The 72,089-nt window shown below is 40.5% G+C and overlaps 1 protein-coding gene across 1 annotated transcript; it reads right to left on the bottom strand.

Annotated features, from left to right (window-relative positions):
- Nucleotides 1-39,751: 39,751 nt before the first annotated feature.
- LOC138869357 (uncharacterized) lies at nt 39,752-42,107 on the bottom strand. Its single transcript, XM_070146970.1, has 4 exons — nt 41,689-42,107; nt 41,245-41,589; nt 40,949-41,044; nt 39,752-40,148 (listed from the first exon to the last, which is right to left on the bottom strand). Exons 1-4 carry the CDS (start codon nt 42,105-42,107, stop codon nt 39,752-39,754), a joined length of 1,257 nt encoding a protein of 418 aa, XP_070003071.1.
- Between the last annotated feature and the right edge of the window lie 29,982 nt (nt 42,108-72,089).

The following is a 72,089-nucleotide window of genomic DNA, read 5'->3' as shown; positions in this document are numbered from 1 at the left end:
TATTCTTAGCAGTTAAGGATGTTTATATTATTCATTCACGTAAGTTGATATTCAAGCATGTATAAGGATGTATCTAGTTCCCTCGTAGTAGATGAGGTTAGCATTCAACGAAGGATCCATAAGACTCCACCTCATTTGGAGTTCAGCTGAGTCTATAAGTCATTATGTAAGAGTTTTGCTACAGACTTATGGGTAGGCCGTTACTCTATCCCATTTGATGTCAAATAATCTTAGAGGCTTTGTAGATAGAGGTTTAATTGTATAGTATGGCAGAGGCCTTGACGGCCCATATGTATTCATGTTTTAAGAACGATGGTTCATTGATACAATACTTTCCCGCTTATAGTTATACATTACAAGTTGTGGTTATGTTGGCCCATGATAGTTACAGAAGAGAAACAAACGAGTTATAGAAAGGTTCGCTCAGGCTAGTACGGCACCAGTGCCAGCCACACCTCCCCAGGTTGGGGCGTGACAAAATACCTCATTCTAGCCCTCCTCAATATGCGAAAAGCTTTTATGTTAAAACTGAGAAAGTGTGAAAGTTTTGCCTTAATCCATTTGAGTTTATTTCGGTCAATGTTTTGAGAAAACAAACCCGAATTTGTATTTGTGTGATCCTAGTGGGTCCGTATCATTATTTGGGACTTGTGTGTATGCACGAAATTGAATTCAAAAGTCCGTAGCCCGAGTTATCAGACTTTGTTGAAATTTGAAAGTTAAAGGTCTAATGAATTTGAAATGTTTGACCAATGGTTGACTTTTTGGATATCGGGTCCGTATTTTGGTTCCAGAATCTAGTATAGGTCCAATACCATATTTATGACCTACCTGTCAAATTTGGTGAGAAATAGAGTTGGTTTGACGTTATTCGGACGTTTGGTTGTGAAAATCGAAGTTTCAAAGTTTTCTTAAAAATTTCATTTGATTTGGTGCTCAATTCGTAGTTCTATGTGTTATTTTGGCTATTTGATCGTACGAGAAAGTTTGTATAATTTTTTTAGACTTGTGTGCATGTTTTTTTTGGAGCCCCAAGGGCTTGGGTGAGTTTTGGATAGGCTATTGAGTTAAACTTGGACTTCGAACTCAGCTAGTGTTCAGTTTCTATTGCAGGTCTCAAACTTCGCATTTGCGAGGTCTGGCCTTGCCTTTGCGATATGGAAGCAAACCTGTCAGTTTTTTCACTACCCAAGTTCTCTCTCCATGAAATGTCGTGACGGCACCCAGTCTCCATGACTAGGTAAGCCTAACATTTGCGGAAAATGAAACGAAAACAGAACAACTAACAACTAACAGGTAAATTTTAACAAGAAATTTACATGTCGCTCGACATATCCAATAACTACTCTCGAAGTGTACATAAATTCTCCCAAAACCCGAAATATCGCTAGTCACAAACTATAAAAAGAAAATAGAATCCCTATACTCCAGAGTCTAACAAAAGGAAATGCAAGAAATGTTTGGCATGGGGAAGATTTGATAGGGACTCTGAGGTCTGCGGACACGTCAGATATACCTTGAAGTCTCTACAGCTGCCTCGCCTAATTTATACTATGACTAATAAGTGGTACCTGGATCTGCACATGAAAGACATGTGCAGGGAAGGGCATGAGTACACCACAACGGTGCCTAGTAAGTGCCAAGCCTAATCTCGATCGAGTAGTGACGAGATTAGGTTAGGGCCCTGCTGGAGTATATATAATAAAATAAGACAGAATGAGATGTCGCAGTAAAAACAAATACTGTAAATTAATAAGAATATAATCATAGAAAGGCAACAACTTAGAACACAAAAATAAAAACAGAGGGTCTCCCAGGATACCATCCCATAGTCCCAAACGTAAATGTGCAGGGGGATCACCCAGAATACCGTTTCATAGTTCCAAACTAAATATGCAGTGTAGGGGGATCTCCCAAAATACCATTCCATACTCCCAAAGTAAATATGTAGTACAGGGGGATCTCCTAGAATACCGTTCCATATTACTAAAGTAAATATGCAGCTCAACCAACAGAAATAACAGTTATAGCAAGAAAACCTACGTTTAGACTAAGTTCAAGTCAAGGGAAATAGGTAATTTCACTAAACATGTAGCATAGAGTTCAGATAGGCGGTTAAAATACGTAGGCATGCAATTCTAAACAAAACAGGATAGTTACATATGCTACTGTAGTTCAAATAAGGAAAAATAGGTTATGACTTAGTGAAAAAATGGAGTTTTACAACAAGTAGCCCGTGTATGTACTCGTCACCTCACGTACACGACGCTCACATATCAAAACAGTACCAAATCCTAAGGGGATATTTTTCACACAAGGTTAGGCAAACCACTTACCTCGAAACAAACTCAATTAATCAGTCACAATGCCTTTCCCATGAATATCTGGCTGTGAGTGGCCCAAATCTAGCCAAAATCAATTACACAACATAAATGTAACTACAAGAAACTAATTTAGCTAATAAATCAAAGCTAACGCATGAAATTGGAAAATCGCTAAAAAAGTCTCCCCAAGCCCACGTATCAGAGTCTGGTAAAAGTCAACAATATGGACATCCATTCACTCATGACATTATTCGTTCCAAAATTACTCAAATCCGATACCAAAATCTCGATCAAAATCCCAAATTTTTCTTAAGAACTATTCTCAAATGTTTTTTCAATTTTTCACCCCAAGTCCGAATTTAAATGAGTAAATCAAACATAGATTAGTGGGATATAACCTTAAAAGAATTAGGAATCATTACCAATAACTTCCTCTAAAAATCCCTCGAAATTTCTCCTTCTACCGAGCTCCCATTTTAATTTTGTCATATGAACTCAAAACACTCATTTTGAGCATTAAATTCTGCCCAGGTGTTCCCTTTTTCGGGAACCCAGAATAACCCTCGCGTTCGCGAAGAGCAATTTACTCTTGCCCAGAATTTCTTCATCGTGAACGTGAATGCCTATCAACTCAACCCTACACGAACACGGTACCAACATCACGAACATGTAGGCATAAGGCATGGGGACCCAGCTGGCCATTCCATCTACACGAACGCGAGACCTACATCACGAACAGGTAAGCCAACTTCCCAATGCTTCACGAACGCGGGACCTCCTACGAGAACGCGAAGCACAAAATCTCATCTGCCACAAATTCCTCTTCGCGAACGCGTTTTTCCTTTCGCAAACATGATGAAGGAATTGTCAGCAATAAAATACCAGAAAATCTGCCAACTCCAAAGTTCAAAAATGATTTGTTAAGCACCTGACGCCCCCGATACCTAAACCAAACATAACAACCAATCCTAAAACACTATACGAACTTAGTCGAGCCCTCAAATCACATCAAACTATGCTAAAATCACGAATCACCTTGCAATTAAAACTTAAAGAACTTGAAACTTAAAATTTCCACAACCGATGTTGAAACCTATAAAACCACGTCCAATTAACACCAAATATTTTACAGAAGTCTTAATCAACATTATGGAGCTACTCCATTTTTTGGAATCAAATTCCGGTCCCGATATCAAAAATTCCACAACCGGTCATGAACTCCAAAAATTCGACTTTCGCCATTTCAAGACTAAATAAGTTACGGACCTCCAAAACACAATCCGGACGCGCCCCTAATCCCAATATCACCCAACAGATCTAACGAAATTGATAGAATACCATTTCGGAGTTATCTTCACTAAGTTCTAACTACGGTCCATGTTCTCAAACTTAAGCGTCCGGTTAGGGACTAAGTGTCCCAAAACTCTCCAATACCAAAACAAAGACTCTCGGCATGTCACAATAGCGGAAATAGATACGGGGAAAGCATTTTAAAGGGGATCGGGGCTATAACTATCAAAATGACCGGCTGGGTCAGTACATCCACCCTCTCTTAAAAATAATCGTTCATTCTTGAACGAACATAGAGACATAGCTGAAGTGGTGAAAAGATAAGGATAACGGCTGCAGATATCCTGCTCGGTCTCCCAAGTTGCCTCCTCGACCCGCTGACCCTGCCACTGAACCTTTACTGATCCAATGTTTTTTGACCTCAAGTTTCGAACCTGCTTGTCCAAAATAGCCACTAGCTCCTCAATGTAAGATAGATACTTGTCCAATTGGACTGAGCTTAAATCCAACACATGAGACGGATCGTCGTGGTACCTCATGAGCATCAAAATATGAAACATCGGATGAACTCCTGCTAGGCTGGGAGGTAAGGCAAGCTCATAAGCAATCTCTCAAACTCGCCGCAACACCTCAAAGGGACCAATAAACATTAGGCTCAGCTTGTCTCTTTCTGATCCTCATAACGACTTTCATAGGCAAAACATGGTCCCCAAACATGAATGCAACATCGCGAACCTTCCAGTCCACTTAAATCTTCTGTCTGGACTGGGCTGTGAGAAGTCTATCCTGAATCACATTAACCTTCTCCAAGGCAACCTAAATCAAGTCCGTACCCAATAATCTGGCCTTGCCCGGCTCGAACCAACCCACTAGGGACCGACACCGTCTACCATACAAAACCTCATACAGTGCCATTTGAATGCTGGACTGATAACTGTTATTGTAGGCAAACTCTGCAAGTGGTAAGAACTGATCCCACGAACCAAAAAACTCCATCACACACGCACGAAGCATATCCTCAAGAATCTGAATAGTGCACTTGAATTGTCCATCCGTTTGAGGGTGAAATGTTGTGATCTACTCCATCGGAGTACCCAACTCATACTATACGGCTCTACAGAACTGTGATGTAAACTGTGTACCCCTATCAGAGATGATAATACCGGCATGCCATGAAGTTTGACAATATCGCGGATATACACTCGAGACAAATATCAAGTGACGCTCGGCCAAATCTATCCCGCTATTTGGAGGATAGTATTGATGCTCCGTCATTTCACTGAAGGGGTTGCGGGTGAAGTTTTCACCCTCAACCATTTGATTAGGTTGTACAACCCTCGATTTTATCGAGGTTTGATCAGGTTCCACAATCGATCCAATAAAATCATTTTTCTCGAGCACCGACAAGGAGAAGGACCGAGGATGGATGAGCAGATTCGTTCGGGTAAGGACCTTGGACATCACTCCGGCCTGGAGGATTCCTTTCCCGGAGAGATGGAACACACAGTGTAATCGACTCTTCCTTAACCATGTTTTGTAATTTTCTTCCCTTTCCTCCCGGAATGATGACCTCTTTGTCGTTTCACGTAGCTGCTGCTTGCTACCATGAGGCAGTTTCGGACCTGCTGGGTGGATAACATTGCATTCCCATATCATGTCCGGTCTTGGACCGACTTGGCCAAGGAGCGATGGAAGGCCAAGAATAATAGTAGAGCTTCTTTGTTGTCTATTTCTTAGATTTGTGTTTCTGCATTTCTCCCTGCGCCCCTTGCGCTGAAAATTATGGTTATCGTGCTCTTGTGCAGGCCTTGGCAAAAATATGGAGATGAGGCCACCCTTAGTGGTGGGACGTAGGTTTCAAAGATCGGCAAGGGCAAGAAGAGAGAGGGCAAGGCGGCTGTTGACTTTCCTACGATAAAGAAACCTAGGTCACTCGAGCATCAAGCCGCTGCTAGGACCTTCGCTTCAACTTCAGGGGCAAATCCTGGCACCGAGGATTAGGATGATGATGAGTGCCAATTAGCACGGAGGATGGGGTCACGCGCGGGAACCTCGCATGCGCCTCGATCAGAGGCTACTGAGTTTGGAACGGCCGACTCGGATCGGTCCCACAAATTGGGGACCCTTGAGGAGGGTCTTATTGTGGCCTTAGATCACATGACCAGGTTTGGCATAGTTTTCGTTAGGGGGACTACAGCCATCGATCCTGAAGGGTCGGGCCCTAGAGCTTTTCAGGAGCAGGGTTGCCTTTTGGGGAAATCAACGACATGAATGATGTCATCTCGTGCTTTCAGGTCTCGTCGGGGGAACTGAGGGACACTCAAGAAGTGAACACCGTCAAAGCAGGGATTCCTCTCAAAAGGGGAGGCACCCTTGCCAACATCTTTGACAGTGCTAGCGATAACATCGGTCTTGATGTTCCTGGGGTCATCAAGGCAGTGGAGGCACTCATGCAGTAGGTGATTGCTATCTTTCATATATTTCTTTTAATCTTGGGTGTCATTCATGTTTTTATAACTCTTCCGCTATGTCACAATGCAAGGATATGTATGATCATGCACTCCTTAGGCTCCGTGAGGAGCTTTCTTACCGTGAAAAAGAGTGCAAGAAGCTTACCTCGATGTTGCTGGATTCAGACGCTCACTCTGCCCGAGGAGAGAAAGATTTAGGAGAGGTCCGAGCTGCTTTGGAGAGAGCGCTATGAGAAAAAGTTGACCTCGCTGCACTGCTATGTCGCCCTGCATGTATCTGACCTTTGCTCCCATATTCCAGCACAAATTGGCTTACCTTTCTTTTGTAGGTCGAGCAAAATGGTTCGTAGATTAGCCGACTGAACACGGAGATCCTCTGGCCGAGGAAGCAAAGTGAGTTAGCGACTGAGGAGTTAGCACCATCCCATGATCTTCTCAAGAATGCACTCAAGGAGATTGCTGCCTTGGCCGCGGCTAAGTCCGAGGTTGAAAGAAATGTTGCCACTTATCAGGATGACGCGGCTATAGCACATAAAATAGCTCGCGACATATCGATAGCAGGTGAGCAGAAGCTAGATCGAGCTATTAATCATGCTAAGGCGGAGGCGAGGAGAGAGACCATGGAGGAGATCGGAGCCAGAGGCATCGATTTGTCAGTTGATATCGAGGAATCCCATGAATTGGAGAGGGAATTGGCGTTTTTAATTTTCCCAGACGAGGGCGAAGATAGTGGTGATGAAGAGTAGTCCCCACGTTTTTTTGCATCCTCTCTTTTTCCTTTTGTATGCAGCCCCCCCCCCCCCAAGAGATGGATATTGTAAAGATGTCTCTTGTGGATTCATTTTTGGCGATGTAAAAAGAGAGACCTTTTCTTCTTTCAGTTTTTTTTTTGTTTTTCATTTTTTTCCTCTGTTTTCGCGGATTAAGACTTTAGACTTTTGACGTTAGCCTTTCGAAATCCATTTTTTGAGTGACTGGGACCCTCAAATTGGGCCATGCCCCGGGTTTAAATCGACAGATTCTCACGGGTCGGTGCCGGTGATACTGAGGAGCCCTTGAGGCCCTGCAGTTTCTCGAATTTTGCTGGGTTACAACATTTTCTCGACCTGGTAAAAAGGCCCCCGGGCTGATTCTATCAGTGCCTTTCCTGAGGAGAGGGTGATGTTAACACGACCAGATTTAATTGGCCTTTTGGGTAGGTGGGCAGTTATTGCTATGCCCTAATATATCAATTCACTTGTCTTTCCACTAGTGATTTTTCTGCTTTGAGAGACTACCTCTTCCGCAAAGCCTAGCGCTTTGTGTTAGTCTTTCCATTGCTTCAACTAAAAACTTTTGCTCAGATACACATCTTTTTCCCCATATTCTATCGTAGTCATGACTGCTACGCTGACATCGAACCGCTAGGGAGAGGGGAGTTCTTCCTATGCTCCGCATTCGGTTGGTGATAGTGATGCACCGCTGGTGCTCGGTGAGCGAGTCTCAGGGCGCCTTGCCTTGAGGAGAGCTACACGCCGGGGAGGCCTCCCAATGTTCTGGGTCATCGGGAGCATGTGTCGATGATCATATCATTAGTGGGAGAGGAAAGCGACGAAATGATCAGAAAAGATTGCGGATGGGGAGAAGGCGCGGTATTACAAGTACCTTCTTCCGAGGAGAACGTAACGACATATGTCAAGGGGTTTTTGAGCATATACAAACATATTTTTGCGTCGGGTCTCCCCGACCGGGTCGTGCTTGATTTCTATCGGAGATATAGAGTTACATTGGTGCAGGCTCACCCCTTCCTTTGGAAAATAGTACAGATGATGAGATATTTTGCTATTAAGGCTGAGATAGAATTTACACTCATCCATCTCGTGAGGTTATATCGGCCACTTGGTTATTAGGGTTTGATTGCTCTCCAGTGTCGATCCACCTGAGCTCCTGTCATCGGTATCGAAGACGACGAGGATCGCGAATGGATGAATCAATTCGTTTGGATTCGAACGACCGATGTCATCCTTAGAGAACTTTTACCATTTCCTAAGAAATGTAACTTCACATGTAAGTGTCTCATTTGAACTATCATCGTTTTGACCAGAGGCAGGCTTCAAAATAATATATTTCCGTTCCATATTTGTAGCAACTCATTGGTCGCCAAATGAGGTCCCCGATTTAGCTGATTGGTCTCGTAAGCTGGTAGCTTGCTCGATTGATGATAGGCGCTGGTTGCGAGATTTGTTTAAAGGGAGATGGGAGGCAAAGCATCATGGTAGGTGTCTAGTGTTTTGTTTCCTAAATATGACACTTTTCTTTTCGGCTTATTATCTCAACTACCGCAAGTACTGAAGATTTTTCCGAAATGAGGTTGTGTCCTCTGGGGGAGAAGGAGAGAATGCTAGCCTCGGGATCGGGGATTGATGACAAACGAAAAGATGCTCCGGGGTGCGAAGGCGCTTGAAGTAGAGCGACTCCTTATCAATGGTTAAGAAGAAATGATTCGGTCGATCGGCTACCTTCTGAAGGTAGTAAGCCCTTAGCTATTGGCTCGGCCTTTGGCGAGGATCAGCGGCTCGGACTTATGGTGAGTTTTGATCTCTGTAAGATTATTCCGGTCCCGTGCTTTTCTGTTTTCATTTAGTTTTCTTTCACAGACGTTCGACAGGTTGAAATATGAGATGCTTCACTGTGAGGCCCCGTTGCGGGAGGCTTTGGGTAAGGAAAGATCCCTTAAGCTTTTTTGTGCGGAAAAGGATAGCTAGTTGGTTTCCCTGTCGGAGATATCGAGTTACATTAGTGCAGGCTCACCCCTTCCTTTGGAAAATAGTACAAACGAAGAGATAGTTTGCTAATAAGGCCGGTATAGAATTTACCCTCAGCCATCTCGTGAGGTTATATCAGCCACTTCGTTATTAGGGTTTGATTGCTCTCCAGTGTCGATCCACCTGAGCTCCTATCATTGGTAGCGAAGAGGACGAGGATCGCGAATGGATGAATCGGTTTGTTTGGATTCGAATGACTGATGTCATCCTTAGAGAATTTTTGCCATTTCCTAAGAAATGGAACTTCACATGTTTGTGTCTCACATGTACTATCATCTTTTTGACCGGAGGCAGGCTTTCAAATGATATCTTTCCATTCCATATTTGTAGCAACTCATTGGTCGCCGAACGAGGTCCACAATTTAGCCAATTGGTCTCATAAGTTGGCAACTTGCTCGATTTAAGATAGGCGCCGGTTGTGAGATTTGTCCAAATGGAGATGGGAGGCGAAGCATCGTGGTACGTGTCTAGTGTTTTGTTTCCAAAAAATGACACTTTTCTTTTTGGCATATTATCTCAACTATCGCAAGTATTGGCGATTTTTCCAAAATAAGGTTGTGTCCTCTGAAGGAGGAGGAGAGATCGCTGGCCTCAGGATCGGGGATTGATGACAAACGAAAAGATGCTCCGGGGTGCGAAGGAGCTTGAAGTGGAGCGACTCCTTCTCAACGGTTAAGAAGAAATGATTCAGTCGATTGGCTACCTTCTGAAGGTAGTAAGCCCTTGGATATTGGCTCGTCCTTTGGCGAGGCTCAGTGGCTCGGACTTATGGTGCGTTTTGATCGCTGTAAGATTATTCCAGTCTTGTGCTTTTCTGTTTTCGTTTAGTTTTCTTTCACAGACGTTCGACAGGCTAAAATTCGAGATGCTTCACTGTGAGGCCCTGTTGTGGGAGGCTTTGGGTAAGGAAAGATCCCTTAAGATTCTTTGTGCAGAAAAGGAAAGCTAGCTGGTTTCCCTATCGAAGATATCGAGTTACATTGGTGCATGCTCACCCCTTCCTTTGGAAAATAGTACAGACGATGAGATATTTTACTAATAAGGCTGGGATAGAATTTACTCTTAGCCATCCTGTAAGGTTATATCTACCACTTCGTTATCAGGGTTTGATTTCTCTCCCGCGTCAATCCACCTGAGCTCCTGTCATCGGTAGCGAATAGGACGAGGACCTCGAATGGATGAATCAGTTCGTTTGGAATCGAACAACCGATGTCATCCTTAGAGAATTTTTGCTATTTCCTAAGAAATGGAACTTCACATGTAAGTGTCTCATCTGAACTATCATCGTTTTGATCAGAGACAGGCTTCGAAATGATATCTTTCTGTTCCATATTTGTAGCAACTCATTGGTCGCCGAACGAGATACCTGATTTAGCCGATTCCTCTCGTAAGCTGGCAGCTTGCTCAATTTATGATAGGCACCGGTTGCGAGATTTGTCCAAAGAGAGATGGGAGGCGAAGCATCGTGGTAGGTGTCCAGTGTTTTGTTTCCTAAAAATGGCGCTTTTCTTTTTTGCTTATTATCTCAACTGCCGTAGGTATTAGAGATTTTTCCGAAATAAGGACGTGTCCTCTGGGGGAGGAGGAGAGATCACTGGCCTCGGGATGGGGGATTAATGACAAACGAAAAGATGCTCCTGGGTGAGAAGGAGTTTGAAGTGGAGCGACTCCTTCTCAGTAGTTAAGAAGAAGTGATTCAGTCGATCAGCTACCTTCTGAAGGTAGTAAGCCCTCAGATATTAGCTCGTCCTTTGGCGAGGCTCAGTGGCTCGGACTTATGGTGAGTTTTGATCACTGTAAGATTATTCTGGTCTCGTGCTTTTCTTTTTTCATTTAGTTTTCTTTCACAGGCCTTCGACAGGCTCAAATTCAAACTGTTTCACTGTGAGGCCCTGTTGCGTGAGGCTTTGGGTAAGGAAAGATCCCTTAAGCTTCTTTGTGCAGAAAAGAAAAGCTAGCTAGTTTCCCTGTGGCATGAGGTGCACCGGAGTCGAAGCCATGAGATCTGCCTAGAAAAATAGGTACCATGCATTCCATGTTGGCTTGCACTCCCTTTTTCATCTCGGCGGCTTGATGTTTTGATATTTCAGTTGGAGAACAAGGCGGATGAGTTGGGATAGCTCTGAGGCGAGGTTGGTCGAGCCAAATGCAAATTATACGAGCTACAGGCGCATGTAAGTACCCATTTTACGGCCAAAGAGAGTGATCTAGCCATAGTTTCTAATATTAAGGTGCAAATCCAGACCGTTCGTGCGAATGATTCTGCACAAGTGAATATGATCGCAAGGCTTACATCTGAGCTTTTGAAGGCAAAGGACAAGGTGGTGAATGTCTGGGCCGAGGTTGTGATGAGCAACACTAGGGCGGGATAGAAAGTGGTGACCCATTTGAAGAGTGGTGTCGTTACTAAAGCTGATGTAAAGAGAGCTCTCGATCGTACGAGCAGTAGCAAGGAGTATGAGAGGTGCAAATATCGTAGGGAAGTTCTTGAGGAGATTCACTCCAGGGACTTTGATATCTCAGAAGAGATCAAACAAGCCAAAGGGGAGGTGTATGACGCCAAGTTCCTTCTCTATGATGTTGAAGATAGCGTGGTAGGGGGCGCCGAGCCATAGTCATAGAGGGGGGACATTTACTTCCTACCTTATTCTTGTGTACATAGCTTTCATAGTATGTTGTAAACGGAGCTTGTATTTTATCACCTATATGTATAAGGGGGGAACCCTGCAATTTCTGTATTTTGTGTTTTTGTTTGTCAAGATTTCAACAAGGTTGATTTGACTTTCGAGCTCGTAGAAATCCTAAATTTGTGGTACGGCCCTGAGGCTCGTTAGGCTGGCGACAAAGGCTCTTACCCTTTGTCCTTGGGCAAATGCATTTTAACTATTTAGGGTTCAGTCTCCGAGTCGGGTTTCAACTCGAGCTCAATCAACCCTCAAGTTTTGTATTTGTGCGGGATGGCGACAATGGCTCTTATACCTTGGGTCGAAGCGACCTTCTATATGTGTGGCTTTGAGGCTCAATAAGCTGGCAATGATGTCTCTTACGCTTTTCCCTTAGGCATGTATAGTTAACTATTTTGGGTCCGATCTCTGAATCGGGTTACGACTCATGCTCATTTTGACCCTCAAGCTTTCAAATTTTAAGCTAGCAATAGTGGCTCTTATGCTTTTGGTCGTTGCGACCTTTTAGTGTGTGTGGCCCTGGGGCTCATTAGGCTGGCGACAATGACTCTTACACTTTGGCCTTAGGCATATCTAGGCTTTGTTTTCCTCTCGTTAAGGACTTTTTAAAATGATTTTGCCTGACCTGTAGTCAGTTCGGGAAGAACCTCGATTTCAAGTTGTTTGCAGCGATCTTCGAGCACCTCGGAAGGTTTGGCTCATAGGCTGAGTAGCTCGAAGCCTTATGATTTGGAGCTGACATGGTCGAAGCTATTTTGACTGTCGAGGGTAGCCTGTTTAACCGGTTCTTTTCGAAGTAGATTCGAAGTAATGACCTATGATTTTATAGCGATCATAGGGCGTCCCCGAGTCGCATTAATTCGGCTAGTACAACTGTATGACCGTAGTCATTTGTGTTTGGCCGAAGCCATTTTTAATCCCGAGTGTAGTAGTTTAGGCGTCTACATCGAGGGTATGCCCTTTCTGGAGTCTTACAAAATTTTCATGCCTTTTGCAGTATTAGAGTTTTGTTGATACTCGGTACAAGTATGATTTATGCCTTGCTTGAGGTCTTACAGTTTTGTTGATACTTGGTACAAGTATGATTCATGCCTTGCTTGAGGTCTTACAGTTTTCGTTGCTGCCCTAAATAGGTCTTACTAGACCGAGTCTGCCCGCTCGAGGTCTTTTGGCCTCTGGCTTTTAAGTGAATGGTGATTAGGGACAGTCTCCGAGTCATCGAGTTTTCTTAGGCTCGGGGGACATTACTCGTGAACTTAGAATTGCCTCATTGAGGGCTCGCGACCTTGGAGATTCCAACCCTAGGGTTATATGCTTTCTGAGTTTGCGATGCCAGTCTCCGAGTGTTCGGGACATTTTTCCCTTTTAGAAATCTTTCATGATTTTTGTGCTACCTCGTTGAGGGATTATGGAGTTCTGATCCTGGGGTCATGCGGGTGCCGAGTTATTGATGCTAGTCTTCGAGTATTTCGGGGCATTCTCGGTGGAGGGATCCTTGTTGTGAAAATGCTAAATTTTCTTTGTAGTACAAAATGCTTTGGCGAAAGATACTCTTTAATTTTTTGGCATTAGTTCATGTTGTTTCGTTGCCATGAGCCCGGCTTATGCGGACACGGTTCATGTGATCGTTTGGCCCGGTACATCATTTCCTATTAGAACCTTGTTTGTCGTTCCCTGGTTCTTCCCAGTAGATGACCTCTATAGGGGGTTTCCTCAAGTGTTCGGGGTGGATTGCAAAAGAAGCCTCGTACGCTTGTTGGATCCTCCTTAGGTAGCGCGTGGACGTTGCCTCGTTAAAAACCTTGCCGGTAAAAACCCATTTTGGGATAAGGAAAAAGTACTATAGATGCTTCGGAACCCCGAGGTCTTCGGGCTGATTCGGCATCTTCGATTGCTTTGGTCGATGGCCTGTGCAAAAGTTATCATAAAGTAAAAAATAGAAAAAAAGGGGAGATAATTATACCTCAGTGGTGATGGCGCTCTTGAGTTTCAGCGTTTGGTTGGCAGACGCGATGTGGTCCTCTATTTGAATATAACCGAGGGTGTGTCTTAAAAGATCGTGTGGATGACAATTTGGGATTAGTCTTCTTTGTTCTTTTCGGCGTTTCTCTTTCACGGGACTAGTTCTTAGCTCGGTCGCTGAGGAATTTCCAAAGGTGTCCATTATCGAGCATCCAGGCCATTTCCTCCCGGAGTTGCCGGCAATCCTCAGTTCTGTGTCCGTGCGAGTTGTGAAACTTGCATATCAAGTTATAGTTCCTTTGTGAAGGACCCGACTGTATAGGCCTGGGCCATTTAGCATCCCTGATTTTGCTGATGGCGAAAATGATGTCCGATATATCGACGTTGACGTTGTATTCTGATAGGCGAGGTGCCCTCGTTGGAACCATGTCCCCGTCAAATCCTCCTCCATTGATGAGTCCCCGAGGGTTCTATCCTCGGTTCACCAATCGATCGTTGCAAGGCGAATTGCGTCTCGGGGGATTCCTCCTATCTTCGGAGTACGACTTATACCTCTGTTTGTTCGATTTTGACTCCTTTGCCAGGAGTCTACTCGGATACACTGAGCCCGAGGGGGCTCCCAACTGGTCATCCTCGACCCTGATCTTTGGCTGGTACCGGTTGTGGACGTCCGACCAAGTGACGGCGGGATGCTCGATCAGATTCTCTTTTAGCTGCCTTGAGGCCACTGCACTTCGTTCATTCAGGCCTTGAATGAAGGCCTGCACCGCCCAGTCGTCGAAGACCGGGGGTAGTTCCATTCGTTCCATTTGGAAGCGAGATACGAATTCTCGCAGCATTTCATTCTCCCTCTTCTTAAACTTGAACTCGTCGGACTTCCTTGTTGGTACTTTGATGGTACTGGCGTGTGCCTTTGTGAATAAGTCTGCTAGCATGGCAAAATGAGTCTATGGAGTTGGGAGCCAGGTTGTGATACCACATCATGACCCCCTTCGAGAGTGTTTCTCCGAACTTCTTCAGTAGGACGGACTCGATCTCGTTTCCCTTTATATAGGAGGGGAATCCCAACATAGTACATAATGCTTTAATTGTAAAGGAATGGAGATGGAATGACTAGACGTGACATCAGGCTCTCCCAGTGCTATCTGCTCGCCTTGGGAACTCCCCATCCTTGGCATTGTCATTGGGTCGAGCATAAATAGATATCAAGGGAGAGAACTCGACTGCAATCTCATAGCCTCGAGATCTCGAGATGACTTCCCGAAACACCTTAATGACGAGGAATTGGACCCTCCTTTTTCACCGCATACACTTTAATAAAAAAGTTTGTGACTCACGACTCCTAACCTAGAGCTCTAATACCAACTTGTCATGACCCAAGTTCTAACTTTGTGAACCGTCGTAATGGCACCTAGTCTCTATGACTAGGTATGCCTAACATTTGAAGAAAATGAAACGAAAACATAACAGCAAACAACTAACCGGTAAATTTTAATAAGAAATTTAGATACTGCATGGCATATACAATAGTCACTCTCGAAGTGTACACAAACTCTCCCAAAACCTGAAATATTGCAAGTCACAAACTATAGAAAGAAAACAGTATCCCTATACTCGAGAGTCGAACAAAAGAAAATAAAATAAGTGTTTGACATGGGGAAGAGTGGATAGGGACTCCGAGGTCTGCGGACGTGGCAGATATACCTTTAAGTCTCTACAGCTGCCTCGCCTCACTGATACTGTGGCTAATAAGCGGTACCTGGATCTGCACACAAAAAACAAGTGCAAGGAAGGGTATGACTCTACCACAACGGTACCCAATAAAGGCCAAGCCTAACCTTGGTCTAGTAATGACGAGATAGGGTCAGTGCGCTACTGGATAATATATAATAAAATAAGATAGAATGAAATATCGCAGTAAAAATAAATACTATAATTTAACAAGAATTTAAACATAGAAAGGCAACATCTTATAATATAGAATAACAACAAGGGATCTCCCAGGACATCGTCTAGTAGTCCCAAACGTAAATGTGCAGGGGGGTCTGGGATCTACCGGAATACTATTTCGTAGTCCCAAAGTAAATATGCAGTGCAGGGGGATCTCCTCGAATACCGTTCTGTAGTCCCAAAGTAAATATGCAGCTCAACCAGCAGAAATAACAGTTACAGCAAGTAAACCTACAGTTTAGACTAAGTTCAAGCAATGTAAGCAGGTAATTTCATTAAACATGTTGCACAAAGTTTAGATAGGTAGTTAAAACACGTAGGCATTCTAAACTAAACAGGACAATTACGTATGCTAATGTAGTTCAAATAAAGAGAAACAAGTTATGACTTAGTGAAAAAATGGAGTTTTACAACAAGTATCCCGTGTACGTACTCGTCAGTTGATGTACACGGCGCTCACCTATCAAAACAGTACCAAATCCTAAGGGGAGTTCCCCCACACAAGGTTAGACAAGCCACTTACCTCGAAACAAGCTCTATTAATCTATCACAATGCCTTTCCCACATATATCCTACTCCGAGTGGCCCAAATCTTGCCAAAATCAATTACATATCATAAATATAACTACAAGAAACTAATTTAGCTAATAAAATCAAAGCTCACGCAAGAAATTCGAAAATCGTCCAAAAAGCCTCACCGGTCCCACGTATTGGAATCGGGTAAAAGTTACCAAATATGAACACCCATTCACTTACGAGTTCCCTCGTTCCAAAATTACTCAAATCCGATACCAAAATCTCGATCAAATCAAAAAATTCGGCCTAAGAACTTTTCTCAAATGTTTTTCAATTGTCACCCCAAATTCGAATTTAAATGATGAAATCAAGCATAGATTAGTGGGATATAACCAAAAAGGAGGTAGGAATCATTACCCAATAATTCCTTTGAAAATCTCTCAAAATTTTGCCCTCTACTGAGCTCCTAATTCAATTTTGTGATATGAACTCAAAACCCTCGTTTTTGAACTTTATATTCTGCCCAGGCTAGATTATTGGACACAAACTTGGTTCGGGATGCTTTGGATAAGGTTAAGGTTATTTAGGATAGACTCTGTACAGCCCAGTCTAGACAGAGGAGTTATGCGGACTGAAAGGTTCGTGATGTTTCCTATATGGTTGGAGAGCGGGTTCTGCTTTGGGTTTTGCCTATGAAGGGCGTTATGAGATTTGGTAAGGGAAGTTAAGTCCTAGGTTTATTGGTCCTTTTAAGATATTGCGGCGTGTTGGGGAGGTTGCTTATGAGCTTGCCTTACCTCCAGGTTGGCAGGAGTTCATCCGGTGTTTCATATTTCGATGCTCCGAAGGTATCACGGTGATCCGTCGCACGTGTTGGATTTTAGTTCAGTCCAGTTGAACAAAGATCTATCTTATGTTGAGGAGCCAGTGGCGATATTGGACAGGTAGGTTCAAAATCTGAGGTCAAAGAACATTGCATCTGTAAAGGTTCAGTGGTGGGGTTAGCCGGTCGAGGAGGCGACTTGGAAGACCGAGCAGGATATGTGCCGACGTTACCCTCATCTTTTCAGTACTTCAGGTATGTCTCTATGCTCGTTCGAGGATGAACAAATCTTTAAGTGTGGGAAAATGTAATGACCCGGCCGGTCGTTTTAAGAATTAATGCCCTGATCCCCTATTAACTACTTTCCCCGTGTTTGTTTCTGCAATTTTGATTTGCCGGAATATTTGGTTTTGAGTTTCAGAGTGTTTTGGGACACTTAGTCCCTAAAAGAGAGCTTAAGCTTTAAAATTTGGACCGTAGTTGGAGCAGTGTGAAGACAACCTCGGAATGGAATTATGTCGGTTTTGTTAGCTCCGTTGGGTGATTTCGGGCTTAGGGGCATGTTCGGATTGTGTTTTTGAGGTCCGTAGCTTATTTAGGCTTCAAATGCCGAAAGTTGAATTTTTGAAGTTTCCGCCTCGATAGTGAGATTTTGATATCTTGGTCGGAATGAAATTCCGGAAGTTGGAGTAGCTCCATAGTGTTGAATGTGATGTGCTTGCAAAATTTTAGGTCATTCGGACGAGGTTTGATAGACTTTTTTATCAAAAGCGTAATTTGAGAGTTTTTGGAGTTCTTAGGCTTGAATCCGATGTTAAATTGGTTTTTTGATGTTGGTTTGAGCATTCCGAAGGTTGGAACAAGTTTTAATGATGTTTTAGGATTTGTTAACAGGCTTGGTTGAGGTCCCGGGGGCCTCAGGTGAGTTTCGGGTGCTTAACAGAAATTAAATTGGACTTAGGATAAAAATGAAGTTGGCTGAACCTGTTATAATCGCACCTGCGTGTATTGGACCGCATGTGCGGCAACGCAGAAGCGGTAGGAGGACCGCAGGTTTTATCTGAGACATTTTGGGATTTGACTTGCAAATACGGCCCAAGAACCGCAGAAGCGGCACCACAACTGCGGAAAGGAAGTCGCAGGTGCGGAAATCCCCGTTCAATGAAAAGTCGCAGGTGCGACTTGGTCTTCACAGAAACGGGACCGCAAGTGCGTTCCCAGAGCCGCAGACATGGTTTCGCTGTTCAGAAAAGGGGCAGAACGAGGGTTTAGTCTCAAAAGTTGGAAAATTGATTTGGGAGCTCGGGATTGGCGATTTTGAGAGAGATTTTAACCTGGTGTTTTGGATTTGGGCCATTTGGAGTCGAGTACTCATGACAAGAGCATGGTTTCGGGTTGATTTTCGAGCCGGTACAAGGTAAGTGGCTTTCCTAACCTTGTGTGGGGGAACTCCCCTTAGGATTTGATATTGTTGATATATGAAATGCCTTGTACGTGAGGTGACGAGGGCTTACATGTGCTAATTGTTGAAAACCCTATTTTCATTAAGTAACTATAATTGAGCTTTCTTTCCTGTTTATGCTACCTGCAATTTAATCCTACTGCTAGCTTAGGGAAGCATGTCTAATTGACTTAATTGTCTTACTTGCTCAAACTGCTTTATTTGAATTCTGTGCAGCATGCTAGGTTAGAATTATCTATTTACCTTGGTATGGAAATTTGGACTGATTGAATATTCTTCATGTTTCTGCTGTGTGTTTACTTTGGGACTACGGGATGGTATACTGGAAGATCCCCCTGCATGTTTACTTTGGGACTACAGATTTGTATTATGGGAGATCCTCCTGCACTTTTATATTGGAACTACGGGACTACACCCGGTAGATTCCCCCTATATTGGGTATTTACATTTGGGACTACGGATTGGTATTTCGGGAGATACCCGCGCACTATGAGTTGGACTATGGGATGGCACCCGGGATATCCACTGGATATTTATATTTGGGACTACAGGACGGTATCCTGGGAGATCCTCGGTTGTTAGGTCTGTGATGAGCTGTATTCCTTCTGTGATTATTTTGTCTCTGTTATAGTTGTTGTTATTCTTATTATCCTGTGTACTTCATACTGTTAGCATTTAATTATATTGTTGTACTTTATACTGTTTTACCTCATTTTTTAGATATAATCAGTAGGGCCCTGACATTCCTCGTCAGTACTCGAGTGAGGTTAGGATTGGCACTTACTGAGTACCGTTGTGGTGTACTCATGCCCGTTCTGCGCATGTTTTTCATGTGCAGATCCAGGTACTTTGACTCAGTCCTATTACCCTTGAGGCGAGACAATTCTCTAGAGACTTCAAGGTATATTTGTCGCGTCCACAGATTGAGGAGTCCCCTTCCATTCTCTCTCATAGTATTAGCCCTCATGTATTTACTTTTGTTTAGACATTCTGGAGTTAGAGCACATCGTAGTATTCATAGCTTGTGATTTCATGAGATTCTGGGTTTTGGGAAGTTGTTCAGTGTGAGATATTATATTGTATCTATCGAGCGGCATCTTTAAACCTTCACTATGTTTATTCCGCATTTTTTATTTGTTTTATCTGTTGTTTTCCCTTTTTACGCAATTGTTAGGCTTACCTAGTCGTAGAGACTAGGTGCCATCACGATAGTTCATGGAGGGCGAACTGGGGTTGTGACACTGGGTATCGGATCCTTAGATTCCCATTAAGGACAACATAGCCTGCTATATCCTCAAGTGTATGAGTTAACTCAAAATCATAGAAATGAAACAATTGTGCATCGGGTCCCAAAACGGTATCATAGCATCAATTATGTCCACCCTTGGTTTAATTTTCAAGAGACCAGTGAGCCCGCCTAAAGCTTTTATCACAGCACCTCTGCTAACCTCCCCCCAGTCATTCCACCACATATGGAGTCCTATCGGGATTTCCTCTAAAACTTTGAAAGGTTCATTTTTCTATAGTGCTCATCCTGCAAATTTATTTAAAGTGATCGATTAAAAACCCATAATTTATTTTGACCCAAAAAGAAGATTATTATTTTTTGCAAAATTGCAACTCAAACAACTTGCTCAAAACAAAACACCTTTGCAAATACGTTCAGCACTTCCAGAAGGAAGATTTTAGGGCTGTGTTTGCTAATTGGCCAAAAGTTTGAAAAAGACCATAGGTGGCTATTCTTGCCAAAATATCCTTCCGGCGCCCTATCGGGATATTTCTAGTTATTTAGGCAAAAGCGACATTGCCTAACTTTATTTATGACAAAAATGACAACATTTCATATTTTGGGTTATTTCTGCCTACGTATCCCACATCCGGTGAGAATCAAACCTGCATAGTTTGGGATGTTTTGACACGACAGAAAAATATGAAATATTTTATGAAACAATTTTCCTTTCTTTTCTTTTTCTCTCTTTTTTCTTTCCAAATTTTAGCAGAGTTTCGGTATATTTTGGACACCAGGTTTTCAAAAACCGGGTAATTATCTCTCTCATATCTCAATTTGTTTTTTCCAAACTTTTCTCCCTTATTCTACAAGCTAGTCAACATGCAATCCGAAGCAAATAAGTGTACAAGTAGAAAGTAAAATGCATCAGGATGGTCTTTTAATTTCGGGTGCACCTGTCCTAGACGGACCCAACCCTTGTGTTGAGTCCCCAAAGTCAAATGCACGTGATTACAAAAAGAGTTCCTACTAGGGATCCAGCATGAGGCTATGTTATTATAGGTTTAAAACCTGGGTGTGTTGTTCTAGACCTGGCTTACCCGAGCGGACAACTCAAACCGAGGGGGGAGCGTACTGGGAATACAGAAGCTTCACCGGCTTTGCTACTTGTTCGAACCTCGTTCTAAAATTGGGATATGACTCTAACAGAAAAGAAGTCACACGAAGTGCACACTTCCCAGATGATTTAGAAGACTCAGAGAGAAGAGGGTTTCATAACAATTTATATACAGTTCACTTAATATCAAAGCGGTAAAAAGCGACATTTAGCATATTAGGCTCAAACACGTAAAAAAAAAATAATAAATAAAATCCAACTATATTAGTTATTCTAAGCTCGAATTCTTGAACCATGAACCAGAGATTCTAGGTTCTGATCCCCAACAGAGTTGTCAGAGTTGTCACACCTCCTTTTTACACCCGGGGGCGAATATAAGGGAGTTTTTCCAATTAAAGTGACATAAATCGATATGGGAATATTTTATTTAATTCTGAGTTGACACTTGGAATAATTTATGGTGTCCCAAGTCACCGGTTTATTTTAAATCCCATATCGAGAAAAATTGACTTTATTTAAAAGTATGTGAAACCAGAAAAACTAGGTAAGGAATTATGTTAACCCAAGAGAAGGTGTTAGTGCATTACCGGGTTCTGTGGTTCTAGCACGGTCGTTTAACTGTTATTAATTGGCCTAATTATCTGATTTATTTTATGTTTTAAACCTACTGTGCATTTTTAACTTTTTAACCGCTTTTAATTATTTTAAACCGCTTTTAGGATTTAGGGAATTATTTCTTGAACAAGTTACGATTGTCGTACACTTGTCGTTTTGGAACACACCAAAAACCACGCTACATGAAATGGACCTGCGATTCGCGATATGTTTATTTTTTATTGTTCAAAGTTGTTACAATCGGGTCACATGAAATGCACACCCGAATTGGGGATTATGTATTATGACTATGCCACGGGAACCGTATCTATAGTCACGATAGTTAATTTAGGCGCCTGAAGCAATACTGCAAATATTCATATTTAAAACTAATTCAAAGTTAAATATAAGGCCACTAATTTTATATGCTTGGGGAAGATATGTTAGCCTTTAATCATTTTGGATAAGGGAGTTGGGCCAGTAATAGCCCATTGGGTTATTTGGTCAGGGGAAAATTCAGTATTGAGGCCGCTTGGGCTCAGAATTTAGCCCATAGGTAAAGAAACTCAAAGGCCTTGCCAAGTTTGATTTTTGACCATGGCTGTCTCATCTTGGGCTAACATCAGGCTGGCCGAGTCACGAATATTTACTAGCTGGGCCTGCCCTACCTTTGCGTCTTAAGCTAACAAGACTTACACAACCTACACATTTGTCCAAATTATAAATCTATCAACTATTATGTAAAAAAAATTAGAAACTGAGTTTTTAGCATTTATTGCACTATGTGTGATTTGCAAGACATAAAAGGAATTGAGCTTGTACTATCTTTCACAAGGTAAACTTATAGCTGGGTCAAGCTATTGGGTTTAATGCCTAGGCCTAATGGCCTAGACCTAGACTCGTTTGAGATTGTTGTTCCCACTTAGGCTCATTTGCGAGTCTGGCCCAATTTGAATCGCAGAAACAAGCCTTCAACTTTAAAGATCTGGCCCATAGCCTTGGCCATTGCACCATTGTGCTTACATTACAAAAATTTAGTAGCAAAAAAATCACTTAATACATTTCTAACAGTAGTAGTTTTAATCACAATACATGAAATCAGACCCTAATTAACCACAGCGCATCAGGTAAGAATAAGGCCTTCAAAAATCATAACATTACATTATGGCCTATTAATACATAAACTAATGCATTCATAACTAATCCATTACATTAGTATCCTATGAGAAAAATACAACAACTAATCCTATTATAATTTTTGGGGAAAAACTGACAGCCTGATGAACATCCACTCCCTTTGGATATTGTTGATCCATCAAGCTTAGTTCACTGATATGGGGTTCTCAACTTCAGTACAATAATAACAAACAAATCCAGTTTTTGGGCTTTAACACGTGCTGATTTGGCCAATTAGTGGCCAAATCCACAAGTTATAGCCTATAGGCCACATGACCTCAAACAAAATATTATGCTAGCATCATTTGTGAGGAGAAGAAGAATGAAAAAACAACTTCAGTAATCAAAGTTCAGAATCAATATAAGATCTTGACGAAAAAAAACTTCAGACTTAGCCATTTTTTCAAAGAGGAAATTACAAGCATCAGTAAACCAAACAAAAGGGCCCATGCTGGTTCACGTCCATATCTAAGCTCACATAGTAAAAATTTACTATATATGTATAACAAGTTAATCAACTATTACATGAAACAATACTCATTCAATACACATAATTTGCAACTTGTCGATATTATATCATTCCAAATAGGCAGTACACTTAGAGGAGGTAAAATCAGTACCTTAACAACAGCAAAAAAACAGCAGTAAACAAATGAAATGCTGAATGAAACTTTGAAGAAGGAGCAACAAATAAAATCAAACAGCATCAATCAGGAATTAACCAAGAAAACCAAGTACCAACACTCAAAATCCTCAGAAATCAAAGTATTTGAGAAACCACCCTAAAAGTCTAACTAGGAAAACTGATGCTTTTTTCTAGAAAAGGTTTTCAAGGGTTTTCTTTTGTATTCTTAAAATTATAGGCGTAAATATGCTAATCAACTCTGTCCAGAATGAAGGAATAGCTTTCCTTTTATAGGGTATGCCAAAATAGCATCAAAATGGCATATTCTACCCTAAATTCCCTAAATGTCAGATAGTACAACATATTTGGATAGCTGTCTATCCTTTTTCAGCCAAATTCTAGCATTTTCCATGCTGGAAATGGGGACAACTGTATAGATGCTAGAACCTTCTGATATTTACCTTATGTAAAACCAGTTTTATCCTTTCATTTACTAAAATATTTCAGTTCTAACAGTCCTAACCTAAATTCTGATTTTAAAAACCCATATGAAATCTCCTAGAACATCTAGAAGATTCCAGCATTGAGCTTCCTAATCATTGTTTTAAATGACCTTTTAATTCTTAAATTAATTTTAGGCTTAAGGGTATTTAGGGCTTAATTCAAACCATTTAATCCTAAACTCGTGAATTAATAAGTTAGACTTAAACAAGAACACTTTTTTAAAAACCTTTATTTTAAACAGTAACAAACCAAGGTGGTGAGGCCAAGGAAAAAAACATAGAAATTAAACTAATCAATTTTTCAATCAAACGAGTTAATCAACTAAGATAATGTTTCTGAAGCTAATCAAAAACAAGTATGATAGATTATTAATGTAATGACCCGACTGATCGTTTTGAGCTCTAGCACTCCATTCAGCAGTTTGAGGCCATGAGCAGCTTCACTTCAGGTAGTATGACTTGTACGCTTGGTCGGAACTAAATTTCGGGAAGTTCGGAGTTGATTTTGAAAGAGAATTCTCATTTCGGAAGCTTTAAGTTGAAAGAATTGACGAAGGTTAGATTTTTGAGTAAACAACCTCGGAATCGGGATTCGAAGGTTCCAGCAGGTTCGTATGATGATTTCGGACTTGGGCGTATGTCCGGACTGGGTTTTGGAAGACTCGGGAACGTTTCGGCACCTATTGTGGAAGTTAGCATTTTGGAAGAATTTCATAAGTTTGGGTTGAAGTCATTTCAGTATTATCAATGTCCGTTTAGGATTCCAAGTTTGGGAATAGCTCTGTATGGTGATTCTGGTGTTTTGGGCACGATAGAAAGTGAATTCGGAGGTCCGTGGGTCATTTTGGAGTCATTTGGCTAAAGATAGGAATTTGAAGGTTTTTGAGAAGTTTGACCGGAAGTGGACATTTTGATATCGGGGTCGGAATCTGATCCCGGAAGTTAGAGTAGGTTCGTAATTGAAAATATGACTTATGTGCAAAATTTGAGGTCAATCGGATGTGATTTGATATGCTTAAACACTGAAAGTAGAAGATTGAAATTTTAGAGCTCATTAAGTTTGAATTGGAGTGTGATTCATGGTTTTAGCATTGTTCTATACGATTTGAGGCCTCGAGAAAGTCCGTAATGTGTTTTGGGACTGGTTGGTATGATTGGACGGGGTCCTAGTGGCCTCGGGTGAGTTTCGGATGTGCGGGAAGAGTTGGAACACAACAGATTTTCTGGTGTTTTTGGCAGCAGTTGCAGGTCTCGCAAATGCGAGAAATAGTTCATATTTGCGACCTCGAATTTGCAAGTGAGGCTTCACATTTGCAAAGGAGCCTGGTCTGAGGCAGAGTTCACATTTGCGACAATCTGATAGCATTTGCGACCTCAGCAGGGTTTGTATTTGCGAGCTCTTGGTTTGTATTTGCGACCTTGGAAGGGGAGGACCACGTTCGCAATTGCAATGGTTTTGTCGCATTAGCGAACCAGGTGTCGCAAATGCGACATCTGAGGCCTGTGCACAACTATTAATTTCGACTTAAACCCTTTAGCTCATTTTCCTTCACCCTCTTAGTGGAATTGGGATCTTTCAAAGAGATGATTTCAACCTAGCATTGTGAGGTAAGTTATTCTTACTTAATCTTAGTTTAATACATCGATTATGGGTAGATTAACATATGAAAATCAGGGAAAATCATGGGTTTTAGATGAAAAACCTAGAATTTGGTTAAAACAAGATTTAACCACGAAATTTGTTAGGGAATGGAGTAAAAATCATTTATTCTTGATCTTTAGGTTATTATAGGTAACAATTTTCTTCAAATATATTCGGAATCCGGGCACATGGGCCCGAGGATGAATTTTAGGAACCTTGCATTTAGGGTTGGGAAATTGGTTTAATAATTAGAATATGAACTTTTGAGTATGTATTAACTAGTTCTTACCCTATTTGAATAGTTTTGGATTGTTTGGCTCTAAATTGGAGGATTGAGCGCGTTCTTGAATCGGAATATAGGCTTCGGAGCGAGGTGAGTCTGCTTTCTAACCTTATAAGAGGGAATTGTCCCCATAGGTGAAATAATTGGTTATGTGCTCCTATTTGTGGGGGATGCGTACATACGAGGTGACGATAGTCCATGCGTAGCTACTATTTTGTGTAAGTCCGGGTAGTCTAAGACCCAAAAGCATGCTATACTTGGAATATTTGTAACCTTGTTAACAGTTTGAATTGCTTAAATCATATCAGATTAGTAAATGAATTTCTAAAAAGATTTAAACTTCATTTTGAAAAATCTTTAAAAGAGAATTGACGTTTCTTTGGATAATTGTTCTCTGTTAACTTCTTGATTGACTGTCTGTGTGTGTTTAATTTTGGAGCGGGCTGAACACCTCAGTAGATTAAATAGATGCATCTATGGTTCGCTTCTTTCGACCCCTTGGCAGTGCACAGTTTAAATATTGTTGGATCGGGTCGTACGACCTCGGCATGATTTGTGCATGCTTGTATTCCTTGCCTAGAAACTTATTGAAGTTGTTATTGCCCCTTCCCAGCTTGAGAATATGTGTTTAAATGATGAAAAAGGAAATTTGAAAATTTTGCATAAAAGAAAGAATTGTTTACATGTTTCACCCTATTGAATTACAAATCCTATTTATATAAATCATCGATTCATTATTTTACGGACATATCATTATTGGACTACTAGTAAGTGTCAAAGTCGACCTCTCGTCTCTACTTCTTCGAGATTAGACGGGATACTCATTGGGTACATGTTATTTTCGTACTCATACTACACTTGTTGTGCATTTTTGTTGCACAGGTTCATATGCGGCTAGTGGGTTAGTGGCATAGCAGCATTGTTGATATGAAGACTTAGGTGAGCTTCATTTATCGAGACGATCCGCAGCCATCAGAGTCCTCTTCAGAGTATTGTACTGTATTTTCATTTCTGTCCACTTGTATTTCAGACAGTCACTGTATTTTATTTCATTCAATGGTAGATGCTTATGCACTTGTGACACCAGGTTCTATTATATTTATGAGTTTATTCAGAAATTTAAAATTGTTAAATGTTTCATTATTTATTCAGTGGAATTTATTACGCATTGTCTAAACTTATACAAGAAGTGATTTCGGAAATATTTAAAACGGGAAGTTACTAGTTATTTGTTGTTGGCTTGCCTGACAATGGTGTCCGACTCCATCACAACCCTTAGTGAATTTTGGGTTATGACAACATGGTATCAGAGCACTATGTTCCCCTATGTCTCACGAGTCATGTGCGTGTCTAGTAGAGTCTTGCGGATCGGTACGGAGACGTTTGTACTTATCTTCGAGAGGCTACTTCCCTTCTTGATTCCTCATCGTACTATTTAATTCCTCGAGACTTATTCCTTTATATCCTTCCTATTCGATCTTATGAGACGCGAACCGCTTGCTATAAATCTTGAATTGACGAATTGTAATGGTACTACCAATGTGGTGCAGGGTGGTTCTCCCTGAATAGTTGATTGGGCTATTTTCATTGCCTTGCGGAAGGATATCTTGTCTTTTCGGCTCAGTAATAGTATTCTTGAGAGCTTGGAGGCTATGCACAGATTACTATGATTCTCACGATTTGGTTATCGCGCAGTATTGACTTGATGGTAGGATACTTGCCTATGTGTTGAAGCGGTGAATGATTTGAAAGGAAGTCTACTCAGTGCACGATTCAGAGATCTGATATCTCATTCCAGCAAAGGAAAAGCAATTGGCCTATGAATGTCCAGATTTGGGGTGATGGAGTAACGGAACTTGGTATTTTCGAGCGTGGTGGAATTTTCATCTGCGATGTAGCGTCGTTGTCCTCGATTATATGTGTTAAGTTTGCCGGTGTTATGGTCTTCTGCAATTTGCCTTTGGGGCAATATATTGTGAAATAATATTGGAGAAATGACTATCAGAGATTGCGGGGTGCGGTGATTTAGGATTTAATCGGTGTTTCTAATGCTGATGGCTCGAAAAAGATGATCTTCGGAAAGGTTTAAATTTAGTAGCGATTTGTGGGTTCGAGTGCTGCAAAGATAGATTTTATTTAAGGCAACAATTGAGCAGCAAAAGATGAGGAAGGACATGTGGGGAGTGTCAGGCGGTGGTTAAAATTTCTAGAAGGCCATGTATAAGAAGCAAAGGTCGAGTAGTTGATTAAAGGGGTGAGTTCTGCCAAAGTGGGAGAGTGGCGGAGTTGAATATGGGCTTGGTGGTAGGATGACCACACACCTTAAGGAGAGTTTGGAATGATCTGGAAATTTTAGAGATTGGTGATTGGGGCCTACGGATTTAATTTGGAGCATGGGCTATTATGCGACAGGAGATTTTATCTAACATAAGGGAGCTGCTTGAAATGAAGAAAGATGCAACATTACTTAGAATTGGAAGGATGTTTCCGCACATCTAATCGATGTCCACGTGGGGTGATGGACTTGTGCATCTAGAGAGTGAGCTCGGACTCAGGATGGGTTATTGATGTCGTAGTGATCGTACCCCGTGTAGTAGAGTTGGAAGATGTCAGAAAGTGATTTCCACATGTGGGTTATTCCCTGTGAGTAGGTTAGTGGTCGTGTGGTTGGCGAAGCTTCTGTGGAGGATTTTACTGGCCATTCCAGTAAGAGGTCGAATATGTGAATGTTGATTGAAATTTAGAGTGTTCATGAAGTGCTAATGTAAGGATTTCAACCAATCTGACGGTTTAACATCGTGAAGTCATGTCAATAAGAGATAAAGAATCTTGGTGAATTCCAGAGGTGTGCAATATTGGCTTCAAGCTAAGTCGGAGAGTCCCACCGTCTGTGATTGGGTTTCATGGTTAATTATTTGCGAGGTTTCTGGTTATTAGCATATTTATGGGTTATTTCAGCTGCGGGAAAGGAACATAAGTAGTAATTTGAGCGAAGGGAAGTGATTCTGCCGAATGCTTTGTCAAGAGGGTATTTATCTGCTAGAAGCTTCATGGAGTAGATTATATTCGGGGCCAAGTCAGAGCGGGTGGCTCTCAACGGCCCTAGTGGATTCAAAGGGGTAAAGTGTGGTGCCTAATGATTTCTAGCCTATAGGTACGGTTAAGAAGCAAGCTTTGTAGCAGCTTATGATAAGAGGCACATAATGTTTTATGATGTTTTGACTTGCAGTGTAGCATTTAGGAGGTATGAAATGGTTCGTGGGACTTGAGATAACATGGTCTCATGATTCAAGGTCACTCAGGATGAGTGCAGATGTAGTGTATTATGTGTTGAGTGGAATTATTATTATTTCTAAGGCAATCAAGAATTAATTTGGAAGAAGATAGATTGGTTAGCCATAGTTGAATTGGCATTCTGGTGGTAGTGATCAGTTCCTTCAATGTGATCAAGTAATGCAAGTGATTTGTGATGGCACGTGTGAGGCTTGTCAACCGCCGTAATTGATTTTATTTGGAGGCATTCAAGTATAATGGCATTGTTATGTGTAGGCGGATCCCGGAAGGGTCATTGTGGTTTAGACCACTACTTGAGGATTTGAATGTTCTACGGTTATGAGAATTCACTTGCGTGTAGCTATGGTTCTCTTGGAATGAGTTAAGTAAAACATTTCTATGTGATGAAGTGTTTACCCTAATAGTGGTTCAAGAGTTATGACGAAATTCTTGTACTATCATATATTGGCTTGTTAGGTGCAGTGAGCGGTATGAATTTTGAAAGTGAGGATCAAGGTTGCGGTTCGGTGTTTGACGAGGATGTCACGAGCTCGGATGAGCAAGAAGGGGATTTGGATATTTGGAGTTAGCTGTTATTGTCTTCAGCGTCACCTAAGATCGGCATTTTGTGTCGGAGCTTTGCATCTTGGTTACGGATTCTTGATATGCTTTACAATATTAGTGTGACCAGTGATATGGATGTGCAGACTCAATATCTAGTGTGGAAGGTCGCGGGAGCGTATCTCACAGGAAGATTGTATAAGTGTGACATGTAGTCACTTGATTGATTAAAGATTTAAACCAAGTATGAAGATTGTGGTAGTATCACTAATTTGAGAATTTATGCTTGGAGGCACTCGTTTTATTGAGTTATGGACTGTAGAGGTTTGCTCCGGATATGAGGGTTGTTCTTGTGAGTTATGGAAAAAGGGGTTATTATGGACCCTTGAAAGGTTACTAGCCTAGTATAGTGCGGTCAGAATCGGCTCGAGGTCGGTGGGTGGATTTAAATATGAATATATGCTCTACATCAGGCTAGATGCGTTCATTTCAGCACGGCGCTCCTCATGAATGAGTATCCGGACATTGGATATTGTTTCGTCGTCGTCTATTTCATGTAATATTATATTGTGATGTGTGAGCTGTGAGACGACTTGATAAATTTCTTATGTGTTGAGGTTCCGCGTTGAGATGGTGTTATGTGAGAAGGATAGCTCTTGTGATTCATATTATATATCGCACCTCAGTTGTGCTTGGGTTTTGTAGCTTTTGGTGCTCTCTGTCTCCCCAGGGATGGTATTATTCACTTAGCATGCTTGCCACCGATATTCGGTATTTAGTAGTAATGGGAAATTTAGCTCGTTGTGTATCTCCTTATGTGAGTCATATGTGTAGATCGGGTGGCATGCCTCCATGGGTATGTTCTTTGGATCGGGTTGCACGTCGCAACAATATGATGTTGAGTACAGTTTCCTATATCTATTATTGTGTGTTTTGCTTCTCCTTTTCCGAAGGTTCACAACACCTTTTTCGTTGTCTAATTTGTTATGTGGGTTGAGTAGTCCTTTCCAGAGTTCGTTTCTTATGTATCACATTCGAGTTTGTAGCTTGTTGGCATATTGCGACATTATATGTGATTTTGGCAGCGTTTGAAGTGGCTTATTGCTTGGGAAACTTATACTGGGCAATACGAAATTATTGGACTTGGGAGTCGGTGCAATCGGGTTTGTATGAAGTACATTAAAAGGCAAATATAGTTATTTGGTTCATAATGAGGCAATGGTATTAGTCAAGAGGAAGGATTCTATGATTTGTTGACTCAACAGATGGTTATAAGTTTCTACACCCCTCTTCCGTCGTGGTAGTGTTGCAAGAGTTGGAACAGGACTTATATGTGTCATGAGGTGTGTTGTGAGTGTCAGATTCGTAAAATTTTGGCGGTTATTATCAGAGGATATTATTATGGACATGTGGGTTATGCAATGCATAGTGTGGATTCAACAAAGGTATGCAATCATGTATGGGTGCCTCGTGCGGTGATTGATACGATGTTCGTATGTTAGAAGTAAGCCTGGTAGAGAATTACGGATGTTGAAATTTGGCTCTAAGGCTTATTTTCCTAAATGAAAGAGAATATCTTTAGATTTGATCGAGCCAATGTGCATAACTGAGTTGTGGTAGCATTGGTAGGTGCACGAGGTGTTAAACAGTGATTTCGGACAACTCGTGCATAGTTCTTAGCACGTTTGAGGATGAACGTATTTTTAAGTGGGAGAGAATGTAACGACTCGACCGGTTGTTTTGAGCTCTAGCGTGCCATTAAGCAGTTTGAGGCCATGAGCCGCTTCACTTCAGGTATTATGACTTGTACGCATGGTCGGAACTGAATTCTGGGATGTTCGAAGTTGATTTGGAAAAAGAATTCTCATTTCGGATGCTTTAAGTTGAAAGAATTGACTAAGGTTGGATTTTTAAGTAAACGACATCGGAATCAAGAATCGAAGGTTCCAGCAGGTTCGTATGGTGATTTCGGACTTGGGCGTATGTCCGGACAGGATTTTGGAAGACCCGGGAACGTTTCGGCACCTATTGTGGAAGTTAGCATTTTGGAAGAATTTCATAAGTTTGGGTTGAAGTGCATTTTAGTGTTATCAATGTCCATTTGGCATTCCGAGTCTGAGAATAGCTGTGTATGGTGATTCTGGTGTTGGGGGCGCGATCAGATGTGAATTCGGAGGTTTGTGAGTCATTTTGGAGTAATTTCGCTAACGATAGAAATTTGAAGGTTTTTGAGAAGTTTGACTGGAAGTGGACTTTTTGATATCGATGTCGGAATCTAATTGTAGAAGTTGGTGTTTTTGGCAATAGTTGCAGGTCTCGCAAATGCGAGAAATAGTTCGCATTTGTAGCCTCGAATTTGCGAAGGGGCCTGGCCTGAGGTAGAGTTCACATTTGCGACCTCAGCAGGGTTCGCATTTGTGAGCCCTTGGTCGCATTTGCGACCTTGGCAGGGGAGGCCCATGTTCGCAATTGCAATGGTTTTGTCGCATTTGCGACCGTCACATTTGCGAACCAGGTGTCACAAATGCGACATTTGAGGCCTGTGCACAGCTATTAATTTCGAGACTCACGCCCTTTAGCTCACTTTCCTTCACCCTCTTAGGCAAATTGGGATCTTTCAAAGGGAGGATTTCAACCTAGCATTGTAAGGTAAGTTATTCTTACTTAATCTTAGTTTAATACATAGATTGTGGGTAGATTAACGTATGAAAATCAGGGAAAATCAAGGGTTTTAGATGAAAAACCTAGAATTTGGTTAGAACAAGATTTAACCACGAAATTTGTTAGGGAATGGAGTAAAAATCATTTATTCTTGATCTTTAGGTTATTATAGGTAACAATTTTCTTCAAATATTTTCGGAATCCGGGCACATGGGCCCGAGGATGAATTTTAGGAACCTTGCATTTAGGGTTGGGAAATTGGTTTAATAATTAGAATATGAACTTCTGAGTATGTATTAACTAGTTCTTACCCTATTTGAATAGTTTTGGATCGTTCGGCTCCAAATTGGAGGATTGAGAGCGTTCTTGAATCGGAATATAGGCTTCGGAGCGATGTGAGTCTGCTTTCTATCCTTGTAAGAGGGAATTATCTCCATAGGTGAAATAATTGGTTATGTGCTCCTATTTGTGGGGGCTACGTACATACGAGGTGACGAGAGTCCGTGCGTAGCTACTATTTTGTGTAAGTCCGAGTAGTCTAAGACCCAAAAGCATGCTATACTTGGAATATTTTTAACCTGGTTGACAGTTTGAATTGCTTAAATCAAATCGGATTAGTAAATGAATTTCTAAAAAGATTTAAACTCCATTTTCAAAAATCTTTAAAAGTGAATTGGCATTTATTTGGATAATTGTTCCCTGTTGACTTCTTGATTGACTGTCTGTGTGTTTAATTTCGGAGAGGGCCGAACGCCCCGGTAGATTAAATAGATGCATCTATGGTTCGTGCCATTCGACTCTATAGCAGTGCACAGTTTAAATATTGTTGGATCGGGCCGTACGACCTCGGCATAATTTACGCATGCTTGTATTGCTTGCCTTGAAACTTATTGAAGTTGTTATTGCCCTTTCCGGGCATGAGAATATGTGTATAAGTTATGAAAAAGGAAATTTGGAAATTTCACATAAAAGAAAGAATTGTTTACATGTTTCACCATATTTAATTACAAATCCTGTTTATTTAAATCCTCGATTCACTATATTACGGACGTATCATTATTGGACCACTAGTAAGTGTTGAAGACGACCTCTCGTCTCTACTTATTCGAGATTAGACGGGATACTCATTGGGTACACATTGTTTTTATACTCATACTACACTTGTTGTGCATTTTTTGTTCACAGGTTCATATGGGGCTAGTGGCTTAGTGGCATAGCGGCATGGTTGATATGGAGACTTGGGTGAGCTGCATTTATCGAGACGACCTGTAGCCAACAGAGTCCTCTTTAGAGTATTGTGCTGTATTTTTATTTCTATCCATTTGTATTCCGGACAGTCACTGTATTTTATTTCATTCACTAGTAGATGCTCATGCACTTGTGACACCGGGTTTTGGGATGTCTATGGGTTTATTCAGAAATTTAAAATTGTTAAATGTTTCATTATTTATTCAGTGGAATTTATTATGCATTGTCTAAACATATAAAAGAAGTGATTTCAAAAATATTTAAAACGAGAAGTTACTAGTTATTTGTTGTTGGCTTGTCTAACAATTGTGTCCGGCGCCATCACGACCCTTAGTGGATTTTGGGCCGTGACAGTTAACTAACCTTTGGGATTTGAGTAAAACCATTCTAATCAACTTAAAATAAACAATAAACATAAACACATAAACACAAGAGAGAAACAACCAGAAACATGGAGAAGAAAAGAACAGTCATGCAGTTTAAAAAATATCTAAACATTAACCCTAATTAATCTAAATCTGATGCAATCGAGATTAAACTTCAAATAGTTATGACATTAAGAATTCTTCAATTAACATCAACAAATAGAACAAACAGAACATACTAAACAATAGGAATACATTGTCATTACCTAAATCATGCAGGCTAAAAGAAAGAGAAAAAACGAACATGAAAAAAGACAGAAGATAGCATAAAATGAAAAATGGAAAAAAAATTACTTAAGGCTAGTTTTGGACTGGACTAGTTATGAATTTGACCAAATTTAACGGGGTAAAAGTGAACTTGGACGACCATTAATAAACTAATCTTAACAAGAACAGTCAACTAATGAAAGTCTTAGGTTCAAATAACCCAAACACTGACCAAAAAATAAAAAAGGGTAAAATTTAGGGTTTTTTGGATCTTAGATCTAAGAATCGAGGGGTTCTGGATTTGTTTGAAAGGAGCTGTAGTGATAGATGGAAAGAGGAAGAAGAGGTGATCATCTGGTGTTAATTTGAGGCGGTTTGGAGGTGGTTCGCCGCTGTGAGGCGATTTCCGGTTGGCGGACCACGGCAGAGATGGCGGGATTATAAGGGCGACTGGGGTTTTCCTTTATTTGGGAGAGGAAGACAGAAGTGAGAAATGGATTTAGGGTTTGGGGGGTCTATCTTCGGATAGTTTTAAAGGAGACGGGGGATCAGTTCTCAGCCACTCGATCAAATGAAATCAACAGTTGTGATTAACGTTACTAAAACGATACCGTTTTGAGGTTAATAGGCGAGCTAGACCAGATGGGGTGTTGGGCTTGGAGTTTTGGATAGGGTTTTAAGATTAATTTTGCCAATTTTAAGGATTGGACCAATTTTAAAGAAATAAGACCAAAACATATTCTCCTAATTTTTCTTTTCTTTGTTTTTCCTTTTTCTTTTCTCTTATTAATTAAAATCTCAAATTAATCTAATTTTAAACTAATTATGTATTTATAATATTTACAAAAATTAGTTAATCCTAAATTAATGAAGAGAAAATTAATAATCTAAAATTAAAAGCTAAAATGTAAAAATGAGGAATATTTTTTTGTGATTTTTCATTTTAATAAAGCAATTATTTACTTTATTAGCCCTAAGATATGAACACAAAATCTAATATGCAATGCATGATATTTTTGATATTTTTGGGGCATTTTTCATGATTTTAACAAAATTAAACGCGCACAAAAATGCAAACAATTAATAAAATCCTACAAAAATCCTATAAAATTTCAAATAATTTGGAAAAATCTATTTTCTTTAATTTTGTTGGAGTATTTCAAATAGGGAAAAAATCACATGCTAGCAGCTGCCCCTCTTTGCTCGGAAATACGAAGAGTTTTCGGGCAAAGATAAAATGAGCAACTACGAGCGATTTTTGCCCGTTTGAAACACCACGGGAAGCATTTTTTTGGAAAAAGTTTGACCGAACCTTGTTTCGGAGGTTGCCTACATATCCTAGGCTATAAAGGAATCATGTCAGTGTAGTTCTGAAAGTTTTGGTAGCTGGGGACTACTGAGAAACTGTGATTTCACTGTTGTTGTTGTTGTTGTTGTTGCTTGCTGAGCTCCTTATTACACCAAAATGAAATATTAAAAGCTAAACTAGGTAAGCCTATCAACTACGAGTTACAATATTCCTATCCATAAACCTTATAAAGCTTGATCTTGAGTCTTGGTTGGTTCTTCCTGCAGACTCTGATCCGAATTTTGATGCTCGTTAGTTGCAGCCAGTGGTTCATTATTCTTAAGTTTTTCGGATCAAGGCGGGCATGCAAAGCTTGTGACATCAATCATATCTTGAACAGTCCATATCTTTTCACTGCTTCTACACGTAGAGTTCAACTTCTTTTCTTGTTTTTCTTTTCATTTATTTGGATTGAGACTTCTTTGTTTAGTCATCTCAAACCTTGTGCCTTATGGTAAAAACCTGTTCAGGCACCAAAACAAACAAACAAACGAAATTTTTCTGTCCTAGTTTTCACTAGCAAAATTTGGTGAGTTATTGCAAAAAAACCTAAACTATTTCTTTATTGAAAGCAATAAAATCAGGATTGTGTAAACTTGTGAAAAAGAGATTAGGGAGTGGAGACCTTATATCTAAAATGAAACCAAATGGGGATCGGAGGCCCTAAGTTGGAAAGATTACCAGGTTATGCTGGCATCATCTAGGGATTGGACCTTGTGGCGGAAAAGATTACTACGTTATGCTGGCAGAGTCATCAGGTTATGCCGGAAAAGTCCTCAGGTTATGCTGGGAAAGTCATCGATTTATGCCGGAAAGGTCCTCGGGTTATGTCGGAAAAGTCATTGGGTTATACCATAAAGGTCCTCGAGTTATGCCGGGAAAGTCATCGGGTTATGCCGCAAAGTTCCTTGGGTTATGCCGGGAAAGTCATCCGGTTATGTCGGAAAGGTCCTCGGGTTATGCCGGGAAAGTCATCGAGTTATGCCAGGAAAGTCCTCGGGTTATGCCGGAAAAGTCATCGGGTTATGCTGGGAAAGTCTTCGGCTTATGCCGGAAAAGTCCTCGGGTTATGCCGGGAAAGTCATCTTGTTATGCTGGAAAAGTCCTCAGGTTATGCCAGGAACAAATAGGGGGTGGGACCTTATGTTGGAAAGATAACCAGGTTATGCTGGCATCGACTAGGGAATGGGACCCTATGTTGGGAAAGACGCAGCTAGAGATTGGAGACCTTATACTCGCATGGTTTTGAATTTTTCTTCTTCTTTATTTTCATTTCACTTTTAGCATTTTTTATCTAAGAAAAAATGAATAAAAATGCAGGAAATAATTTGGAGGAGACTTCCCTTTTTGGGTTGTTGCTGCAAAGCTGTTTCTAGACATTGCGTAGTTTTTTTTTGGTTGCACCTGCTTTTTGCAAGGGTGCTTTCTCTTGCGCCTGTTTTCCTGTTTTTCAAACAAAGAACAATTTGATAGTTTGAAACAGTGGTTGGTTTTGTGGACTCGATTGTTTCAATCACTTGATCTTGGCCCAGCTCTTTCAATAAAAATCTCCATTGCTCGTTGGCTCTCTAGAAATTGGTTTCAATTCTAAACCCAGGGATCTTGACTTTCCAAAATTACACATGATGGTTAACCCGTGTGGGGCTTGGCCTTTTCATCTTATTTTGCCTTTATGGGAACTTGACTTTTATTTCTTTTCCTTTCAAGAGTTTTTGACTCTGGAGCATCGGCCAGTCGAGGTTGACTTGACGCACCTGCTGAGGCTGGGTGCTTTCTTGAATTTTAGCTTTCTGTCAAACAAAACTCTGTAAAACCAATCTTGCCATCTTTTCTTTGTATTAGTTTCGGAGGAGAATTAGACCGAATGGGATTTAAAGAAAAGTAAACAGCAGACATGATAATGAATTTAAATGACAAGTGTTCCTTTCGAGAAAAGGAAAGAATGACTTATCTTGAGTGCATGCACACTTCAATAGACATGACATGCTTCTTGGACTGGATAGTCAATCTGTGCAAACCATCCTACTCTCACAAACCCATCATAACCCACATCTCAAAACTGAGAAACCTTGCCAGGACTCTATCAGTGCCGATGGTTGTAAGGGATCCCTTTTTCGATTAGTGGCGTCCTTTGCACATTTTCATCAACTGACCTCTCTCATTTATCTTCTCACTGTTGCCTTGTAGTGCTCTTTACGAGTTTTCACTAACAAGACTCTCTCATTTTAAATTCTCTGCTTACCATCACCCTATGGTGCCCGTGTGGGTTTTTACTAATAAGACTCTCTCATTTTATTGTATCAGATCCAAGTAAACACATCCTCCATTTCAAACATTTTTACCAATTGATCGGAAGGACTTGAACATGATTTGGTGTAAAAAGAGTTTGGATTTAATTACAACTTTGGAACCTTTCAGACGAACCATCGTTGAACCACTATAACTTCTACCCCAGTTTCATTTTTGGGGGAGTGTGGATTTTTGTTTAGTGTGACTGAACCCCAGAGAGAGGCTGCCTACGCATCCTTTTGGAATCAAGTCGAATGTAGTTCAGGAAACTTTGTTTTTTTTTTCTTTTTGTTTTAATTGTTTTTTTTTCTTCTTTTTTTACACAACATTTCGGGTTCCAAATAGGATAATCAAAGAAAGATAACCGACTGAAAGGCTTTGTAAAGGGTTAATAGTGTTTGGGTAGCGAGAATGAAATCCTTCGTCATCCCAATCTGAGAATATCAACACCGCAAAAGGTTTAAACATAATACGTTTTGACCGTGTCTGCATTGACAGTTGTTCTAGGGTCATTTCCTTCAATGTCTCCCAAGTACAATGCCCCTTTCGGCAACAATTTCCTTATAATGTACGGACCTTTCCAATTTTGGAGCGAATTTTCCTTTTGCTTCCTTATGATGTGGGAGAATACGCCTAAAGATGAGTTGCCACACTTCAAAGTTTATGGGTCGCACTTTCTTGTTGTAGGCGCGTGCCATTCTTTGTTGATACATCTGCCCGTGGCAAACTGCGGCCATCCACTTTTCGTCAATCAGGGTTAACTATTCTAGACGGGTCTTGACCCATTCATTGTCCTCAATTTCAGCTTCAATGATGATTTGAAGAGGTGGAATTTCAACTTCTGTGGATATTATGACTTCAGTGCCATAAACCAATAGAAAGGGTGCTACCCTAACTAATGTGCGCACGGTTGTGCGATATCCCAACAATGCAAATGACAACTTTTCATGCCATTTTCTTGAACTTTGAATCATTTTCCTGAGGATCTTCTTGATGTTTTTATTCATTTCTTCAACAACACCATTAGCTTTGGGCTGATAAGGGGTAGAATTCCGATGCGTGATCTTAAATTGTTCATATACCTCCCTCATCAAATGACTGTTCAAATTTGCAGCATTATCCGTAATAATAGTTTTAGGAATACCAAAACGACATATAATGTTGGAATGCAGGGAGTCCACCACTACTTTCTTGGTGACGACTTTAAGATTGACTGCTTCAACCCACTTTGTGAAATAGTCAATGGCAACTAAAATAAATCTGTGCCCATTTGAAGCTTTTGGCTCGATTGGCCCAATAACATTCATACCCCATGTAACAAACGGCCACGGTGTCGACATAGGTTGTAATTCTAAAGGCAGTGCATGAATCGGGCCACCATGTACCTGACATTGATAACACTTTCGGACAAAACTGAAGCAATCCTTTTCCATGGTCATCCAGTAATAACCTGCCCGAAGGATTTTCTTTGCAAGGACGTATCCATTCATATAGGGTCTGCATACTCCTGCGTGCACTTCATTCATGATTCTTCCAACCTCTTAGGCATCCACGCATCTTAAAAGGTTCAAATCTGGAGTTCTTTTGTACAAGACTTCTCCGCTCAAAAAGAAACTATTAGCGAGCCTTCTAATGGTTCTATTTTGGTCTCTAGTGGTTTGTTCAGGATATTCCTTTGTTTTCAGGAATCTTTTGATATCATGATACCATGGCTGAACATCTAGTTTCATTTTAGCTGCATTGCAGCAACCATGTCATTCTCGAATTTGGATTTCCAGTGGGTCAATATGGACATTGCCTGGATATGGCAGTATCGAGGCCAAAGTAGCTAATGAATCGGTTAACTCATTATGAAACCGAGGAATGTACTTGAACTCAACGGATTTGAACTGCTTGCTAAGATCTTCCACACGTTGTCTGTATAGAATAAGCTTGATATCCCGAGTTTTCCATTCACCTTGAGCTTGTCATATAATCAAGTCAGAATCTCCCATGATTAACAGTTCTTCCACATCCATGTCAACTGCCATATTCATACCCATAATGCAGGCTTCATACTCAACAGTGTTGTTCAGACAAAAAAACCAAAGTCGGACTGTGGCCGGATAGTGCCAACCAATGGGCGAAATCAAATTTGCCCCAATCCCGAATAGTATATGGCTTGTTCTTTCCAACAAAGTGTACTTGGCTTCATAACTAGTGAACTTCTTGCTCAAATAGTATATGGCTTGTTCTTTCTTCCCGGTCACATCATGTTGCCCGAGAACACATCAAAAATAATTCTCCTACACTGTCAAGTACAAGAACAAATGCCTTTCAGGCTCGGGTGGGACTACCACTGGCTGATTTGATAGATATTCTTTGATTTTTTCGAAGGCTTCATGACATGCATCTGTCCATCTAATCGCCAAATCTTTCTTCAACAACTTAAATATGTGCTCACACATGGAAGTCAACTGAGCAATGAATCTCCTGATGTAATTGAACCTTCCCAACCGACTCATAACCTCTTTCTTGGTTCTCAGAGGTGGCATATACCGAATAGACTTTATCTTTGTTGGATCTAACTCGATACCTCTTCGACTGACTATAAACCCCAAAGGTTTCCCAGATGGTACTCCAAATGCACATTTAGCTGGATTCAACTTCAAGTCATACTTACGCAGGTGCTCAAAAAACATTCTGAAATCTCACACATGGTCATCCTACGTTCTGGATTTAATCATCACATTTTCCACATACACCTCAATTTCCTGGTGCATCATGTCATGAAAAATGGCGGTCATAGTTCTCATGTAAGTTGCCTCGCCATTCTTTAAACCGAACGGCATGACCCTATAGAAGTAAGTACCCCAAAGTGTGGTGAAAGCCATCTTTTCTACGTATTTTTCATCCATCAGAACCTGATGATACCCAGCATAACAATCCAATAAAGAATGTATCTCATGTTTTGCACATTTGTCAATAAGGATGTGGATGTTTGGTAAAGGAAAGTTGTCCTTGGGGCTTGCTTTGTTCAAATCCCGATAATCAACACTCACTCGGGTTTTTCCATCTTTCTTTGGCATCGGGACCACATTAGCCAACCATGTGGTTTATCGGACCTCTCGGATCACACTCGCTTTCAATTGTTTGGTAACTTCTTCTTTGATCTTGTCACTGATCTGTCTTTTAAACTTTCTCTATTTTTCTTATACATGGGGATAACCGTAGTAAGTTGACAATTTGTGCACCACTAAATCAACACTCGGTCCTGGCATATCATCATAGGACCAGGGAACACGTCTTTGAATTCGAACAAAAGTTGGATCAATGCATCCCTAATTCTTTGATCAGCGTGAACGCTTATCATGGTTTTCTGGACCACTTCTGAACTACCCAAATTAACTGGCTCTGTTTCATTTAAGTTTGGCTTAGGCTTATTCTCAAATTGTTCCAATTCTCGGGTTATTTCCCTAAATGACTCATCCTCATCATATTACGGTTCTTGATTCATTGTTTCACAATGAGACATCGTGTTAGGATCTGGGCATGAAGTCCGCAAGCATGTCATGTTATTTAAGTCTGCATTATTAGAACTGAAAAGTGAGAGAAGAAAAATAATAAAAATCAGAAAGAATAACGAGAGAAATTCATAGATGATGAAATATTGATTGAATTTGATTGAATTTGAAGATATAAGGGCTTACATCGAAATTTAAAAGACAATAAACTAAAAGCATTCGAGTTACACCCTGAAATAACTCGGGATGGAGAAAAGATGGCAAGACTGAACTACCAGGATTCTTGCCTGACTAGCAACAGAGTAGCCTTCCAATTTTTAAGTTTGGCATTTTGCCCCATAAACTGCACCTCAGTAGTGCTTGAGCCTTCACCCAGCTGGACCATATGAACCTCATACAACATTTGCCTCATTGTCCCATAGATACCCTCAATTTCTTCAGCCGTGAAGGCTTCTTCTTCTTCTTCTTCTTCTTCTTCTTCTTCTATGTACCTTGAATTAACAAATGTTCTAGCGAGATGCGGGATCGGCTGAGGCAGAACCCACCCATCGTTCTTATGTTTATTAGCCCATTTTACGTCGGCTTCTATAGCTTGGAAATCGATGCCAAAGAAGTTTTCACTAGCAGTCAAAGTGATGAGCTCTGTAATGCCTCACAAAGATGCCCCGAGCCTTTGTTTGTAGCCATGTTTGATCATTTTACTGGTGACCATGATTTACATGTTTGACAAGAAGGGTTGAGGACATGGGGTTCCTTCCTCACACTGGTCCACAACCACGATTTCAAAAGCTTGGTAGACTATGTGCTCACTACATTCCTTATCCTCCAGACATGTGACTGATGGGTCCTTGTAAATTAATAGCTCATCCTCTCTGTGAACCACGATTTCTTGGTTTTCATGTTCAAACTTAACCATTTGGTAGAGAGTAGATGGTATGGCCCCTGCCGCATGGATCCAAGGCCTTCCTATGAGAAAATTGTAGGAGGTGTCCATGTCAAAAACCTGAAATGTTACTTCAAAATCTATCGGGCTGATAGTTAGGATCAAATCAATCTCCCCTATCGTATCCCTTTTGACGCTGTCAAATGCACATACACAAACATTGTTGGGCCTAATCCTTTCAATCCTAATTTCCATTCTCTGTAGGGTCGAGAGAGGGCAGATGTCAACCCCAGATCTGCCATCCAACATAACTCTTTTCACATAGTATCCTTCATACTTAAGAGTGAAATGAAGAGCTTTGTTGTGGGCAGCCCCTTCTGGTGGAAAGTCATTTCGATTGAAGGAGATCCGGTTGACTTCAAAAAATTATTCTGCCATTCTTTCCAATTGCTCAACCATGGTCTCGATAAGAATATACGCTTCATTGAGTGTCTTTAACAGCACTTTATGATGCTCATTCAAGCTTATCAGTAGGGACAAAAGTGAGATCTGAGAGGGGGACTTTCTGAGTTGATCAATCACGGCGTAGTCCGATGTTTTCATTTTTCGGAAGAATACCTCTGCCTCTTCAGCACTGACTGGATTATTAAGCAGAAAACACTTCTGTTTAGTCTTGTTCAATTCTTCCTAGTTGAGGTACTTTCCAGATGAGTTTGTTTTATTCACTTCACCCATGATTTCTTTTCCATTGTACATTACCACTACTTTATTGTAGTTCCAAGGGACAGTAGTGGGGTCCTTCATGGGATTCTGTGATGTGCGGCTGATAACCACGGGCTTAGTTAGCTTGGGTGAAATTATCGGCCCCTACGCCACATAAGTCCCCTTTGGTATGTACATCTTTGGTACCTCTAGTGTAACCTTGTTTTGCTCGAACCTTTTGGGAGGACTCAACACAAACTGTTCTTTTCTGAGGGCCCTGGGAACATAGAGAACAACATCTTTAGGGGGTTCCGCCCCTGTCTTGGTTTCCACAACCTTTTCTATGCTTTGAGGAGTGGAATTGCTTTTTTTCTCATCCTTGCTTGCTTTGCTGCTGCTTTGGGCTTGTTTTCAACATCAGCAATGGTAATGGTAGCTTTCAAAGTTTGGTCGAACTCTCTATCCTCACAAATCATCCCAATAACTGGCCTGTTGTTGTGAGCTAGCAATGGGTTATTGGTTACATTAGGGATCTCCTCATCCATCAATAGTACCCGTTTTTGTTCTATCATGTTCTCTACCACTCTCTTAAGCATCCAACAATCTTCAGTGTCGTGCGCTTCTGCCCCTGAATGATATGCACATCGGGTACCTGGTCGGTAGGAGGGTAACTCTAGGTTTTGCTTGTTCGGAGGTACGGGCTGCAACAAAGCCATTTGGATTAGCTTTGGGAAGAGACTGGAATATGATTCACCGATGGGTATGATGTTGTTTTTTGGGTTGTTCACGGGCACGGGTGTTATATAGAAAATTATTCTATTGTGGACATAGATTATATGGAGCTTGTTGAGAAGTGTTATTTCTGGGAGGTGGAGCTCGGTTCTGGTTATAGTATTGTTGCGGCCGAGCGTATGGCTGGGCATTCATTACTGCATAAGGCTGAGGAGTCATGGTGTATGCCGCATCTTGGTGAGGGTAGTAATGTTGCGGGGTGCTTGAAGAGGAACCAAAGTAACCTCGGGGTTGACGGAGGTTTCTCAGACTTGAAGCCGTCATTGCCACTTCTTCTTTCTTTCTCTTATAGCTGACTGGCTTAGGATGTGACCCATTTTCAAACCATTCTCTACCATTTCCCCAATCTTTATGGCTTCTACAAACGGCTTACCCATAGCGGACATCATGTTCTGGAAGTAATCATCCTCTTAGGCTTGCAAGAAGACACTGACCATCTCGGTCTCATACATTGGGGGTTTCACCCTGGCAGCTTGTTCACACCACTTGATAGCGTACTCATGGAAGCTCTCTGAAGACTTCCTTTTGAAATTAGACAAAGAGTTTCTATTCGAAGCTATGTCCACGTTGTACTGGAACTGTCTAACAAAGTCTGGGGCCAAGTCATCCCATATGTGCCAGTGGGAGATGTCTTGGTCCATATACTATTCGGATGCAATTCTGACTAAACTCTCCCCGAAGTAAGCCATCAAGAGTTCTTCTTTTCTGCCCACTCCTCTTAACTGATTGCAATAACTTTTTCAGGTGGGCTTTGGGGTCTCCATATCCGTCATACTTTACAAACATGGGAGTCTTGAAACCGATGGGAAGATGAACATAAGGGAACATGCACAAGTCAGCGTAGGGACACTCTTCTGGCCACTCAGGCCTTGTATGTTGTTGAGACTTTTTTCTATGCTTTTCATTTTTCGAGTGATCTCTTCTTGCTCGGGATTCATTACAGTTCTCTCTTGTCCCGTGGTAAAATTATACCAAAGTTGATGAGGGTAGGAGTTTGGGGTGACATGAGCCGCGTCCGATTGAAATGGTGGTATTTGGGAAATGAAGGCTGACGGCTCAAAACTTGCCCTGGGTAATATTGGTTGTGCCGTAGCTGAGGTTGGTGGTACAGTGAATATGTTAGAAGACACTCTCGAAATTAGTGCTTGGGGGCGAACCTCAGAAGGCATTCCGGTGAAATGGGCTGGCATAGTGGGGTATCTGAATGGGGTGGCCAGGTAGTTTATAGGGATGTTAGAGGTTCCACTTGTTTTGGGAATCATCTCAGGAAAAACATGTATTGCACTAGGTGGCTCTCTACCGTTAGACCATGCGTCCCACATTTCCATCATGCGGAGACAAAATATCTTGTTCTCTTTAGCAGTTTCTGACTCTGACGTCGGGATAACCGACAGCGGGCTATCCTCAGAGGGGGTAATTGTTGGTAGATGACTCTCTGATGTCATTTCGACACTTTCTTTGGATCTTGAAAAGTAAGGGTGTGAAGCCAGGTTACCACAAAATCAACCACCTAAAAAATAGAACCTGGTCTCAACAGCATACACAACAAACCTGTTAGTTTGAGACAATTAACACATAGGGAATCACATGTTGGGGAATGCAATGCACCTAGATAGTTAAATGTTTTTCTACATGTTTTGCAATGGTTGTGTGTCTCATCTTGGCTTTTGTCACCTCCCAGATCTTTGAATCTTTTCTTTTCTTTTGCGCTTTTCATTATTTGCTCTTTTTTCCTTGCACTCTCTCTTTTGCATTGTTTTCTGACTTATTCTTATTTTCTCTCTTTTCTTGTGTCCTCTTTTCATCATTTTCTCTCTTATTCGAGTTATCTATAGCTATGACCGGATCCGATGGGAATTTCCTATGTATCACGATGTTGCATGAATCTGATCATTACGTAGTTTAGGGGATAAATGCGAAACAAAAGAAAGAAACAATTTTTTTTAGGTTTTTCAAATTTTCATTAAAATAAAAACTTCTAATTTTCTCTATTACAATGACTCCATCATACAGACTTAAGGACTGAAAAATAAAAACAGACTCAAAGCAGTCTAACAGACTCTACAAGAAACTGAAATACAAACTCGAAAAGAAAAATCAGGAATACATAAGTCCCTCCAATACTACTCCAAAGGCCCGTGGGACATCAGTCAGTCTCGACGCGGGCCTACATGAAATATCTCCTTGGAGGTGATCCAGGTCATCCATTATCTGGCAAACGAAAGTCATCACTACGGCGAAGAAAGTGGATCTAGTCATATCCTCACACTCATGGCATTTTGTGACGATGTAGTCAGCAATACCTCTAATCCTTTCTCTAATGATGCCTTTCTCTTAGAGCAGGTGCCCAATTTGTTGAGATCTAGCTTCCAGAACTTGGGTGTCACTATGGCTTTGCTCCTACAACTATCGCATGTCCTTTTCCAGTATGGACATTAATGCATAACAATGTTCCCTCTCTGCCTTGAAATTCTTTGTCTGTTGAGCCCTTTCATTCTCGAGGGTAGTTAGCTTTTTCTTTAGATTCGCAACCTCTCTATCATATTTTCCTTTTAATTTCTGAACAAGCTTTGCTTGTCCTTTTGCGTTCTTCACCAACTTTGCCCGGGCTCTTGTCAGTCTACCTTCGGAATTTCCAAATTAGTCCCATACTCACATACTTTCCGCCCAAGACCGTTTATAAGTCTTTCATCTATTTGGCTCCTTCCTTGATTTTCAACAACTATCTTCATTCTTTGAATCTGGGCTCAGAGGACTTCATTTTCTCGGGCCAACCTTTTCTTCTCTCCTTCATCAGCAGCAGCCTGCACACTACTATCAAATTTAGGATCTCTGATTTGCCCTTCTAATTTGCTAATCGTGGCCCTATAGCTTTACTTATTTGCAAACCAATTCTATTGTTATTGTGCCCCATCAGTGAACTATTGTACGTGGCGCCTTTTGGCGGGTTGTTTAGGATCTTGATGGACTTGAACCCTTTTACCATACTAGGCCGTGTATCTAGGCTCTACTTCACCCTTGGCCAAATCTCATACTCGAGTTTGTGGCTCCAGAAACCTACATTGATGCCAAATCTGGCGAACCATTTTTTTCGAAAATGTAGCTTTTGGACATAGTTCAATGACTTGTCGACTCAAATCTTCACCATGAGGGACAGTTTGGTACCTGCCCAACTGGCGCAGAACCCTGTCTGCAGCATACGACTGAATACTCCGAAGACCTATTAGTAAAACAAAGCACACTTTGGCCGACATATAGATAACTTTGTTGACCGGGAGCCAACCGAACGTCCACTCAATTTTTATTGCAGTCAAAGAACCCAATTGGGCAAACCATTCTTTTGTACCTTTTGGAAACTCATGACCATTTACCCGGTTTTCATGTTCCTCAATGCAGTTGAGACTAGTCATACCATAGTTCATGTACCCAGAAGATGAAAAAGATGTTATTCCATACAGAGTTGTAAAAGTATGTTACAACCTTCAAAAAACTTTTCCCCAGCTCGACAAACAGTTAAAGCTTGGTAAATTTCTACCAGGACCATTGGTACAATAGTGCAATTAGCCTTTTTGATCATGATGTCAGCCACTTCTTTGAGCCCCAACTCTCTATGTCCATCACTCCTCGGACAGATTAGAGTGCCTAAGAATGTAACTACAAAGGCCAATCCCCGATGTGCTTCCCATTTGCCTTTATTCCCTTGATGACTTAAACAGGTATCCGGAGCCTCAAGACCATAAGGATACCCATAATGGTGGTATAGGAAGTACAATGTGCAAAATACTTCAGCCAAATTTCCATCTTTGACGTACCAACTAATACTCAGAAGGTCTAGAAACTTGCGAGGAGTTACAGCTCTTGGTGCCATTGAGTATTGACACCTGAGATTCCCATTAAGGACAGCATAGCCTACTATCTTCTCAATTGTAGGCGTTAACTCAAAATCAGAGAAATGAAGAGAGTGTGCCGGGTCCCAAAACAGTATCAGAGCTTCAATTATTTCCACCCTTGGTTTAATTTTCAAGAGACCAGTGAGCCCACCTAAATCTTTTATTCCAGCACCTCTTCTAACCTCACCTATGTCATTCCACCACATATGTAGTCCTATTGGGATTTCCTCTACAACTTTGAAAGGTCCATTTTCAATAGTGCTCATCTTGCACATTTATTTGAAGTGATCGGTTAAAAACCAATGATTTATTTTGACCCAAAAAGAAGATGCAACTCAAACAACTTACTCAAAACAAAACAACTTTGCAAATAAGGCCCTTCAGCACTTCCGGAAGGAATATTTTACGGTTGTGTTTGCTAATTGGCCAAAAAAATAAAAATGACCATAGGTGGCTATTCTTGCGAAAATACCATTCTGGGGCCCTATTGGGACATTTCTGACTATTTAGACAAAAACAGAATCACCTAACTTTATTTATGACAAAAATGACAACATTTCATATTTTGGGTTATTTTTGCAAAAATGGGGTTGGACCCGATGAGGGTTGCCCACGTATCCCATATCCGGTGAGAATCAAATCTGCGTAGTTCGGGAAGGTTTTATGCGATAGAAAAACATGAAATATTTTTTGAAACAATTTTCCTTTCTTTTCTTTTTTCTCTCTTTTTTCTTTCAAAATTTCAGCAGAGTTTCGGTATATTTGGCATGCCGTATTTTCAAAAAGCGGGTAATTATCTCTCTTATACCTCAATTTGATTTTTCCAAACTTTTCTCCCTTATTCATAAAGTCGGTCAAAATGCAATCCGAAGCAAATAAGTGTACAAGTAGCATATAAAATGCATCAGGATGGTCTTTTAATTTCGGGTGCACCTGTCCTAGACGGACGCAACCCCTGTGTTGAGTCCCCAAAGTCAAATGCACGTGATGCAAACAAGCGTTCCTACTAGGGATCTAGCATGAGACTATATTATTTTAGGTTTAAAACCTGGGTGTATTGTTCTAGACTTGTCTTACCCGAGCGGATAGCTCGAGCCGAGGGGGGTAGCATACCGGGAATACAGAAGCTTCACTGGCTTTGCAACTTGTTCGAACCACGTTCTAAAATTGGTATATGACTCTAAAAGAAAAGAAGTCACACGAAGTGCACACTTCCCAAATGATTTAGATGACTCGGAGAGAAGAGGGTTTCGTAATAATTTATATACATTTCACTTAATATCAAAGGGGTAAAAACGACATTTAGCACACTAGGCTCAAACACGTAAAAATCAGATAATAAATAAAAGCCAACTTTAATAGTTATTCTAAGCTCGAATTCTTGAACCCTGAACCAGAGATTCTGGGTTTTGATCCCCAGTAGAGTCGCCAGAGCTATCAGACCTCTTTATTACACTCGAGGTTGGATATAAGGGAGTTTTTCCAATTAAAGTGATATAAATCGATATGGGATTATTTTATTTAATTTAGAGTCGCCACTTGAAATAATTTTTGGTGTCTCAAGTCATTGGTTTATTTTAAATCCCAAATCGAGGAAAATTAACTTTATTTAAAAGTCTGCGAAACCAGAAAAACTAGGTAAGGAAATATGTTAACCCGAGAGAAGGTGTTAGGCCTTCCCGGATTCCGTGATTCTAGCACAGTCGCTTAACTATTATTAATTGGCCTAATTATCTGATTTATTACATGTTTTAAACCTATTGTGCATTTTTAAATTTTTAACCGCTTTTAGTTATTTTAAATCGCTTTTAGGATTTATGAAATTATTTCTTGAACAAGTTACGATTGTCGTACACTTGCCGTTTTTGAACACACCACAAACCACGCTATATGAAATGGACCCGCGATTCGCGACATGTTTATTTTATTATTGTTCAAAGTTGTTACCATAGGATCACATAAAATGCACACCGGTAATGGGGATTATGTATCATCACTATGCCACGGGAACCGTACCAATAGTCACGATAGTTAATTTACGCGCCTGAAGCAATACTACGAATGTTCATATTTAAAGCTAATTCGAAGTTCAATATAAGGCCACTAATTTTATATGCTTGGGGAAGATATGTTAGCCTTTGTAATGACCCGACCGGTTGTTTTGAGATTTTGCACTTTGCTCTCCAGTTCTCGGGCATGACTTGCCCTGTGTAGTGTATTATGACTTATGTAAAACGTTGGTGTTGGGTTTTAGGTTAATCAAAATTTAATTTGGAAGAACAGTCTCAGTTGAAAGCTTAAAATTTGAAAGGTTTGACCATTATTTGACTTGTTTGTATATGATCTCGGATCGGAATTTTTATGATTTGGTTAGCTCCGTATGGTAATTTTGGATTTAGTATCGTGCCCGTAATTTTTTTTTTGGAAGTTTGTAGTTTAATTAGGCTTGAAATGGCGAAAATGAGAAGCCGAAGTTTGGAAATTTGACCGAGGGGTTGACTTTTTGATATCGATATCAAAATCTGACTCAAGAAGTTGGAATAGCTCTATTATGTCATTTATGACTTGTGTGCAAAATTTGGGGTCAATCGGACCTGATTTGATAGGTTTCGGCATTGTTTGTGGAATTTGAAATTTCTAAGTTCTTAAGCTTAAATCCGAAGTTGATTTAGTGTTTTGATGTTGTTTTGAGTGATTCGAAAGCTCGAGAAGGTATTAATGATGTTATGGGAGGTGTTGATATATTTGGGTTGAGATTTCAGGGCCTCGGGTTTGTTTCGGGTGAGTTTTGAGCGAGTTCGCACATTCCTGAACTTAGAAAATGGATGGGGGCAGAAGTTTTAGTGCTGGGCACGGTGGATTTAGTGTTGGGCGCGGAAAATGGTCCGCGGTCCGCGGTCATGAAGATCCGCAGGTCGTCGGTCTAATTTCAGAAGCTCATATCTTTTGATCTACAAGGAATTTTGAGATGATTCAAAAACGAAAGTTGTAACCCTTCGTGTCTAATTTCCAGTAAGGTAAAGATATTATACTTTGGACATCTGTAGCAAAAGTTATGGCCAAAATACTAAAGTTTGTCACTGCAGAGGAAAGTTGTGCGGCCGCGGTCGTTTTTGTGCGGACCGCGGTCGGTTCTGTGCGGCCCGCGGAGGGTGAAATCTGAGGGGTACTGTATAAATACGATGTTTGGGGTTTATTTGATATTTTGACCTAGAAAGCTCGGATTTTGGCAATTTTTCGAAGGTTTTTCAAGAAATTCATCGGGGTAAGTGATTTTAACTCAGATTTGGCTAGAATACATGAATCTATCATTGAATTCATCATTTAATTTGTGATTTGGGATGGAATTTGGGAAGAAAATTGTGAAACCTTTAATAAATGTAAAATGATGATTTGAAAGACCAAGTGGTATCAGAATTGGATAATTTTGGTATGGGTAGACTCGTGAGGGTATGAGGATTCTGAAAATGTAAATTTTACCCGATTTCGAGACGTGGGTCCGGGGCTTGGGTTTTGCTAATTTCGGGATTTTTGATATTTTTCAAATGTTTTCGCTTCGGCTTTGTTCTCTTGGCATATTGTGACGTATTCGTTCTGATTTTGGATAGATTCGACGCGCGTGGAGGCCAATTCGAGGGTCAAAGGCGTCGCGAGCTAGAGAATTAGTCGGTTCGAGGTGAGTAATGGTTGTAAATGATGTCCTGAGGGTTTGAAACCCCGGATTGCACATTGTAGTGCTATATTGAGGCAAGATACGCACTGGATGATGAGCGTGGGGTCTTTTAATACTGGGGATTGTGACTTGGTCCGTCCTGATTTATAATTTTACCGCATATTTGACTGAAATTCATTTGTTATCATCATAATTTGGGATGATTGCCATATTTGGGCTTCGTACGAACTATTTGAACCCTTTGGAGATTTTTATCACTGTTTCCCTCACTACTTGACTTATTATTTGAACTTAGTCCTGTTGATATCTACTGTTTTACAAACTCAGTCACTTTTACTCAGATTTGAAACTTAAATGATATTTCTACATCATGTTTTGGGCTGAGAACTACTGTTTTACTAATGCCCAAGGGGCTTGTGATGATTTTTGGACTGAGTGAGGCCGAGGGCCATATGTGAGGATATGCTGTGTGATATGAGGCCGAGGGCCTGAGATACTTTATATGCCACGAGGTGGCTTGAGTGATGTGAGGCCGAGTGCAGAGTGATGTGAGGCCGAGTGTCGAGTGATGATGCCAAGAGGTGGCTTGATATAGAGCTTGGGCCGTGAGGGGCCCCTCCGGAGTCTACACACCCACAGTGAGCGCGGGTACCCATTATGATCTGAGAGTGAGCCCGAGGGGCTGATACTGTTCTGAGTGATTGATACTAAGCCCGAGGGATTGATACTGTACTGAGAGTGAGCCCAAGGGGCTGATACTATTCTGAGCGATTGATACTGTGCCCAAGGGGCGGATATCTACTTGTTATTATTACCTATTTTACTTGTTTAAAAAAAAGGATATCATTTGATTTCTTCACTGATTACTGCTTTAAGTGATTTTACTGCTTGATATGGAATTGCTTTGTGCCTTTACGTATTTTCATACTTTCAGCTATTATTTATAATTATTACTCACTGAGTCAGAGTACTCACATTAGTCCCTGCACCATGTGTGCAGATTCAGGCATCGTAGAGTCCGCTCCTATATGGTGATTCTCCTAGTCCAGGCAGTGATTCGGAGACTATGTGGTAGCTATTGGCGTTCGCATCCCCGTGCCTCCCTTATCTTATCATTTTCATGTTTTTAGAACTATTGTATCAGATTTAATGTTCAGTAGACTTGTATCCAAATTTCTTAGTTGCTCATGACTTGTGACACCCCGGTCTGGGCTGTGTCGGGATGGTTTCTACTGTTGTTATCATCAATTCTGCAAATTATGGTTATTATATCACGTTTTAGAACTACTTATGGTATTTAACTGCTTAAAAGAGGTGGTCTATTTTGGTCTAGCTGGCCTTGTCTTCACGAGAGGCGCCATCACGACTGGATTCAGGGAATTGGGTCGTGACAAGTTGATATCAGATCCTAGGTTACATAGGTCTTATGAGTCATGAGAAGGTTTAGTAGAGTCTCGTAGATCGGTACGGAGACATCTGTATTTATCCTCGAGAGGCTGCAGAACCTTTAGGAAAAACTTCACTCTTGAATTCTTATCATGCGTCCTTGATTCAGCTTGGAAAATAACTTTTGAAATTCCTTCCACGCGTTCGTATGCACGCATGAGCGCTCAGTATCAAATGTGCATCAATGGCTTGTGATTCCCTGATCGAAGGGTGAGATATGATCTCGGTGAGTTGATGTTGGGCCAGTCTGGAGGACTTGAGGCCAGATTTTTGCCTATAGCTTGAGCACCGAGATGTTGCTTGTGTAAGCAAGTGCTTTTGAAGTTATATGTTGGGTATTTTTCCCTGTTAGTGGAAGTGACGGCTGGATGGCTATGTAATAAGAATGTTAGTGTTGTGTGATGTATTCGTATGATTTTGTAGTGACGAGAAAGGTCTGCTGGAGGATAGAAGAACTATTAGGTGCTTGATTTCCGTCTTGATTTGAGATATAGCCCGAGTTATGGGCGTGTGAAGAATCTTTTCATGTCTCCTAGTTGGTGTAGAGTAGATTTCATATTGCGGTATGAGTTTAGACTCAGGAAGACTAAGTGAGTGTGCAATGGTTATGATGGTGGAAGGTATACATAAATGTTAGTTTAAGGCGAAGCAGGTGGGTTATCTCCTGCGAAGTGTTCTGGAGTTGTGGGATCTATATGTTGTCTATTAGAAGATCCCATTTACAAGTGAAATATATGTGCGAATTTAATTTGGGTCACTTAAGAGAGTGGGTTTAATTGTTACGAGAGTAAATGCCAGATTTGTAAAAGATATGAAGTACTAGATGGTCTGTGTGCCACGAGCTTATGAAGGGTTGAGTTTAATCTCACTATGGTATTATGGCAGCAATAAAGTGAATGCATTATGTGTTATGGTACGTGTTTTGAGCTATGGCTTTGAGCCAAGTGGGGGAGTCCGCTATTGAATAGTTGATTGCACGGTTATGTGCTCTAATGGTTCCAGTTCGATGCGTATTTGTAAATCAGTTGTGGCTCGAGTAAAGGAAATTTCAATAAAGGCTATGTTATGCTTTATGGGTGTACGAGAATCGGGGAATGACTTGAGTTGTGGTTGGTAAGGAATGCTCGGTGCATAGGGCAGGAAGTTGCTTGGTTATATTGGATTGAAGTCACATTCTATAGTGTCAGAGTGCAAATGAAGAACAGGTTGTTCGGTTCGTTTAACCAATCTAACTGCGGTTTGAGTAGAGTGGATGCCTCTAGAGAATGGTCCTATTGTGTTCAAAATTTTACATGCAATAATTGGAGGCTTTCAAGTTGTACTTATGGATAGAAACCGAATTTTTCCGTGGAAGATGGCAAGACTTGTGGTATTTTCTATGTTAATTATGTAATTCCATATATCAGTATCGGGAAGGTGAAGGTAATGGCTTCAAATTCGCAATAAGTCCTTTTAGAGTCGGTATCTTGAATATGGTTCTTTGGGGAAACATTAAAAATAGTATTCAGCGGGTGATGAGCCTTAAGCTATGTGGTATTATACTTGGGTCTAGTGTGGTATGTTTGGGTTGAGGAAAAGTGATGTTATAGCAAGAAGGAGTATCAAGTGAAGGTAAATCCGAAGGGGGCCTGGATAGATGGGATAGCTTGGTATTAGGCCATATTGGTATGGTAAGGATATGAATAGTTCTTTGGGTGTTTACAAGGTAATGAGTTTCCATATGTGTTTCGTGGCAATGCTCTTAGGTTTTGGATGACTTGTGTATCTTGGTTAAGTTAAAATTAGTCAGTATTGGTGGTTTGGTTTTATGGAAAGAGGAATTGGTAGAGTTCTTAATAATTTCTACCACGATAAAGATGTATAATTTCTGCTGGCATAAGGAGCATGGAATGTATAGTGATTTTCTCCAAGATGGGATCAAATGGAATTTTTTTGACTAGTTAAGTATGTAGTTGATTGTGGCTCGGAAAGGGATTTTGAAGTTCTCATATTTATCATAGGATGGCATATTATATGTGGTGTGTCATGTAGGGTGGAGATTGGCATATGTAAGGTCGCAATTCAGTTTTGAAAGGAAGGTCACAAATTCTTAGACAACAGATGCAGTTTCAGATAACTAGGTAAATGATATTACTAAATGGTATGCCTTGATAACGGTATGCACTTCAGAAAGAGGGAAATGTGATTGAGTTAATAATACATCATTGGTATTGCAGTTGTGGACTGTGAGAAAATATCTAAGATTGGTCAGAGGGTAGTATGTGCTATGATTCAGTCGTTGTGAACCCTCGGAGGATTATTTATCTGTTGTGTGTGACTAGACTTGATGTGTGGTTCACTGGTAGACCTATATGGATGTGTGTTCTGTATCACGACGGTTTGGTTGACTTCGAGTTGTCAACGATGAGAGATGTGTTGATTCGGTCGTTATTGAGTTGTTAGTAATCATGGGGATCTATGAGTTATCTTTCCATATTGCGAGGCGTTAATGTTTGTTGGTTATAGGCACATGTGGTGCGACATTATTGGGTCCTCTCAGTGGAATTCGAGCGGGTAGAGTATCGGGTATTGCTCAGCGGGTAGCGTATCGGTTGTGTCCCTTCGGGTGTCACAACGCAAACCGATGGGTCACGACGGGCACCTGAGTCTTACCTATCAAACACCCCTAAGAATGCGTCTAAAATATGAACCTGAATAAAATCTGCTACATTACAAAATTAACATACGTGAAAGAAGCCTGCCATCAAGGCATATGTACGTATACAGGCAGAATACAGTGGGCGAGCCGGCAAGGCCACATACAACCCAACTAGACATATTGTCTACAGACCTCTAACAGAAACATAACTGTACAAAGACGGGACTGAGCCACATCATACTCATATACATATATATGTAGAAACGTATCGTATCAATATCAAAAGCAGATCCGGATCAAATGGAGCACGCCAACTCTTGTTGATCAGGGATCCTAAGAATGGGGACCGTCAGCTTGCCTACCTGCACCTGCGGGAATGAAACTCAGGCTCCGTGAAATAGGGCGTCAGTACGAAAAATGTACTAAGTATGTAAGACTTGGAAATTAGTACGTAAAGGACATAGATGAAACATGGAATACTGAAACACATTTTTAAATTTGAATAACTTTGTAAATACTGAAACGTTTATAACATCATGCACGTGCGTGTAAATGTCATGCCATGCATAGGTATGGTGTACATTGTGAGCACGTAATTTTTGCCTTACGAAAACTACTCCAAAATAAATCAAACAATAAAATAAATTTCTTTTACTGTGTAATTCTTGAATTTGCGTGGTGTTAAATATTTGTGTTATGTCCGTAAATGTTTACTTTGTCATAATAAAAATGAAAAATAAAATAAAATACATGTTGCATGCATATAGGATTTAATTATGCATTTAAAAGATAATTTAAATAAAATCACAAAAAAAATATGCATTAGTTCTATTTTAAATATTCCACTGTGTGATTAATGTTTTGTCTATGTGTTAAATAATTGTTATAAAGTAATTAATATATTTTTGCGAAGTTAAAATTATTTTATAATTAAAATTAGAAATTTAAATTAGAAAAATGAAATAATTGAAAAAAGAAATAAAAAAATCGGACCTGAATTAAAATCCAGGCCCAAAATCAAGTTAACCCCCCCTCAGCCCAATCAAAACAACCCAGGTCCGGTCCAAATCAGGAGCAAATCCAAACGACGACGTTTGGTCCCGCTTCATCAAGGACCGTTGGATTAAATCAATCCAACGGCTGAGATACCTTGCCCTTACCCGGAACCCTCTACCCGACCCATTGACCCGACTCAGCCGACCCTGGCATTAAACCAAACGACATCGTTTGGTTTAATGAACTGATCCTGGCCCTTCATTCTACTTGATCTAACGGTTAGTATCAATTCACTTTCCCCCTATATAAATCCCAAATCCCTACCCCGGCCCCTAACTGAACACCCCCCCTACTCTCACTGTTCATTATCGTCCCCAAACCCCACCCCTAACCCTAGCCGCCCTAGAATCCCACCGCCTGAAACCCGTCGGCATCAACGCCATCGGTCACCAAAATAACACCCTAGAACCCCCTGAACATCCTCTACACAAATCTGACCTTAGTTTCCTTCGAATCAGACCCCAACTCTTCGAATACTAAATCGAAGGTGGGTCTGAAAACTCAAACCTTTCCAATGGCTTCCAAAATAACACCATAGTACCCCCTAGCATGCCTCGTTATGGATCTGAAGTTTGTTTGGCTCGAATCAGTTCCGAGCTTCTCGAATCTTCTTTTGAAGATTCGGACCAAACAAGAACAAACTCAGATCCGTTTTAAGCTGACACCAACTGACCCCTAGGCTACCCTCACCCTTATGTCGTATTTGGTCCCCCTCGAATCTGACCAGAAATGGTTAAGTCCCAAATCGAACCTTCAAGAACCCTAGAAATACCAGACTTTTGGATTCTGTTCACTTCAGACGAAAGATTGAGGTTTAATCGACCTTAGTCAAAGTATTTTCAATAGAAAATACTTCGACTAAGGTCTGTTTGATTTCAAACAAAGTCCAAATTCAAATTGAGTTGAGTCCGGTTGAATTTGAAGGTTCAGAGGTAATTTTCTGTTTCTTGTGTGTATTCTACGTATATTCTATGTTCATTTCATTAGTTTGTCTAAATTTTCATAATTTTCTAGTCAATTTTGTTATACTGTCCCCTACCCGTCTACTTGATTCTAAATGTGAATTGTTTCTGTTGATTGTGATTATGTACAATGTGTGTAATCGACTCGATTAAGTTCGTCGATTAGTTGTATTGTGAATCTTGCTTCTGAAAATGTTGTTTGTAATACCCTGTTTATCTGTTTGGAGTTGATTATTATCATTGAAATTAATCAATTAGTTCTTCCCAATTAATTGATTCTTGTTTAATAAATCAGAAAGTTTGTCAATGGTGTGTATATGTTGATTTCTGAACATTGAGTTTCAGGGCATTGTCAGTATATTGACAATGCTCCTGTGTTTGTTTGATTTTGTTCAAAGTTAAAGTTCGTTTGAATCATTATACTGAACTCAGTGTAATATTGTTGTGATGTTAAGTTTGAATTCAAGTTTACAAAAGTTGGTCAAATACAATTGTGTTAGGAGGCTCATAGGATTGGTTATAACTGTAAATCAGAAGAATAATCAAGTTTATACAGATTATAGAATCAGTCTTGCAGTAAGTTCTGATTTTTTCAGTAATAACAGTAGGAGTCAGGGGGCATTTCTGGGGTAAAACAGTAAGGGTAATGTGACATAGTAGTGGGCTGAAAGTGGTTTGTTAATGGTTTTTAATTTAATAGGATAGTGGGAAACAAAGGGTAATGGACTGCTGAAAAACAGGATAATAGCACTCAATAGGATTTAAAGTATTCAAAAGTAGTTTTAATGGAACTTTTCTGATTTTTTTAAAGGAGAAAAGGGACCTGGCAGCACTAGAAGGGTATAGGACAACCTTGTATAAATAGAGGGGGATTGGGACTGATTTAAAGGAGCTCTTTCAGAAAGAAAAACAAGGAAAAAAGAGAGCTTTCAGGCAGACTTTAGGAGATTTTAAGAGAGAAAAAGGAATCAGAGAAAAAGAAAGAAAAGAGAGAAAAGAAAAAGAAAGAAAAGAGAGGCTGAAGCATAGAAAATACACTTAGAAATACATATACATTTGAGTGAAACAGAAATCTGAGAAGAGAAAATCAGATTTGAAGAGAAAGAAGAAACAGAAAAAATCAGAAACAAAAAAAAAAAAATCAGAAACAGAAAAAATCAAAAAAAAAGAAGAATTTGAAACAGAAAAGAAACTGAAATCTGAAATATTCTCCCTTTGTTGAATCTGTTCGGATTTATTTGAATCCATAGTTCAGTTAAAATTTGAAGTTTTCTTTAAAAACTGTTACTGTGCATCTGGGTTTCTCGGGTCTCATTATTGCTCAAGTTTGTGGAAAGACTGCTATTCTGCTGATTTTGTTACTGCTGCAACTGCTGAAAATTTACTTCTTCTACCTTCATTTCCAGGTACATATCCCTTTAAACTCATGTTGTGAAAAGCGTCAACACGGCAAATAAATGAAGTTTGGAGTTATGATTCTGTTTTCCACTCATCTAAACTATTTAGTTTAAATTTCAGTTTTTTATTTTATTTTTTGTGTTGGTTAATTAGTGATGAATTCAACACCATAGCTATAAGTTATTTACCTTATTTGAAATTCGTATAAGGTTTGTAATAATGTTATCCATTTCGAAATCTCATTGGTATAGGTATATGCGAGTTGTCAAAACAGGGAGTAAGGCATAAAAATGGGCCATTGATTACATCCCATAATACCTTTAGCTAAATGTAAAGTAGAATGGAAGTATTAAGAAATTACATTAGTAGTATATCTTGTAACAAATATGATTTTGTTTAGATTAATATAAGTTATTATATGGTATGATGACAGGTATAATCATATGAGTAAAGTAAGTTGGTATAGCTCGTCATGATGTTAAGAATATTAAGAATGTTTAGGCGCACAACTATGTAGTATGTAATACAATTCGAATTGAATCAATTCGAATAATAACTCCTTCCTCATCAATTTGATTATTTATCGTTATAAATAAACTAAGCAATTATAATTTTGGCTCTAAAAACAAGCATGTGAGAATGAGATGAGATATATAAACACGAATCGCAACACTTTATATCAGTGGTGAATAGAAGCAGAATTTGCGCTAAATAAAAATAAATAAAAATTGTTCAAAAATACTTCTTCCCTTCATAAATCATTTTTGTGAGTTTCATATGCCATTCATCCTTTGGTATATGTATATATGTTGTATTTGTGAAGAATAGTATTAATCATGTTCTTATTCTTTACTTTGAATTTGAATAGTCTTGGATGAACATAAATTATACGCGGAAATTATAATCGACGGGCAACATTTAATAAATTGTGAACTCTTTTTCAAGAATTCAAGGGTATCTTAAATGGAGGTTTCTCATGATATAATAACCAATTTGGGGGAAAAGGCCATAATACTATTAACAAAGATTTTGCGCAATCAGGGATGCGTTCGCGCACCCTGATTATATAAAAAAAAAACAAATTCGGATTATGCGTACGCGCAATTTCGAGCGAATATTTTAATAAAAAGAATTTCTCCGCGGATGTCAAAATAATTTCATATAACCCGAGGTGTGCAGTTCATTGTCTAAATAAAAAGGGTGATGACGTTCCTGATTTTATTTTAAATTTCGAACATTTTTTTTTATAAAAACTATAACATGGACAATTTTATTGTGTACACGTACGCGTGGCACGATCCCCGGTAATTATAAAAAGTATATAATACGAATATACGTACGCGTAATTCGTCCATATAATTGTAAACAATAAGTAAAAAGCGGTAGTAAAATCATGCAACAAAAACATATTTAGTAAAAATCAAGATAATTAAGCCAATAATAAAAGCAGTTAAGCGACCGTGCTATAACCACGGAATTCGGAAATGCCTAATACCTTCTTCCGGATTGACAGAATTCCTTACTCAGGATTTCTGTTTCGCAGAATAACAAACAGAGTCATATTCTCCTCGATTCAGGGATTAAAACCGGTGACTTGGGATGCCTTAAATTCCCAGGTGGCGACTCTGAAATAATTAAATAAATCCCGTTTCGACTGTCCTTCAATTGGAGAAAACTCCCCACGCGCCTCGCGGGCGCGGTAAAAAGGAGGTGCGACAGCTCTGGCGACTCTGCTGGGGACTTTACAGTGTAAACTGTAACCCGAAACCATTGGTTCAGGGTTTAAAGAATTCGAGCTTAAAATATCTGTGTTAATTGGCTTTATTTACTATATGATTTTCAACTGTTTATATGCTAATATGCTAAATGTTGCTTTTTACCGCTTTAATATTATTTGAATTGTGAATATATACAACTGCTACGAAACCCCCTTCTTTCTGAGTCTTCTGAATTTATGGTGTACACGTGCGCGTGACCCATCTTTCTGTTAAAGTCATACCAAATAAGACGGAGTTGGGACAAGTAACTAGGCCGGGCAGACTTTCGTGCTCCCGGTACGTTGCCCCCGCTTCGGCTCAAACTGTCCATTTGGGTAAGCCAGGTTTAGAACAATCAACCTAAGGTTTTACACTTAGAATAACTCAGCCATGTACCGGATCCCTAGTAGGAACGTCTATTTGCATCATATACATTTGGCCTTGGAGACTCAACACAGGGGTTGGGTCTGTCTAGGACAGGTGAACCCGAAACAAAAAGACCATCCTGATGCATCCTACTTGCTACTTGTGCATTCATTTGCCTCGAACATGCTTGTTGACCAGCTTAAAAGAAATCATGGTGAGAAGAGAGGAATAAAATGGGTTGTTTTTTTTTTAAATCTTGAAATAAAGATAATTTAATAAATAAAATGATTTTTTTTAGTGTAAATTTTCAAAAATATAAAATTTTGAAAATAGTTTTTTTTTTTCAAAATGAGTCTTAACTTTATTAAATTAAACTTCAGATACAAAATGAGCACCACACAAAGCCCCTCATCCAAGAGTATAGAAGAATTTATCTTTCAGCTTCAAATATGGTGGTATGATTTAGGCGAAGACGGTCAAAGATGGGTCGTCAAGCATTTGGGAAACCTCACGGATATTATGAAGGTTAAACCCCATGATGATCTGATTGCGGCATTAGTAACTTTTTGGGACCCTGCTCACAATGTCTTTTGTTTCTCTGACTTCGAGCATACTCCTACATTAGAGGAAATAGCTGGATATGCTGGTTTTGACGGAAGTCTAAGAAATCAAAGCCTGATATTCACAAAGGCTCCTTCGGTACTTCGATTCATCGGCCTTCTGAACATCAGTAGTCAAATCAGGAAAAGCAATGTCATCAATGGATGTTGTTCCTTTAACTTTTTGTATTCAAGGTTCGGAAAGTCAGATGGGTTCGAAATTCATGAGAAAGGCCTTACTAACAAGCAAAACAAAGACATCTGGCAGATTCACCGTCGCTTTGCCTTCATGGTGGCTTTTCTAGGAATCGTGATCTTCCCAAACAAAGAGCGAACAATTGATATTCGCACCGCAAAAATTGTGCAAATCCTCACCACCAAAGAAAATCACACCCTTGTCCCCATCATTCTATCAGACATTTATCGGGCTTTGACTTTATGTAAATCAGGAGCAAAGGTCTTCGAAGGATGCAAAATTTTGTTGCAAATGTGGGTGATGGAACATCTCCAACAACAGCCCAAGATCATACAGTATGGGTCAAACAATGATAATTGCATCGAGAGCTATGAGGAAAGAACAAAAAATTATCAGGCTCCAGAAGGAATAGAAGCATGGGTATCTCATCTAAAGGCTTTAACGGCAAATCAGATTGAATGGACTTTGGGATGGCTCCCGATGAGGGAAGTAATACACATGTCAACCTCAAATAGTTATCTACTACTATTGGGATTGAGAAGCATTCAGCCGTATGCGCCACTAAGAGTCTTAAGGCAACTAGGGAGATATCAAGTAGTTCCTGATGATGAAGATTTGAGTATGCAAGTAATCGAATTACACCCAGAAGCCACTATTCCCGAGGCTCTACTTCAGCAGATGTGGAATGGATGTCGATACTTAAAAAGTGATACTCAAGTCCCAGACACTACAAAGGGTGAGATAAATCCTGGATATGCAAGGTGGTTTGAAAAACGGTCTCGCGTGGATGATGTACCAGAGCCTGAGCTAAGAAGGCCAACAAAAAGACCCCATGTTCAAAACTTCAATGATAAAATCCAAGAGCGGTTGATCTGGGGAGAAAAGGAAAAAGGGTACAAAGCAACTATCCATGCCCTAAAAGAAAATCTGAGAAGCCTCAGTTTGGAGAAAGATTTGCAAGCACAAGAAGCCGAAGGCGAGAAGAAGAGTCTAGCTTGTGAGAATGAAAATCTTCATGCTCGATTCCAAAAAATGAAAAGAGTTTCTGAAACACCAAAGAGGAGCTGGAAGGATCAAAAAACCATCGCCAATCTTTTTGAAAGAATGCAAGATTATGATTCTATTCTTGCAGAAAACGAAAGGACGTTGAGCAAAGCAAAAGAAAGGATCCAACGATTAAACGAAGAAGCCATGTCTAATAAGGAACGCCAAGATAGGCAATCCGAAAAAGACAGGGCACAATTCAAGAAGGAAAAAGACCTATTGGATGCGATCAGAAGACCAGCTTCGTGCACAACTAGAAGAGGCAAGAAGATGCAACAGAGAACATCAACAAGCAGACCTCGACAGGGAAAGATCGCAAGCAAGATTAGAGCAGGCCAGACTCCGAGCTCTGTTAGAATCAGCTCTAGATCGTGAAAACCGTGTCAGAGATATAGCCACCACTCGTCAGCAGCAATTGCAAGACCAAGACCAACGTCTCCAAGGTTTCAGGGCACAAATCCATGACCTGGCAGTCTTCACATCTCAAAGTTATGTAAACTGCCAAGGAATGGATTATGAAAGGTTTACAGAGCATGCGCCCACTTTTGCTCGTCATCTAGCAATGGAGTTGGAAAGGATGTATCGTACGCTGGGAGGTCATCCAGGTCAAGCTCCACATTGAGCAAATAGTCTAATAATATACAACACAAGTGGAAAGTGGGGCACGTTGTGAGATGTTAAGAATTGTATCTTTTATTTTGATTTAAGTGTGTGTGTTTCAAGACATTTTCTTAAAGTTTTCAAATGTAATTCCATCTTTGTATAATGAATAAAAGTGATTGCCTTTAGTCCGAACTATGCAAGGTCTGATTTATGTAAGGGCATGATACGTAGGCAATCTCTATAAGATTCGACCACCACGATGAAAGATATATATAATAAATAGAAGTGAATAACAATAAAAATTTCAAGAAAGCTGGGACGACACAAGCAGCCGAGCAAATGCATAATAGAAAGGGATTATTTGTCTAGGAGCATTGCATCTCAACGTGTGATTATATATGTGTTAAACTCTCAAAACTAACAAGTTTGTTCATTTTCAGAATTCAAGCAGTTAGTTTCTCTAAAGAGTATACTGGCATATTATCACTATCACACAAGATCAAAAGGACCAATACCCGAAAGTATGTCTGTCCCAGATGTTGACACAGGTATGGAGCTAGAGGAGATGGATGTCGGGAAAATGAAAGAAGAGATGTTTAAACTCAAGCAGCAAATGGCTGAGATGTACCAAGCCTGGTCTACAGGACAGTTACCCCCATCTTACCCAAATAACCCTGCTCCATCAATGACCCACACTCAGGATAATATTACCACTGAATTATCCCCAAATTTCCCCATTTACCACCACTACCGAGGCACCACCTCTCAGACACCACAGTCTCTACCTCCGAAACCAGTTCCATACTTTCCTCCACCTATGACTCCTGTTTTCGTAGCACCTCCCCCTGCTACATTTCACAAATCTCCTAGTGAGCCTACATTCCATGCCCAGGACAACCAATATTACCCCCCGGAGCCCACCCTCAAAGCCTCCGAAATTAATTCAACTGCTCCTCGTTTTGATCTCCCAACCGAAATTGACAAGCCAGCCAAAAATGCTGAACAAGAAGAGATGTTCAGGAAGGTCAAGAGTTTAGAACAATCGTTCAGAGACATGCGAGGATTAGGTGGGCAAGTCAGTGTAGCATACAAAGATTTGTGCTTATTCCCCAATGTACAATTACCAGTTGGCTTCAAGATGCCCAAATTTGACCTATACAACGGGCACGGCGACCCAGTAGCCCACTTAAGGGGTTTCTGTAGCAAGATGCGAGGAGCTGGGGGAAAGGATGAATTATTGATGGCTTACTTCAGTCAAAGTTTAAGCGGATCAGCTTTGGAGTGGTATACACGCCAGGACCATGGGAGATGGTACACCTGGGATGACCTGGCACAGGCATTCGCATACCATTTCCAATACAATCTGGAAATCATCCCAGATCGATTATCTTTGACAAAATTTGAGAAGAAACACAATGAAAGTTTCAGAGAGTATGGTTTTCGGTGGAGAGAACAGGCAGCAAGAGTGGATCCTCCTATGAAGGAGAGCGAAATGGTAGACTACTTCCTCCAAGCCTTGGAGCCAACTTACTATGCCCATCTGGTTTCAGCGGTTGGAAAATCATTCAACGAAGTGGTGAAGATGGGAGGTATGGTGGAAGAAGGTCTCAAAACAAATAAAATTATGAGCTATTCAGCAATTAAGGCAACTACTCAAGCTATTCAAGGCGGGGTAGGAGGAATCGGAAGAAAGAAGAGGGAGGAAGCAGCGGTAGTTGATTCAGGAATTTGGTCGGGACCCAGAGGTTCACCGCTTTACTATAATCAACAACGACCTCGCCAATCAGCTTACCACCATGATTCATCCCAACACTACTATCACCCTTTGGAGCCTCATTTCTCCATTAACCATGCTCAAGCATACAATCAGCCACCTGTTCACACCAATTGGCGTGCTCCTGCCACACCAAGTACTTACCCACGAGCCTATCCCGGACCAGGTTTCAGGCCGAGGCCAGCGTTCAGGGGGGAAAGAGAACAGAAAAAGAAAACTTACACTCCATTGGGAGAGTCTTACACTAGTCTGTTCCACAGGCTGAGACAGCTAGACATGCTGAGACCAATACAATCCAAGCTACCCAATCCTCCTCCAAAGAATCTGGATTACACCATTAGCTGTGAATATTGCTCCGGTGCACCAGGCCATGATACGGAGAAATGCTGGCATTTAAAAAATGCAATACAAGAGCTGATTGATACTAATAAAATCGAGGTTCAAACCCCCGAAGCCCCAAATATCAATAGAAATCCAATGTCAGCCCATCAAGAGGCTAATATGATAGAAATCATACAAGCTGATGGGGAGACAAAGAAGCCGTCACAAACTGTCATGATGATCAAGTCTCATGAAACCAAGCCAGATAAGCAGTTAACAGAGGAGAAGCCGGTACCTAAGCAGAACAGAAATGGTGATGGACCATCTATGATAATCGAGGAGGGATCATCGAGCAAAGTTGCCGCAAAACAAGAAAGGCCGAAAGTGATAGTACCAGGGGTTGCTAACAAACCCATTGTATTCGTGGAAGGAGCCCGTACAGATCGGGTTATTATCGCACCTGTAATCCAGCTGCCGGTCATCAACAACAAAGCCATCCCATGGAACTACGAACGGGTGACTGTAATGTACAAAGGAAAAGAAGTCAAGGAAGAAGTGTGTGAGGTGCAAGGCTTGACTCGTTCGGGAAGATGTTTTACGCCCGAAGAGTTAAGAAAAACTAAAAACAATCCAACACCAATAAAGAGAGCTGTGACGGAAGAAGAGGCGGAAGAGTTTTTAAGAAAAATGAAACTCCATGATTATTCTGTTGTGGATCAATTAAAGAAGACGCCCGCTCAAATTTCATTGTTGTCATTACTGATTCATTCAGAGGAGCACCGTCTGGCTTTGATGAAAATCCTGAATGAGGCTCATGTTCCTGAAAAGATCTCCGTAAATCATTTAGGAAGAATAGCCAACAGAATCTTTGAGACAAACAGAATTACATTTGCTGATGATGAATTACCTGTGGAAGGTACTGAGCACAACAGAGCTCTTTACCTCACCGTGAAATGTGAAAACTCCGTAGTAACCCGGGTATTGGTTGACAATGGGTCAAGTGCAAATATCTGCCCTCTCTCCACTTTAAGCAAATTAAAAATTAAAGAGGAGAGGATCCAGAAGAATAGTATCTGCGTACGGGGGTTTGACGGTGGAAGCAGAGATTCATTTGGCGACATAGTGTTGGAACTAACAATAGGGCCAGTTGAATTCACAATGGAATTTCAAGTGTTGGACATAACTGTCTCTTACAACTTGTTGTTGGGCCGACCATGGATCCATGCTGCTAAAGCAGTCCCGTCAACACTACATCAGGTTGTCAAGTTTGAATGGGATCATCAAGAAATAGTTGTGCATGGGGAAGAAAGTTTAAATGCTCGCAGCAGTACCATTGTACCGGTCGAGGGAACAGAAAATGACCAAGGACCATGGGTATACCAAGTATCCGACACAGTGTCGGTAGAGAAAATTCCAGAGGGGAAATACCTTCCGAATCCAAAGATATCCTCTGCATCAGTCATGATATCTTATGAAATGTTAAATAATGGTTTTATACCCGGCAAAGGCCTGGGCTTATCTTTGCAAGGAATTATACAACCAGTATCTCTCCCCGAGAACTGGGGAACATTCGGTTTGGGGTTCATACCCACCTTAAATGACGTGATAAAGGCCAGAAAGTTGAAACATAAGGCATGGGATCTTCCAAAACCAGTCCCACATCTGTCAAAATCTTTTGTCAAGACCGGTGCTAGAAATCGCCCGATAACAACAATTCCTAAATCCCGGGTCAATCCTGAGGAGGAGTTGATTGAAAGATTTGAGAAGTTGTTTGATGATGTGAATATGTTGGAAAGCGGAGAAGGGTGTAGCAACGCGGAAGTTCAATTCGTTGGGCCAGAAACAAAGCTTAATAATTGGAAAGCCACTCCTCTCCCCATTCGAAAGGAGTCTTGGTAGTTTATTTTGATTTTCTTTCAAGTTTGTTTGGGTTACTTCAGGGTTGTAATCCCAAAGCTTATCTTACAGTTTGTTTGAAGTGTGCAAACCTTGTTATCTTTCATCATCCAATAAAAAGCAGTTTCCTTTTTATTGTCATTCCTGATAGTTTTCTTTTCTTTTTCTTTTTTCTGTACAGTTCTTTTTACGCTGGCTCTAGTGATATGGCATGCATGAGGAATCCTCAGCCCAGTCTTAAAAATCAATCTGGTTCCGAAGTAATAATTCAAGAAATATATTGTGATTATGAATCAGAATATGATGAAGATGAGGTTTTTGAAGAGATTAGTAAAGAGTTAATTCACTTTGAGGAAAAAATCAAACCTAACTTGAGTGATACCGAGGACATCAATATAGGGGACACGAGTAATGTCCGGGAAACTAAAATAAGTGTCCATCTCGAACCAAAAATCCGAGAGGAGTTAATTAAAGCACTCATAGAATTCAAAGATGTTTTTGCATGGTCGTATGACGACATGCCGGGCCCACCAATCCAACGGTGCCTCCTGTCAAGCAAAGGCTGAGAAAATTCAAGCCTGACATGAGTGTGAAAATTAAGGAAGAAATCACCAAACAATTGGAAGCAAAGGTCATTCGAGTCACTCGATATCCTGTTTGGTTGGCTAATATCGTTCCTGTACCAAAGAAAGATGGCAAAATTAGAGTATGCGTCGACTACCGCAATCTCAACAAAGCAAGTCCAAAGGATAATTTCCCATTACCCAATATCCATATTTTTATCGACAATTGTGCCAAGCATGATATAGGATCTTTCGTGAATTGTTATGCTGGGTATCATCAAATTCTAATGGATGAAGAGGACGCAGAAAAGACGGAATTCATCACACCATGGGGAACTTATTGCTACCGGGTAATGCCATTCGGTTTAAAGAACGCCGGAGCAACCTATATGAGAGCAATGACCACAGTGTTTCATGATATGATACACAAGGAGATTGAGGTATACGTGGACGATGTGATCATAAAATCAAAGCATCAGGCCGACCACGTTGGGGATTTGAGGAAGTTCTTCTTAAGACTTCGCAGGTACAACCTCAAGCTTAACCCTGCCAAATGTGCATTTGGAGTTCCATCTGGAAAGTTGCTAGGATTCATAGTCAGTCGACGAGGCATCGAGCTAGACCCATCAAAAATCAAAGCCATCCAAGAATTGCCACCTCCCAGGAACAAAACTGAAGTAATGAGTTTGTTGGGAAGGTTAAATTATATCAGCAGGTTTATTGCTCAGCTCACAACAACTTGTGAGCCAATTTTCAAATTGTTGAAAAAGGATGCTGCGGTCAAATGGACCGATGAGTGTCAAGAAGCGTTCGATAAAATAAAAGGGTACTTGTCGAACCCACCCGTGTTGGTCCCGCCAGAGCCAGGAAGACCTTTGATTCATTACTTAACAGTTTTGGAAAATTCATTTGGTTGTGTATTGGGGCAACATGACCTCACTGGCAGAAAAGAACAGGCCATCTACTACCTTAGCAAGAAGTTCACAGCTTATGAGGTTAAGTATACTCATCTGGAAAAGACATGTTGCGCCCTAACATGGGTAGCTCAAAAATTGAAACACTATTTGTCATCCTACACTACTTACCTCATTTCTCGGTTGGATCCATTGAAATACATTTTTCAAAAGCCTATGCCAACGGGAAGACTTGCAAAGTGGCAGATATTGCTCACAGAATTTGACATCATCTATGTGACTCGAACTGCAATGAAGGCTCAAGCACTGGCCGATCATTTAGCCGAAAACCCGGTCGATGAGGAATACGAGCCGTTGAAAACCTATTTTCCTGAGAAGAAACAATGCATATCGACGAGGTGGAGCGAATTGAAAAACCTGGCTGGAAACTTTTCTTTGATGGAGCCGCTAACATGAAAGGAGTCGGGATAGGAGCCGTAATCATTTCTGAAACAGGGCATCACTATCCTGTTACGGCTCAATTGCGATTTTATTGCACCAATAATATGGCTGAATATGAAGCTTGCATTTTGGGGTTAAGGCTAGCCGCAGACATGGGTATCCGAGAAATCTTAGTCATGGGAGATTCGGATCTTTTGGTACATCAAATTCAAGGAGAATGGGAAACTCGAGACTTGAAGCTCATACCATACCGACAATGTCTACATGATCTTTGTCAGCGGTTTCAATCAGTGGAGTTCCAACATATTCCAAGAATCCATAATGAGGTTGCCGATGCATTGGCTACCCTGGCATCAATGTTGCATCATCCGGACAAAGCTTATGTAGATCCGATACATATTCAAGTCCACGATCAGCACGCTTATTGCAATATGGTTGAAGAAGAATTTGATGGTGAACCATGGTTCCACGACATCAAGGAGTATATCAGGATGGGGATATATCCCGCACAAGCCACAGGAGATCAAAAGAGGACCATTAGACGATTGGCAAATGGATTCTTCTTAAGCGGAGGAGTTTTGTATAAAAGAACACCAGATCTTGGATTATTAAGATGCATAGATGCCAGACAAGCTACAGCTGTCATGTCTGAAATACATTCGGGAGTTTGCGGACCCCACATGAGTGGATATGTATTAGCAAAGAAGATCCTCCGTGCTGGTTACTATTGGCTTACCATGGAGCGAGATTGTATCAGTTTTGTGCGCAAGTGTCATCAATGCCAAATACACGGAGATTTGATTCATTCTCCACCATCCGAATTGCACACAATGTCGGCACCATGGCCCTTCGTTGCTTGGGGCATGGATGTGATTGGACCAATTGAGCCGGCAGCATCCAATGGGCACAGGTTCATTCTGGTAGCCATTGATTATTTTACCAAATGGGTTGAGGCCAAAACATTTAAATCAGTGACCAAGAAAGCTGTGGTCGATTTTGTCCACTCAAATATCATATGTCGATTCGGAATCCCGAAGGTGATCATCACAGATAACGGTGCTAATCTTAACAGCAACTTAATGAAGGAAGTATGTCAACAGTTTAAGATTACACATCGCAACTCTACCCCATATCGGCCCAAGGCGAATGGAGCAGTAGAGGCAGCCAACAAAAACATAAAGAAGATACTTCGGAAAATGGTAGAAGGTTCAAAACAATGGCATGAAAAATTACCATTTGCATTATTGGGATATCGCACTACTGTTCGCACTTCAGTAGGAGCAACTCCTTATTTGTTGGTATATGGCACTGAAGCAGTAATTCCTGCAGAAGTTGAGATTCCTTCCCTTCGGATCATCGCCGAAGCAAAGATTGATGATGATGAATGGGTCAAAACCCGTCTGGAACAGTTAAACTTGATTGATGAAAAACGATTGGCCGCAGTATGTCATGGTCAATTATATCAAAGAAGAATAGAAAGAGCATACAACAAAAAGGTGCGTCCACGGAAGTTTGAAGTGGGTCAGCATGTGCTGAAACGTATTCTTCCACATCAGGTTGAGGCAAAAGGCAAATTTGCCCCGAATTGGCAAGGACCATTCATTGTGACCAGAGTATTATCGAATGGTGCACTATGCTTAACAGATATTGAAGGCAAATGCATAGACATGGCGATCAATTCTGACGCGGTAAAGAGATATTATGCATAACTTTTTGAATGTTTGTATTTAGCATTATTTCGAAGATTGGAATGACAAAGGCAATTTATTCTGCTATCCAAACACTATACCCTTTGCTTCCCCTTTGAGCCATATTTGTTTCGTTCCTACCCTCTCTTGGAATCGATGAAAATCAAATTGAAGTAACAATAATAATAATAATAATAATAATAAAAGAAAATCACTATTATTTAGTGAACTATGTTTGACCTGATTCCTCAAAGAAGGATACGTAGGCGCCTCACGGCTCGGTCATAGGGTGCACAATATACATAATGTGCACAAAAAGTTATGTCAAGCGACCCCAATCAAAAACTGGGGCAAAGAAACTGTATTGCAAATAAGAAAAAGATTCCAAGAGTTGTAATTTTTAACCCATACCAAGAACTGTTTAGCTTTTAATACCTTTTCCATTTCTAACCCCATACCAAAAAGACCTTTCGATCAATCTTAGAAAAATGCTGAGACAAGCAAATGAAGATGGTTCATAACACTCTGGTACAAACAAGAAAAGAAAGTAAAAATGAGAGAGTCTTATAGGTGAAAACCCACACGGGCACCATAAGGCGACGGAAGTTGAGAGAAAAGTAAAAATGAGAGAGTCTTATTGGTGAAAACCTTCGTAGGCACCATAAGGCGAAAAGGAAGTGAGAAATGAACAAATGAGGAAGGTTTATCGGTGAAAACTCTTTGAGATATTGCAAGTCCAACAGGTCTGTGAAATGAAAAATGAAGTTGGATTATGGAAATTTTGGGGAAAACGAAAATAAGACAATTGAGAGGAGATTGATTAAAAGACTGGGTTGATTAATCCGAAATGCATACCCTGATCATTGGCGTCAGTAACTCCAATCAGATAAGTTTTATTCCTTCTCCGACAGTCATCCAAATTTGGATTTTTCTTTTCATTCTATAATTGTCGAAATCAGCGCGTTTCGTCACTAATAATCTTACTTTTCTAAAGCTTTGAGATAAGTTTTATTCCAAACAAATAAGAAGGAATGTCAAGGTATACTACCAAGATTCAAGGTTACATGATGCAAAATACGGCCATGAAAGGCGGGAGATAAAAAGATATTGGTGTAAGAAAAGTGAAATCAAAAGTGGATCAGCAAAGTCAGAAGGGACATATGATTACAGTTAAAAGGATTTGAAGGAAAACATACAGAGGGAAATCCTATAGTCAAGGATCAATTACAAGGACAAAACGGTCTTTTTCAACCATTCCAAGGCAATAAAAAAGAGACGAAGAGAAGCCTCACCATCGGCAAGAATACCCCAGTTAACCACCCTGCTTTAAACTAACGAAGTTTTCTTTGATTTAAAATAGGGGCAAAGACAATATTTGTGTCAGGAAATACCTGGTAGAAAAGAAGAAGTCAGGCGTCCACCTGGAGAATGAGGATGAGAATTGAAGAAGTCAGGCGTCCACCTGGAGAATGAGGATAAGAATTAAAGAAGTCAGGCGTCCACCTGGAGAATGAGGAT

This window comes from Nicotiana sylvestris, chromosome 5 (genome assembly GCF_000393655.2).
Source record: "Nicotiana sylvestris chromosome 5, ASM39365v2, whole genome shotgun sequence".
NCBI classification, from domain to species: domain Eukaryota; kingdom Viridiplantae; phylum Streptophyta; class Magnoliopsida; order Solanales; family Solanaceae; genus Nicotiana; species Nicotiana sylvestris.
The sequence above is the reverse complement of the archived record's forward strand: the minus strand, read 5'-3'. Positions and strand labels throughout refer to the sequence as shown.

Bases quoted from the DNA above. Each gene is read 5' to 3' on its own strand.
- LOC138869357 (XM_070146970.1), bottom strand. From the start codon at position 42,107: ATGGAAATTAGGATTGAAAGGATTAGGCCCAACAATGTTTGTGTATGT. The intron at 41,590-41,688 runs GTAAATCATGGT...TTTGACTGCTAG, and splicing joins CAACCCTTCTTGTCAAACAT to TGAAAACTTCTTTGGCATCG. The intron at 40,149-40,948 runs GTAATATGATGA...GTGAGATTTCAG, and splicing joins GAAACAATGAATCAAGAACC to AATGTTTTTTGAGCACCTGC.